Genomic DNA, 72,089 nt, shown 5'->3' with positions numbered 1-72,089 from the left:
AGTGTGGGCAAATTGGGCCAAATTGTCTGACTGACTCTACGGCTCTAAATGAGTGAATGTGAACATATTAAAATTCCAAACACTTCTGCTGCTCGGTACAGGATTCATTGCCTTGCAGTGCAAGACTGCCCTCCCATGGCCCTGTGGAGGTGTGACATCTGAACAACTCATTAATCAAAAATGGAGTCCAGTTTAGTTTAATTTAGAGATACAGCAGGGAAAAAGCCCTTCGACCCACCGGGTCCACACCGACCAGCGATCCCCGTATGCTGGCACTATCCTACAAACTAGGGACAAGTTACAATTATACCAAGGGAATAACGTGAATAACATTTAGTGCAAGGTCACACCAGTAAAGTCCGATCAAAGGTAGTCTGAGGGTCACCAATGAGGTAGATAGTAGCTCAGAACTGCTCTCCAATTGCAGTTCTGGCTGTCCCACACTGACCTTTTTGTCCTGGGCCTCTTCCATTAGTTTAGTTTAGTTTAGAGATACAGCACGGAAACAGGCCATTTGACCCACTGAGTCCACGCCGACCAGCGATCCCCGTACACTAGCACTATCTCACACACTGGGGACAATTTACAATCTTTACCGAAGGCAATTAACCTAAAAACCAGCACGTCTTTGGAGTGTGTGAGGAAACGGGAGCACCCGGAGAAAACCCACGCAGGTCACGGGGAGAAGGTACAAACTTCGTACAGACAGCACCCGTAGTCAGGGTCGAAGCCGGGTCTCTGGCGCTGTGAGGCAGCAACTCTACCGCTGCACCACAACAAAGAATATTTGTTGACACTTCCAATTAAATTTTTCATTTGCTGAACTCTGTACTTGGTGTAAGAGACGAGTCTGGTTGGGGAGGGGGGAGAAGACTCTTAAACGTGAACATGCCAAGATATCGGACCCAGGAGACCACCATCTTCTCTCGGTGAAGTGCCCAGAGACAGTTCTCTACACAATAGACAGAGCAGGGAAAGCAAGCTTTTATCAGTTAAGTTAAATTACAAAATACCAAGTAAACAATGAGCGGAAAAAAAATTAATGCAGCCCATGGGCCAAGTTAGAGTCTGATGAGAGGAAAGCAATATCTTAAATGTGTACGATTTACAAAACCCAATTAAAACTGAAATGTAAAGTGTCTAATTAAAGCAGAATTCATTAACACTTTCCCCCAATAGTACTAACCAAGAGCTCACCGGAACTGGTGACACCACTCCAGGGTTGGCATGTTTGAGGATGCACTTCCCCACATTTTTCGAGACAACGTGTTATTTTCCCCCATCTCGTTCTTCACACTGTAATTTATATCTGCTGGTGAGAATTATACACTAGGCGTGTTAAACTGGGAGAGCAAGCTCTGCATCTGAAGGGCAGAACAGAACCCCTGGCTTGGAAGCAATCCAAGACAAGAATGCACTTGATCATTAACAAAGCTGCCCTCACCTCAAACTCACTGCTGCTGATGTTAAACAAAAAATCTTCCCCGATAACACCTCGTGCGGCTTGGTGGCGCAGTGGTAGAGTTGCTGCCTTACAGCGCCAGAGACTCGGATTCGATCCTAACTACGGGTGCTTTTCTGCACAGAGTTTGTACGTTCTCCCCGAGACCTGCGTGGGTTTTCTCCGGGTGCTCTGGTTTCCTCCCACATTCCAAAGACGTGCAAGTCTGTAAGTTAATTGGCTTTGGTGAAAATTGTAAATATTCCCTAGTCATAGAGTTCTACAGTGTGGAAACAGGACCTTCGGCCCAACTTGCCTACGCCGGCCAACATGTCCCATCTACACTAGTCTGATCTGCCTGTATCTGACCCGTATATATCTCTCTAAAGCTGTCTTCTCCATGTACCTGTCTAATTGTTTCTTAAACATTGCGATAGCCCCTGCCTCAACTATCTCCTCTGGCAGGTGGTTCCATACACCCACCACCCTTTGTGTGAAAATGTTCGAGGTTACCCCTCTTTAGTGTGTAGTCTCGTGCTCATGTATGGGGTAATCGTTGGTCAGCGTGGACTCGGTAGGCAGGAGGGCCCGTTTCCACGATGTGTCACTAGAGTAGACTAAAGCACCTCTCAAAATCCTGATTAACTGGAATAAGGCCAGTATGCACAGGGTAGAAGTGCTGCCTACAACCATCCATCCATCCTTCAGCAAAACACTAAGTGCTGGACGAACATAACGGGTCAGGCAGCGTTAGTGGAGGGAATGTGCAGGTCGGGAACCTTCTTCAAACTGCTGGCAGTTTCTTCGAGTGACACAGCACAGAAACAGGCCCTTCACCCCAACTTGCTCACACTGACTAAGATGCCCCATCTACATTCGAGCCACTTGCCTGTATTTGGCCCATATCGGCCTAAACCTTTCCTCACCACATACTGGTCCAAATGGCTTTTAAATGTTGTTATTGTGTCCCCTCCTTGTTGCATCCTCTCCCAATATGCTGCCATTCCTTTAGCACTGGATCTTACACTTGGAACTATCACACCATCACAGTGGCACGGTGATCAAGTTGCTGCCTTCCAGCGCCAGAGATCCAGGTTCGATCCTGACTACAGGTGCTGTCTGCACAGAGATTGGACGTTCTCCTTGTGACCCCATTTGTTTTCTCTGGGTGCTCTGGATTCTTCCCACATTCCAAAGATGTCCAGGTTTGTAGGTTAATTGGTTTTGGTAAAATTGTAAATTGTCCCTAGAGTGTCGGATAAACTAAAGTAACGGCACATATTCTGACCGGGCACATTAAAGCTTCCAGATTGAACATTAGTTTAGTTTACTTTAGTTTAGAGACACAGCGCAGGAACAGGCCCTTTGGCCCACTGAGCCCGCAGCGACCAGCGATCCCCGCACACTAACACTATCCCACACACACTAGGGACAATTTACACTTGTACCAAGCCGAATAACCTACAAACTTGTACATCATTGGAGTGTGAGAGGAAACCGAAGATCTCGGAGAAAACCCACACGGAGGTGGGGAGAACGTACAAACTCCCTACAGACAGCACCCATAGTCGGGATCGAAGTCAGGTCTCTGGCGCTGTAAGGTAGCAACTCTACCACTGTGCCACCGTGCCATCATGAGGCATTGATTTACTCACATTTATTCTCACATTTTCTCAATTGGCAGTAATATGCTTTTACATTTTGTGTGTGGCTGGGCAAATGAAAAGGTGGCATGTGGCAATGGCACAGCTGGTAACCACGGCCTCTCACAGCCAGAAGCCCAGCTTCTATCCTGACCCCAGGTGCTGTCTGTGTGGAGTTTGCTCACTCTCCCTGTGACTGTGTGGGTTTCCACTGGGCGTTCTGGTTTCCTCCCACATCACAAAGACGTGCGGGTTTGTAGGTTAATTGACCTCTGTAAATTGCCCCTGTTGTGTAGGGGGTGGGTATGAAAGTGGCTTAACATAGAACTTGTGTAAACGGGTAATCAATGGATGGCATGGACTCAGGGGGTTGAAGGGCCTGTTTCCATGCTATGTACCAAACTAAACTAAAGTTTATTAAGCAAAAATTACCTTAAAGTTATGCCCGTTAGTCATTGACATTTCCACCCCGGAAGAAAAGATTTCGACTGTAAATCCTAACAATTTTATATTATTTTATCAGGTCTCTCCTTGACCTCCGCCATTTTAGATGAAACAATCCAAGTTTGTCCAACCCGTCCTTGTGGCTAATACCCCCTAATCTAGGATTTTAATGTTAACTAGACCAAGTGGACCCGTTGGGCCCAAACCTCTCCTGCATTGGTGCAGCACCCTCCCCTCCCCTCCTCCTCCTCCTCTTCACCCCTCCCCATCACCCTTCCTCCATCCCCATCACCCCTCCCCCATCCCTCCTCCCTCCCCTCCCCTCCCCTATCCCTCCCCTCCCCTATCCCTCCCCTACCCTCTCCCTCTCCCCCCATCCCTCCCCTCTCCCCCTCCCAATAATCACACAAACACTATCTTACACACTAGGGACAATTTTTACCGAAGCTAATTAACCTACAAACCTGCACATCTGGGAGGAAACCGGAGCACCCGGAGAAATCCCACATGGTCACAGCAAGAACGTACAAACTCCGCACAGACAGCATCCGTGGTCAGGATCGAACCTGGGTCTCTGGCGCTGTAAGGCAGCAACTCCACCGCTGCGCCACCGTGCCACCCCGTACACTTCTAACCTCTTGGTCTATTTAACAGGGCTTAGTGCAACTAACGTGACCGGAGACCCATTTAATCTTACAAACTGACAGCATTGAGCATGCAAGGGCAGGACGGAAACACAACAGAAATCAACATGAAAATAATGGAGCAAAATATTATTTTCTTTAATCAAAAGCAATTTATTGGTTGTAGTTGAACAACTCAAGTTACCCAAGTACATTATATACACTTCACATTTGTTTTTCTTTATGTAGTTTGAGTCTTGGTTATAATATGCTCTCCTTTCAATCTCAATCCAACTACTAAAGAAAAGCAAAAATACAATCTATATATCAAGAGAGGTTGAAACTCAGGTCACATTAATCGCCAACACATTAAACTGCTGTTCCAATGTTGGCCTTTTAACCCTGAATAAACCATGTTAACAGAGTGACAAAGGCATCTAATGAAAGTAAACAAATGATCATTGAAAGAAGAAATATTTTTTCCATCCATCCATCCGGTTTCTTCGGCAGTGAGGGGTGGGAACTGGTCCAGTGTACCTCAAGGTGATAGTACCTTCAAAATGGTTTTGTCAGAAAACATCCCACTCCAATTAGCGCATATGTGGAATTCACATCGCACCACCATCTCGGTCCCTCGGTTCCTACCACACTCGAGGATGTTGCTCAGGAGGGCCTGAGCTACAGAGAGATTGAGCAGGCTAGAACTCTATTCCTTGGAGCACTGTAGGATGAGGGGTGATCTCGTAGAGGCGTACAAAGTCATGAGAGGAATAGATCGAGTAGACGCACAGAGTCTCTTGCCCAGAGCAGGGGAATCGAGAACCAGAGGGCATAGGTTTAAGGTGAGGTGGGGAAAGATTTCATAGGAATCTGAGGGGTAACTTTTATTCGCAAAGGGTGGTGGGTGTATGGAATGAGCTGCTGGAGGAGATAGTTGAGGCAAGCACTATTGCAAAGTTTAAGAAACATTACGACAGCAACATAGATAGGAAGGGTTTAGAGGGATATGGGTCAAATGCAGGCAGGTGGGACTCGTGTAGATGGGACATGTTGGCCGGTGTGGGCAAGTTGGGCCAAAGGGTCTGTTTGCACGCTGTATGACTCTATTATTCTATGATTCCTACCTCACGCTGAGAGAGGGACAAATCCATGCTAAAACTTCTGAAGCAAGGCACCTATGCAAATAAAGTGCACAGACATGGCCAAGATAGATATAGATACAGGCATGATTGGTTGTTCAGGTTTGTGGGAATGCAAATCCTAAACCTGTCCTTATTAAAATGAAGAAACAAAGAACTGCAGGTGATGGCTTATTGGCAAAGATATACACAAAGTGCTGGAGTAAACCAGCGGGTCAGATAGCATCACTGGTGAAAGAGGTTGGATGACTGAAGGTAACCCAGTCTGAAGAAGGGTCCCGACCCAAAACATCACCCGTCCTTTTTCTCCAGAGATGCTGCCTGACCCGCTGAGTTACTCCAGCACTTTGTGTCTGTCTTAGTAAAATGTGACCATGGTATACAAGTACACATTGCCCAACCAGGGGCAATGTGTACTTATACGGGACAATGCCAAATTAGGGCAACATGTAGTTATACCACAAGATGCCAATCAAGGCCAATGTGTAGTTACAGCACAAGATGCCAATCTAGGCCAATGTGTAGTTATACCACAAGATGCCAATCTAGGCCAATGTGTAGTTATACCACAAGATGCCAACCAAGGCCAATGTGTAGTTATACCACAAGATGCCAATCTAGGCCAATGTGTAGTTATACCACAAGATGCCAACCAAGGCCAATGTGGATTTGCCTGGCCTGCAGCCTCAGAGCAACAGGCAAATCCATCCTACTGGTCTCCCAAACATTTAATTGTATGTTCATAAGTCAGTCGTTCATAACCTAAAGAGGTCTTATACGTGACTTTCAATAATAGATTGAAGTTAGTTTCTCCAACAATAATTACACTGACACAGGATAGAGAGGATAGTAAACCTTATACACAGTCCACCTCTCTCGGTATATGCACAGATGTTCATTAATCACGTTAAATTTTCTCCCCCTCCCCACTCACCTTCTCATTATCGGAACAACATAGTCAGCATGCGTTGTTTAGTTTAGAGACACAGCGTGGAAACAGGCCCTTCGGCCCGCACCGAACACCTTTCACCCGTATACTAGTTTGACCCTACACACTAGGGACAACTTACAGAAACCAATTAACCTACAAACCGACGCGTTTTTGGTATGTGGGAGGAAACCGGAGCACCCGGAGACTTGCGTGGTCATGAAGAGAACGTACAAACTCGATACAGACCGCGCCCATGGTCAGGATGGAAGCCGGGTCTCTGGCGCTGTAAGGCAGCAGCTCTACCGCTGCACCACTGCACAGCCCTTGGTCCAGGACTCGTCCCGTGTGGCTATTCTTTACCTGGGACGATAGAAGGGAATGGGAAGCAGAAATCTCAATTCCAAAGTTAACGCCTTGGTCACATTCACATTGGTACGCTCCAGGATGGGGCAATAAAGGCAGTATAAGAAGGGTCTCAACTCGAAACGTCACCCATTCCTTCTCTGCAGAGATGCTGCCTGTCCCGCTGAGTTACTCCAGCATTTTGTGTCTACCTTCGATTTAAACCAGCATCTGCAGTTCTTTCCTACGCAGTATAAAACGGCAGTCCCCTTTCCCAAACTTGGGGCCACATGAGATAATTACACTCAAATCACAGGGCGACTCCCAAAGGGTTGTTCTCACGGGGCCTGCAGGCTTACCAAGGACAATGATTTTCATACGAAGCAAAAGCATTTTACACACATGCCATGGGTTATGGGGAGAAGGCCGGAGAATGGGGTTGAGAGGGAAAGATAGATCAGCCATGATTGTATGGCCGAGTAGACGAATGATGGGCCGAATGGCCTAATTCTGCTCGTAGAACTTATGAACTTAAATCAATTGTTCATTTACACGCTAACACACACGCGTCAGATTTCCTGAATCTCACCATTTGGCAGGTAACAAATGAAAGCGGCAAACACATGTTTAAAGCAGCTATTTTCCATGGGTCCGATATTAAACTTGGTCTGTTCCCTCGGGATGAAAATGGCTAATGTGCTATGAAGTGATCCATTACACAAAGCGATTTACTCTTTTGCTAAGTACAAATTTCACTTTTTTTTTCCCTCTCGATTAGTACATGGACATAACATAATCCATAAATTTTTAAGGCTGACTAATGTCCTCCTCGCACTACGCGAACGCTCAGCAGCATCCTTAATGTCTCGATGATTCCTGCTGTAACGTGCCTGTTTTGTGCTGCTCAGCTGATTTCAAAACAGGAGTGGAGCAAACACTGCGCTTTTGTAAGTAAGCACATTCATCAAAGAATAATTCCACTCACATTTATTTGTCCGCTTTGCTCCTTTCCCTGCAGCTTGTCTCCACTTGTTCCCTCTTGCCAGGGTCCATACGGAATCAAGGGATATGGGGAGCAAACAGGAACACGCAACTGATTTTGGATGATCAGCCATGATCAAATCGAAGGGCGGTGCTGGCTCGAAGGGCCGAATGGCCTACTCCTGCACCTTTTTTTCTCTGTTTCTATATTTGCTCACGGTGGAAGAATTCCTTTGCTGAATCAATGGAAATCTAGACATTTTATGGTATGGGAGACCATTTTCCCATGTTATGGTACTTTCCCCACCCCTCCAAGTTGGGCATTTAAATTGTCCTGATTTTTTTAGATTTAGAGATACAGCACGGAAACAGGCCCTTCGGCCCACCGGGTCCGCGCCGCCCAGCGATCCCTGCACATTAACACTATCCTACACACACTAGGAAACAATTTTTACATTTACCCAGTCAATTAACCTACATACCTGTACGTCTTTGGAGTGTGGGAGGAAACCGAAGATATCGGAGAAAACCCACGCAGGTCACGGGGAGAACGTACAAACTCCGTACAGACGGCGCCCGTAGTCAGGATCGAACCTGAGTCTCCGGCGCTGCATTCGCTGTAAGGCAGTAACTCTACCGCTGCGCCACCGTGCCACCCTGTGTCCTGATTGCCACATTCATTCTAATTCTCATCAGCAGACTCTTCAAAACTCGTTCATTTCCATTAGAACCCTTGGCTAACTCATCCCCATTTGCTCAACTCAGCTACTCAGGCCAACGCCACTGGTCCCATGGATACATCAGCTAAGATAAGTTCATGGCCGAATTACTTAACGATCGTACGTTATTTCCCATAAGCAAAGCTGCCCAGAGACTTCAAGCTACGATAACAACTTCTGAATCCAAAAGTAATTTAGTCAAATCATAAAAACCAGGGAACGACAAAAATCTGACACGGAGGTCACACATACTGCGATATTCTGACAACTCCCTGACCTATAACAGGTTCAGTGACAGGTTCCAAGTGAGCAGCAGGAGAAAAAGAGAGATCTGGAAAAGCACACAAGGCCGAAAGGTATGAATGGAACAAAAAACTGGCCAACTCATGCATCTGGTGCCAACGTGACCGTCCCTGAAGTTCTATTAATAATGGCATTGAGTTACGAATGTGTTGTATGAAAGGTGCTGGCTTTTGCCTCTCTAATCAAGTGGTCGTGGGCCCAGCAACAATGTCGATTGACATCTCCAGGCTGTTCAACATGTGTGTAACAACATGTAACTGGGCATCCTATTTAAACAGGAAATCAGCTCCAGTTACATGGAAGACCGCATACATTGACACCACTTTGGCCAGGCAGAGTTTTAGCTTTTAATTTTGGAGATACAGCGCAGAAACAGGCCGGTCGGCCCATCAAGTCCGCACCGACCATTAACACTACCCTACACATACTCGGGACATTTTTACATTTTATACCAAGCCCATTAACCTACGAACCTGCACGTTTTTGGAGTGTGGGAGGAAACCAAAGATCACGGAGAAAACCCACACAGGTCGCGGGGAGAACGTACAAACTCTGTTCAGACAAGCACCTGTAGCCAAGATCGAACCAGAGTCTCTGGCGCTGTACGGCAGTAGCTCTACTGCTACGTCACCGTGCCGCCCAAAGAGGTTGGGCAGATTAGGACTTTACACCTTGGAGTGCAGGAGGAAGAAGGGTGATCCTATAGAAGTGAAAAAGATCATGAGAGGAATAGCTAGGGTGTATACGCAGTCTTTTACCCAAAGTAGGGGAATCAAGAGCCAGAGGACATAGGTTTTAGGTGAAAGGGGGGTTGGTAAGATTTAATAGGAACCTGAGGGGTATCTTTTTGTTTACACAAAGGGTGGTAGGTATATGGAACTAGCTGGTATTTTCTTATATATAGCTGGTAGAGAAGGTAGTTAAGGTAGGTACTATCACAATGCTTAAAAAACATTTCGACAGGTTGGGTACATGGAGAGGAGAGATTTCGAGGGATGTGGGCCAAACGCAGGCAAGTGGGACCAGTGTAGATGGGGCACATTGGTCGGAATGGGCAAGTTGGGCCGAAGGGCCTGTTTCCATAATATAACACACCAATTCTATCACCCTTGTTGAGCACGCTATTATTAATCAGAGATTGATTTTGAGTACAACCTTGATACAGTAGAGGAAAAAAAACTGCAGATGCTGGTTTAAATCGAGGTACTTTTCAAGAAAGGAGGGAGAGAAAACGGGAAATTATAGACCAGTTAGTCTGACATCAGTGGTGGGGAAGATGCTGGAGTCAATTATAAAAGACGAAATTGCGGAGCATTTGGATAGCAGTAACAGGATCGTTCCGAGTCAGCATGGATTTACGAAGGGGAAATCATGCTTGACTAATCTACTGGAATTTTTTGAGGATGTAACTAGGAAAATTGAAAGGGGAGAGCCGGTGGATGTGGTGTACCTCGACTTTCAGAAAGCCTTCGACAAGGTCCCACATAGGAGATTGGTGGGCAAAATTAGAGCACATGGTATTGGAGGTAGGGTACTGACAATGGATAGAAAGTTGGTTGACAGACAGAAAGCAAAGAGTGGGGATAAATGGGTCCCTTTCAGAATGGCAGGCAGTGACTAGTGGGGTACCGCAAGGCTCGGTGTTGGGACCGCAGCTATTTACAATATACATCAATGACTTGGATGATGGGATTAAAAGTACCATGAGCAAATTTGCAGATGATACAAAGCTGGGTGGCAGTGTGAACTGTGAGGAAGATGCTATGAGGTTGCAGGGTGACTTGGACAGGTTGTGTGAGTGGGCGGATGCTTGGCAGATGCAGTTTAATGTGGATAAGTGTGAGGTTATCCACTTTGGTGGTAAGAATAGGAAGGCAGATTATTATCTGAATGGTGTCAAGTTAGGAAAAGGGGACGTACAACGTGATCTGGGTGTCCTAGTGCATCAGTCACTGAAAGGAAGCATGCAGATACAGCAGGCAGTGAAGAAAGCCAATGGAATGTTGGCCTTCATAACAAAAGGAGTTGAGTATAGGAGCAAAGAGGTCCTTCTGCAGTTGTACAGGGCCCTAGTGAGACCGCACCTGGAGTACTGTGTGCAGTTTTGGTCTCCAAATTTGAGGAAGGATATTCTTGCTATTGAGGGCGTGCAGCGTAGGTTTACTAGGTTAATTCCCGGAATGGTGGGACTGTCATATGTTGAAAGACTGGAGCGACTAGGCTTGTATACACTGGAATTTAGAAGGATGAGAGGGGATCTTATCGAAACGTATAAGATTATTAAGGGGTTGGACACGTTAGAGGCAGGAAACATGTTCCCAATGTTGGGGGAGTCCAGAACCAGGGGCCACAGTTTAAGAATAAGGGGTAGGCCATTTAGAACAGAGATGAGGAAAAACTTTTTCAGTCAGAGAGTTGTGAATCTGTGGAATTCTCTGCCTCAGAAGGCAGTGGAGGCCAATTCTCTGAATGCATTCGAGAGAGAGCTAGATAGAGCTTTTAAGGATAGCGGAGTCAGGGGGTATGGGGAGAAAGCAGGAACGGGGTACTGATTGAGAATGATCAGCCATGATCACATTGAATGGCGGTGCTGGCTCGAAGGGCCGAATGGCCTCCTCCTGCACCTATTGTCTATAAATCGAAGCTAAGTTTACACCCCCAGCGGTATGAACATTGATTTCTCTAACTTCAGATAGCCCTGCTTTCCCTCTCTATCCCTCCCCCTTCCCAGTTCTCCCACGTCTTCCAGTCTCCGACTACATTCTATCTTTGTCTCACCCCCCTCCCCTGACATCAGTCTCAAGAAGGGTCTCGACCCGAAACGTCACCCATCCCTTCTCTCCCGAGATGCTGCCTGACCTGCTGAGTTACTCCAGCATTTTGTGTCTACCTAGATACAGTAGATATAACTATTCTGCACATGCTACATTTTTCTAGGATATTTACCCTGCGAGGTCACTGTATATTTCCTTCGCGATTTAATTTATTTTATTGAGCAGACAGTCTTAACATGGAAGATTGCAATCCCAGTCATACAACCTCCCTTTCACTGGCTGACATGGGTATTATCAATAATTTAGTTTAGTTTACAGATACAGCATGGAAGCAGGCCCTTCGGCCCACCAAGTCCGCACCAATCAATGGTCACCCGTGAACTAGTTCTATCCCACATAGGGGCAATTTACAAAAGCCAATTCACTTACAACCCTGCGCTTCTATGGAGTGTAGGAGGAAACTGGCGCACCCAGAGAAAACCCACGCAGTCACATGGAGAGCGTACAAACTTCACCCGTAGTCAGGATCGAACCCGGGTCCCTGGCGCTGTAAGGCAGCAACTCTGCCGCTGCGCCACCGTGCCGCCTCTGATGTGGAAGAGTTCACTGCCCGCACTACAACGGCCGAGAAAAAAAATGGCATCTTAAAAATCACAAGGAGAAAAGACACAAAATGCTGGAGCAACTCAGCGGGAGGGGCAGCATCCCTGGAGAACATGGATAGGTGACGTTTTGGGTTGGGACCCTTCTTCAGTGATTGAAGGGGGGGGGGGGGGGTGGGCGGCAGGTGGTGGGAAGGTAAGCAAGCTAGAGTAGAGGCATAACTAATAGTGGTAATAGGTGAACTCGGGAGAGGAGGGTTTGATAGGCAAATGGTTGAACAAATGCCCGATTTAGAAGGTCCCCAACCCGAATCGTCACCCGTCCATGTTCTCCAGAGATGCCCGCTTAGTGACCCGCTGAGTTACTCCAGCACTTTGTGTCTTATTTTTGTGGACCAGCATCTGCAGTTCCTTGTTTCTACATCTTAAAAATCACCTTATTTTTCAAATTGCCTTGACTTTAAAGCATTTAGATAGATGTGGCACTTCAAGTTTGTGTTCTGGCTGCACAGTATCTTGAGTAAACAATAAATTGAGCTTCAGTTGCCTAAAACAAATTTCTTATGAATATAAAATTTGCACTGTGGGGTGGGGTGGGGAGAGGGAGGACAAATCTAATGCTAATTAGGCACTGAGACATTATATCAACCAGAAAGGCCTCTGATTCCAGATGACAGGAAGAAAATAGTATAAGAAAATAACTGCAGATGCTGGTACAAATGGATTTATTCACAAAATGCTGGAGTAACTCAGCAGGTCAGGCAGCATCTCGGGAGAGAAGGAATGGGTGACGTTTCGGGTCGAGACCCTTCTTCAGACTAGAAGAAAAACTGCCCAGTCTGTTGCAATATGTGGGTGCTATCCTCAGTGGGCAGGTTTGGTTTGGAACTTGGTCGAACTTGGTGTAGGATGCATCTTGTTCAATCCCTCATATCGATCCTGGATGTGCTCAATGTCAGAACAAGGACGAGTTCCATTCTTCTGCACAGATTCCGATGAAGACTATGAAGCACCATACCACCAACAGCACCTCTGTAGAAAAGGAACAGGTGCTGGCTCGAAGGGCCAAATGGCCTCCTCCTGCACCTATTTTCTATGTTTCTTTAAAAGGGTTGCGACCCAAAATGTCACCTGGTCGTTTTCTCCAGATTTGCTGCCTGACCCGCTGTGTTGTTCCAGCACTTTGTGTCTCTCTTCGGTATAAACCAGCGTCTGCAGTTCATTCCTACACCGGTGCATTATGGCAAATAATATTACGCAGCTTTGGTCTTTTCTTCCAAAAGTATCATTAATTATTCCTGCTCTCTCCCTCCCACCCCACCCCTCTCCCTCCCACCCCACCACCACCACCCATCAAATCCTTCACTATTGTTTCTTTCAGCACTTTTGTTGACTTGGACTACTTCATACATTGAATGCAGTGGTAGAGTTACTGCCTTACAGCGCCAGAGACCCCCAGGTTCGATCCTGACTACGGGTGCTGTCTGTACGGAGTTAATCCTTTCTTCCTGTGATTGCGTGGGGTTTCTCCGGGCGCTCCGGTTTCCTCCCACATCCCAAAGACGTGCAGTTTTGGAGGTTAATTGGCTTCTGTAAATTGTCCCTAGTGTACAGGTGATCGTCGGTCAGTGTGGTCGAAGGGCCTGTTTCCACACTATCTCTAAAACAAAAACTTTCTACGAAGCACAGCAAATTAAATCCTTCTGTCAATTGTTTCTGCCAAAGACACGTTGTTTTAAAAAAGGGAAAATGTGGTTTCATTTCTTCTCAAGTTACATGAGAAGCCGCTGCTTCTGATGTGCAGTGAAAGCTGCATTGTGGTAATGAACTCTATGGACATGTTATGCAATTCCAACATTGTACCTCCAATAACTGGATTAATTTAACAATAGAATTAGTGTCAAAGTCACGAGTTTCTTTATTTCCAACGTAAGAGATATCACTAGTGGAATAGGCATAATATGCCAGTCCGTGCAATAGAAATGGCGAACAGGGGTAATGGAAGCGGCAGATATAATAGCGGTGTTTAAGGGGCTTTTAGATAGGCACGTGGATATGCAGGGATATAAATCATGTGCAGGCAAAGGAGATTAGTTTATCTTGCGTATTTATTCACAAAATGCTGGAGTAACTCAGCAGGTCGGGCAGCATTCTCCCGAGATGCTGCCCGACCTGCTGAGTTACTCCAGCATTTTGTGAATAAATACCTTCGATTTGTACCAGCATCTGCAGTTGTTTTCTTATATTAGTTTATCTTGCATCATGTTCGGCACAGACTTTGTGGGCTCAAGGGCTTGTTCCTGTGCTGTACTTTTCTATGTTTGAGGGTTTAGTTTAGTTTAGAGATATAGCACAGAAACAACCCCTTCGGCCCACCGAGTCCGCGCCGGCCAACGATTCCCACACACTAACACTATCCTACACACACTGGACAATTTACAACTTTTTTTTAAACCAAATTCAATTAATCTACAAACCTGCACCTCTTTGTAGTGTGGAAGGAAACCAGAGCACCCGGAGAAAACCCTAGCAGGTCACGGGGAGATCGTACAAACTCCGTACAGATAGCACTCGTGGCCGGGATCTAAGCTGGGTCTCTGGCGCTGTAAGGCTGTAAGGCTGCTCCACCGTGCCACCTGTGAACAATCCTGTACTACCAGCCCCTCACTCAAACCATCTCCCTCCCATCCGCAAACCCCAGAACTACCCTACTCGAGGTCTCTGGTACCTGTCACAATAGACGCCTCATTATGCCACTCCCCAGCCCGAGTTGAAGCAAACTTTTTATTTTGGCACAACACATTGAATAACAAATCTCAATTACTTCACCCCTCATCTGGTACGCTGCTTTAACATCCAATTTCAGGAAATAAAGCCACTTGTCCAGGAGAATCCCACAGGCAGCAGTTCATCATCCATCAGAGGGAATCAGTTATTTCTCTGGGGCTGTAATCTCTGAACCTCTCTAACTACATCTATTAATCCTACCTGTTAAGAATGATTCTGTTGCCAAGAGCATCAAACATATTTTAAAAGGTTAAAAACACCTTTGCAATCAACCAGCAAGTTTAAAAAAAAATAATCTATAGCGCTCAACTGCAATTTCTTTCATGTTATTTGGAAGGCATGTAAAGAAGTTACAAGTTTGCACTTTGGTCGTGATGCCTCTTTGGTCCTAACTGAACTCATTTAAGTAAACAAAGAGTGGTGGGGCATGGAATGAGCTGCCAGAGGAGGTAATTGAGGCAGGTACAATAACACCATTTAAAAAAATAAAAGGGAGAACCTTTAGGAAGGAGATGAGGAGGAATTTCTTTAGTCAGAGGGTGGTGAATCTGTGAAATTCATTGCCGCAGAAGGCTGTGGCCAAGTGAATGGATATTTTTAAGGCAGAGATAGATTGATTCTTGATTAGTTCAGGTGTCAGGGGTAGCGGAGTCAGGGGGTATGGGGAGAAGGCAGGAACGGGGTACTGATTGAGAATGATCAGCCATGATCACATTGAATGGCAGTGCTGGCTCGAAGGGCCGAATGGCCTCCTCCTGCACCTATTGTCTATTGTCAGGGGCTATGGGGAGAAGGCAGGAGAATGGGGTTAGGAGGGAAAGATAGATCAGCCACGATTGAATGGTGCAGTAGACTTGATGGCCGAATGGCCTAATTCTGCTCCTATCACTTTTGACCTTATGAAAAAAACATTTGGACAGGTATGTGGGCAGGAATGAATATTGGCCAACTGCAGGCAAAGCTGAGATGAGGCATCTTGGTCGGCCTGGATGAGTTGAGCCAAAAGGGCCTGTTTCCGTGCTGCATGACAACTATGTCAAAGTAGTAAACCTCAGTCATGTGGTATAAGCACGGTTCAGTCCACATGAAAAAGGATTTCAGTTCATTGAAGATTGTAAATCATGGTGACATTTGTAAAATGCAAACCAGCAGCAAACTGATGCGTCTCTTCCTTGCAACCAGTCAGTTCCCCAAATGTGCGTAGGTCATGTGTAGGAAGGAACTGCAGATGCTGGTTTAAACACAAAATGCTGGAGGAACTCAGCGGGACAGGCAGCATCTCTGGAGAGAAGGAATGGGTGGCGTTTCGTTCATTTGTTTTAGTTTTTCAGAGATACAGCGCAGAAACAGGCCCTTCGTCCCACCGAGTCCATACCGACCAGCGATACCTGCACATTAACATTATCCTACACACACTAGGGACAATTTACATTTATACCAAGCCAATTATCCTACAGACCTGTGCATCTTTGGAGTGTGGGAGGAAACTGAAGACCTCTGAGAAAACTCATGCGGTCACGGGGAGAACGTTCAAACTCCATACAGACAGCACCTAGAGGCAGGATCAAACCTGGTCTCTGGCGCAGCAAGCACTGTACGGCAGCAACTCTACTGCTGCACCACCGTGCCTCCGTGTTCTACATCACTGTCTATATCTCTCCTTTCCCTTTCCCCCGGCTAGTCGGAAGAAGGGTCTCAACCCGAAACGTGACCCATTCATTCTCTCCAGAGATGCTGCCTGTCCCCGCTGAGTTTCTCCAGCATTTTGTGTCTATGTGCGTAGGTCATATTTGGTTTTACCTGGGACTTGAGAGTTGCTTCTGATTGCAACAGCTCCGATTTCTTACTCGTCTCGCTGCAAATGAGACATTTTGTACCCATTGCCTTCCCATCAAAGAGAACTTTTTGGTGCATTAGAATCACGAGTGCAATAGATTAAGAAACATTTCATGATAAACAGCAACCAATGATACCCAGTGGATTGCTTCCTTTTTAGTTTGAGCAGTACATGGCAATCCTATGTTTAAAAATTAATTGTACCACAAGGTTTGACAGAGGCTTTCTGAAAAGTTACCTTTAATTTAACGGGGACAAAGAGAACATTGCCATGTTTGAAGTGTAATACAGACCTCTTCCTGGGAGGGCCATGGCTATTTAACTTTGCTCTGCATTTAAGATGGATGAAACTCAAGATGCCACAGGAGGCAACGATTTAGGTGTTCCCTTCAGAGTATCTGTTCTCTGCCAACCACTAAATATTTATACAACGGCCTCCATGTTGCGGATATACGTGGCTCTCCACAGTGAACGGCTTAAGAGCGATCATTCCAGTCGGTGAAACGTTGATGCAAATATTTCATGACAGAAAATCAAACGTGTTTCAAGGTTTGCAAAGCCCACTTGCAGTGAAGTAGAACTTTAAGAAAAACAATTAATGCAGGCATTTCTTCAATTCATCTTTCTGAACCATCGATACAAAGTGATACAGAAACTTCAATGCCAGCATAAAACCTCCGCCCAAAACTGAAGAAATTCACTGTCTCCTTCACGGAAGAGCGTCTGGCTGTGCCTGAATTGTTACCTGTCCAGCCCCACACAAAACCATACAAATATTTTCAGTCACAGGTTGGTAATCAGTGGGTGACAGGGAGCTTCTTAAAATGGCATAACAGGTAACGTCACATCCGCCGTTTGTCCCTTGTGCTTGTTATCTGGAAACACAAAATGTATAATTAATATCACAAATTGAAACTGCAAAATGACAAATCTAAGTGCTTGCCACATGCCCAACACAAAACTAGATTCAGAAACAAACATTTGGGAGGTTAAGAAAGGGACCAGGGTGGTGAACCTGTGGAATTAATTGCTACAGATGGCAGTGAAGACCAAGTCATTGGGTATTTTTAAAGCAGAGATTGACAGGTTCTTGATTAGTAAAGGCTTCAAAGGTTGCGGGAAGAAGGCAGGAGAATGGGGTTGAGAGGGGAAAATAGAATGATCAAATGGCAGAGTCATAGAATCATACAGAATGGAAACAGGGCCTTCAGCCAAACTTGCCCACACCGACCAACATGCGCCATCTACACTAGTCCCACCTGCCTGCATTTAACCCATATCCCTCTAAACCTGTCCTATCCATGTACCCGTCCAAATGTTTTTAAAACATTGTGATAGTACCTACTCAACTACCTCTCCGGCAGCTCGTTCCATACACCTACCAAAAAGAATTGCGCCTCAGGTTCCAATTAAATCTCCCCCCTCCCCCCCACCTTAAAACTATATCCTCTGGTTCTTGAACTTGATGTACCAAATGGCTTAATTCTCCTCCTATAGTCTCATGGTCTAATAGTTATTATACGGAAACATATCAAAATTGTACTTCCAACTCCACAACTATATCTAGTTAGTGCAACAGCAATAGTCTATAGATGTAAGAATGGACATAGAACCCATGTATTTATAATTGGGCTATGTAATATTATGAAACGGTGAACATGATACTAGGGGAGTATCCCTACTGGCAGCTGGGGTTGCTTGTAACTGGTTATTGGTTGCAGTACCACTGGAGTAATGCAGTCACGCGAATGATGTTACCAAGAACAGGCTGCGTTTACACAATCATTTAGTAAAAGACAGCTCATTAGTCGATTATTTCAGATGAAATAGACAATAGGTGCAGGAGTGGGCCATTCAGCCCTTTGAGCCAGCACCGCCATTCACTGTGATCATGGCTGATCATCCACAATCAGTACCCCATCAGAAATCAAGGCAATTTTACTTAAATAGAAATACAAAGTAATGGCAACATGCAGTTTGTGGGAAGAAACTGTTGCTTATCTGCTCCTGTTATTATTGCCATAAACTTTGACCCTAATCAGTTGCTGACTGACCTCTCCCTGTGTTCCTCCATATCTCTCTCTCTCTGTCTGTCTCCATTGATATTTGAATCAACTATCACTAGAGACCCAAATCAACGTCACTTTAGTACGAGGAATTATTGGCCCGTATTAACGTCATTTCCTAACAGTGAACCTGCTTTTGAAACTCTGTTTTAACTCTACCCACTAGTTCTGTTTATCCTCCAGCTCAGCACACCTTTCAGGGTAGAAATAGAAACTGCGGGCTGAAATAGCAACTGCTAAGGCTGCAAGGAGGGAAAGAAATGAAGAAAGATTAATAAAATATTAATTAATTTAAAGCCACATATTGCAACAATTGTTCTGATGTAATCACGAGGAGCTGGCATGACCATCAAGGCTCATTGTCCATCCTTGATTACTATTGATCTAGATTTAGGCTTATTACTGTCACATGTAGAGCTTTGTTTTGCATGCTATCCATGCAGATCAGATGTAGCATAGATGCCATCTCTGGGATGTCCCATGGTGACAGATACTAATGATAGACACAAAATACTGGAGTAACTCAGCGAGAAAAGATATGGGTGACGTTTCAGGTCAGAACCTTACTCAAGATTTCTTCAGAATCAGGCGTAGGCCATTTAGAAAAGAGATGAGGAAAAACTTTTTCACCCAGAGAGTTGTGAATCTGTGGAATTCTCTGCCTCAGAAGGCAGTGGAGGCCGATTCTCTGGATGCTTTCAAGAGAGAGTTAGATAGAGCTCTTACAGACTGTGGAGTCAAGGGATATGGGGAGAAGGCAGGATCGGGGTACTGATTGTGGATGATCAGCCATGATCACAGTGAATGGCGGTGCTGGCTCTAAGGGCCGAATGGCCTCCTCCTGCACCTATTGTCTACTGTCACGCCACCTATTCCTTTTCTCCAGAGATGCTGTCTGACCAGCTAAGTTACTCCTGCATTTTGTGTCCATCTATTGGAGTAATAGGTGTGTTAATGATGAAGAGTGAAGAAAGATCCTTCATCAAACTCCGACAGATCGAATCAAAAAGATACTAACCTGGTTGAACCACAACCATTCCCTAACACGCGAGGTACTCAAAGCCTAAGGCAAAATATTTTGTTGTTTTTTTTCTCTTTCTGAGAGTAAAATGGCAGAACAATCCACCCCACTTCAAAACCACTTACAAATCAATGATTGCTTGGTCATTTTTGAACACTGATGAGTCATTCGTACCCCAAGGGTCTGGAGTCAGACACTTGTCAGGGCGTGTGGACTGAAGGGTTCCTTCCTTCAAGAAGGATCTTAGAGAACTAGGTTGTTTCTGTGTAGAAACAAAGAACTGCACATGTTATGATGCTTAAGAGTCGATCATATGAGTTGAGTGTAATTTATTGTTACGTGTACCGAGGTACAGTGAAAAGCTTTTGTTGCGTGCTAACCAGTCAGTGGAAAGACAATGCATGATTACAATTGAGCCGTTCACAGTGTACAGATAAATGATAAAGAAAACAACGTGAATAACATTTAGTACAAGATAAAGCCCAGTCAAGTCGGATCATAGACCGAGGATCTCCAATGGTGTAGATAGTAGCTCAGGACTGCTCTCTGGTTGTTGGTAGGATGGTTCAGTTGCCTGATAACAGCTGGGAAGAAGCTGTCCCTGAATCTGGAGATGTGCATTTTCACACTTCTATACCTTTTGCCCGATGGGAGAGGGGAGAAGAGGGAGTGGCCTGGGTGTGACTGGTCCTTGATTATGCTGCTGGCCTTGCCGAGGCAGTGCGAGGTGTAAATGGAGACAATAGAAGGGAGGCTGGTTTGTGCGATGGTCTGGGCTACGTCATATTGATGGGGTCTGGAGTCAGGCACATGAAGATTTCCTTCCTTCAAAAAAGGATCTTAAGCGAACTAAAGATAGACACAAAAGTGCCAGAGCAACTCAGCAGGTCGGGCAGCATCTCCGGAGAAAAAGGAAGGGTGACATTTCGGGTCGGGACCCTTTTTCAGACTGAAAGTAGGGGTGTGGGTGAAGACCAGGAGGTGAGAAAAGGTACTCCAGCAATTTGTGTCTACCTTCGGTACAAACCAACATCGGCAGTTTTTTGTCCCTACGCCTGAAGAGAACCAGGTTGTTTTGATGACAAAACCAGTGATTTCACGACCACCACAATTAATATACGCTTCTCTAACCTCATGAATGAACTATTTAAATTCCAGGAACGAAAATGTAGCATCGTGGTAATGTTACTGGGCTTGTATCCAGCTGCCTGGACTGTTTATCAGGAGACTTTATTTCGAGTCGCACCAGAAGCAGCTAGTAAATTTAAATTCAAGTAATCAATTCAAAACAAAACAAAAACAGCGCGAGTATTTGGACCGTTGCAAGCATCAGTCTGGTTTACAACTCTTTTTCAGAGAAGAACTTTCCCCATCCTCGTGTGGTCTGGCCTACAAGTGTGACTCCAGAACCACTGAACTGCCTCCTCAGCCGAGCAGCAATATACGTGGATAACAAATGCTAGCAGCGGGCCCTAGTGAGGGCGGCACGGTAGCGCAGCGGTAGAGTTGCTGCTTTACAGCGAATGCAGCGCCGGAGACTCAGGTTCGATCCTGACTATGGGTGCTGCACTGTAAGGAGTTTGTACGTTCTCCCCGTGACCTGCGTGGGTTTTCTCCGAGATCTTCGGTTTCCTCCCACACTCCAAAGACGTACAGGTATGTAGGTTAATTGGCTGGGTAAATGTAAAAATTGTCCCTAGTGGGTGTAGGATAGTGTTAATGTACGGGGATCACTGGGCGGCACGGACTTGGAGGGCCGAAAAGGCCTGTTTCCGGCTGTATATATATGATATATACAATGGGAGGAGTTGGCTGCGCCTAACGGCTGCGGCTCTCTGGCAGTCTGTTGTCTTTTTTTCTTTTTTTTTGTTTGTGTCGGTGTTGGGATGGTTTTTGTTTCTGTTTTTGGCTGTGTATGTGTGGTGGGGGTGTGTGGTGGGGGTGTGGGGTGGGGTGGGGGGGTGGGGCGGGGGGAAACCTTTATTTTATTAGGTCTCTTCCCCGGGGCGCGGCTCGGCTGCGGGCCTTAACATTGCCGGCGCAGCTCGGCTGCGGGACGTTTCAGTGCCCGGTGCGGCTCGGCTGCGGGCCTTAACATTGCCGGCGCAGCTCGGCTGCGGGACGTTTCAGTGCCCGGTGCGGCTCGGCTGCGGGCCTTAACATTGCCGGCGCAGCTCGGCTGCGGGACGTTTCAGTGCCCGGTGCGGCTCGGCTGCGGGCCTTAACATTGCCGGCGCAGCTCGGCCGCGGGACGTTTCAGTGCCCGGTGCGGCTCGGCCGCTGGACTTAACATCGCCCGGTGCGGCCGCGGGACGTTTCAGTGCCCGGTGCGGCTCGGCCGCTGGACTTAACATCGCCCGGTGTGGCCGCGGGACGTTTCAGTGCCCGGTGCGGCTTGGCCGCTGGACTTAACATCGCCCGGTGTGGCCGCGGGACGTTTCAGTGCCCGGTGTGGCCGCGGGACGTTTCAGTGCCCGGTGCGGCTCGGCTGCGGGACGTTTCAATGCCCGGTGCGGCTTGGCCGCTGGACTTAACATCGCCCGGTGTGGCCGCGGGACGTTTCAGTGCCCGGTGCGGCTTGGCCGCTGGACTTAACATCGTCAGCGCTGTTCGGCCGCGGGACGTTTCAGTGCCCGGTGCGGCTCGGCCGTTGGACTTAACATCGCCCGGTGCGGCCGCGGGACGTTTCGGTGCCCGGGGCGGCTCGGCCGGGGGGCCTTCCATCCCCTTGCGGGGGCTGTGCGTGTCGTTTGCCTTGGTAGGGGTCGAGCTGCCTGTCCGTGGGTGCGGGGGGAAGAGAGGGGAAGTTTTTGTTGCCTCCATCACAGTGAGGGGGTGTTTGGAGTCACTGTGATGGATGTTTGTGTTGGGGTCGGGTGTCCTGTGTTCTTTTCTTTTTGCTGTATTTTGTGTGACTGCTGAAATTTCGCTCGGTGTTGTGCCGAGTGACAATAAAGTGTTGTTATGTTATGTTATGTTATGTTATATATGATATGATGAAATTTGAGGAAGGATATTCTTGCTATTGAGGGCGTGCAGCGTAGGTTTACTAGGTTAATTCCCGGAATGGCGGGACTGTCATATGTTGAAAGACTGGAGCGACTAGGCTTGTATACACTGGAATTTAGAAGGATGAGAGGAGATCTTATCGAAACATATAAGATTATTAAGGGGTTGGACACGTTAGAGGCAGGAAACATGTTCCCAATGTTGGGGGAGTCCAGAACAAGGGGCCACAGTTTAAGAATAAGGGGTAGGCCATTTAGAACTGAGATGAGGAAAAACTTTTTCAGTCAGAGAGTTGTGAATCTGTGGAATTCTCTGCCTCAGAAGGCAGTGGAGGCTAATTCTCTGAATGCATTCAAGAGAGAGCTGGATAGAGCTCTTAAGGATAGCGGAGTCTGGGGGTATGGGGAGAAGGCAGGAACGGGGTACTGATTGAAAATGATCAGCCATGATCACATTGAATGGCGATGCTGGCTCGAAGGGCCGAATGGCCTCCTCCTGCACCTATTGTCTATTGTCATCAGCTTCAAGAGTCCAGTGTTTTACTGTCATCTGCCCCAAATGGAACAATGAAATTCTCACTTGCAGCAGCACAACAGAATATGTAAACATTGTTCTCTGTAAACAATATAATAAACAAAAAAATTCAGTACATATGTAAAAATAATACTGAATATATGTATCAGTGCTGGCTTTAATTTGTTCTTTGTACCTTTTCTTGCCTCTAGTTTCCCTCTCCCCTGACTCAGTCTGAAGGGGACCCGAAACATAAATATATGTAATGAATATGTAATGAAATGTAAAATATCTATATCTTTATGTATAAACACACACACATAAATACATACAAATATTCAGACTAATTATATTCTGAATAATTATAATCAGAATAATTATATACCGAATTATACACTGTATACACCAACATTTTTATCATTTATATAGTTTACAGAGTATATATATATCACATAAAACAAACAAACAAAAATAGCGCAAAAAGACAAAACTAGTCTCCGTAGTTCAGAGCTTATTTGGAGGTTGTGGTGTTTAAGAGCCTGAAGGTGTCTGGGAGATGCTGTTCCTGAGCCTTGACATTACAGTTGTCAGACTCCTTCCTATATCTTTGTCCCAATGGCAGGAGTGAAATGAGAGTGTGGCCATGTTGGTGTGGGTTTCTGATGATGCTGGCTGCCTTTTTGAGGCAGTAACCCCTGGTAGATCCCTTTGATGGCGGGGAGGTCAGAGCCCGTGACGCACTGGACAGTGTTCAACAGATGAAACTCTTTGTTCTAGGTTAAGGTGACCGAGCTTCTGCCCCTGGATGGCGAGAGGACTTTAAACCATGATAAAAACCACAATCAATACTGCTGGGACTGCAGCAGAAGCAAATGCTTGCTGCGCTCTGTTACAGATAGCTGGGAAAACCAAGCTGTTGGATGCAGTCACCAGAGTAAACTATCCCAGGTGAGAGAACTGACAGGTTTTCCTCTCAGAGCAAGGAATCCCAGTGGGGTGCAGGGATGAAAAAAAGAATGTTTTCTATCCAGTTTCAAGATACTGAACTTTGTGGGGTAGTGGAGTGGGAGATTACTTTGATTAACAGCCTTTCTTCAACTGTGGTTCATAGACCTTCCCATTATTTATATAGTACTTTAGTGCTTGTAAATTCAGTGTAAACATCTAAAGGTCCCACCCCTAAACGTCACCCAGCCATGTTCTCCAAAGATGCCGCCTGACCTGCTGAGTTATTTCAGCACTCTGTCTTTCTTTTTTAAAACACACACAGTTAGGTGAGTCAGAGTCACACAGCGTGGAAACAGGACTTTCAGCCCAACTTGCCCAAGCCGACCAACATGCCCATCTACACTAGTCCCACCTGCCTGCGTTTGGCCCTATCCTGTCCAAGTACCTGTGCAAATGTCTTTTAAATTAGGACAGGTACAAGCTACCTCTTCCAGCAGCTCGTACATACACCACCCTTTGCATAGAAAGTTACCCCTCAGATTCCACCCGCAACTTCAACCTACGTCCTCTGGTTCTCAATTCCCCTACTCTGGGCAAGACTCTGTGCATTTATCCGATCTATTCCTCTCATGATTTTGTACACCCCTCGTTGCCTTTTAATGTTTCAAGTGGGCAATAGCATCAACCCGCATTTTTCTTTCCCTGTTGCTGTTGTGTTTGCTTCTGATTACACTGCAAACACCAACACTATCAAGATATCTTCTTTATTTACCCCAGTGCTCTCCAGTACAGAGTTAAGACCAGACCATCTCTGCCTCCCATCACTTTTTACTCCAATATCCCAGGAATTACGAATTAGGAAACTGAGGCGATCACCATTCAAATTATTCACCTTGAGAAATAGGTCTGGCACCAGAAACTGACCTAACTGAATTTAAACTAAAACGCTAGCACACCTAGAATCCTACTCTTAGGCAGACCCTTGAGCCTCATTGTCTGTAACCCAGCGGTGTGAATATTGATTTTGCTAACTTCAAGTAACCCTTGCATCCGCACTCTCTCTACCCCTTCCCACCCAAGTCGTTGTACAAGGTTCAAAGTCGTCTTGTTGAGTCTCATTTTCAGTAACTCATTTTCACTAGACCACAGCTACTAATGGCCTGCTTCCTTTATCATCGTTACTTTTTTGCACATCTTTCATGCATTTGTTCTATATTTCTCTAAATCACCTTCTATATCTCTCGATTCCCTTTCCCCTATGTCTGAATAAGGGTCTCGACCCGAAGCGTCACCCATTCCTTTTCTCCAGAGATGCTGCCTGACCCGCTAAATTACTCCAGCTTTTTGTGTCTACCCTCAGTAAGAAGGATGGCTAGCTTTTGCTCAAGTTCTATAATGACTGAACTGGTTAAGGTTTTCTCCACAGGTAGGGACAGAACTGCTCGATGGAAGCACGCAGGTGGATAGTTTTGGAAGTAAATAAATTTAGAATACAGCGTAGCAAATTGTGGAGTCATGCGGAGGCTTTTTAAGGCACTGATCAGATGGCATTTGGTGCATTGTGAGCAGTTTTGGGCCCATATCTGAGGAGGGGTGTGCTGGGTCCAGAGGTGATTTATGAGAATGATGCCAGGAATGATTGGGTAAACATATGATGAGCATTTGACAGCACTGGGCCTGTACTCGCTGGAGTTTAGAAGGATGAGGGGGGGACCTCTTTGAAACGTATCAAATAGTGAAAGGCCTGGATAGAGTGGATGTGGAGAGGATGTTTCCACTAGTGGGAGAGTCTAGGACCAGAGGGCATAGCCTTAGAATTAAAGGAAATACCTTTAGAAAGGAGATAAGGAGGAATTTCTTTAGTCAGAGGATGGCGAATCAGTGGAATTCTGTGGAGGCCGAGTCAATTAATATTTTTAAGGTGGAGATTGATAGATTCTTGATTAGTAAGGGTGTCAGGAGTTATTGGAAGAAGGTAGGAGAATGGTGTTGAGAGGGAAAGATACATCAATTGAATGGTGGAGTAGACTTGTTGGGTCGAATGGCCTAATTCAGTTCATAGAACTTACGAAGTGATCTGTCCCTCACAGTACATAAATGGACAAGTTCTCAACACCAGGTTATCTCCATTTTGTTTGGTAATTGACCTGATATTCCCTCAAGGGGGGGAGGGTGGGATGCTGCAATTCTTTAAGGAAGCTTTGAGAACAGCTTCAAATTGCTTCCTCTATTCACCTAGCCCTTCATCCCAACTTGCCCACACCAGCCAACATGTCCCATCTACACTAGTTCCCACGTGCCTGCGTTTGTACCTGTGCAAATGTTTCCTTAATATTGCAATAGTCCCTGACTCAACTACCTCCTTCAGCAGCTCATTCCATACCCCCACCACACTTAATGAGAAAAAGTTACCCCTCAGGTTCTTATTAAATCTCCCCCCCTCACCTTAAACCCATGTCCTCGGGTTCTACCCAATCCATTCCTCCCACGAATCTTATAGAATTTTTCGAGGATGTAACTAGTAGAGTGGATAAGGGAGAACCAGTCGATGTGTTATATCTGGACTTTCAGAAGGCCTTCGACAAGGTCCCACATAGGAGATTGGTGTACAAACTTAAAGCACACGGTATTGAGGGTTCAGTGTTGAGGTGGATAGAAAATTGGTTGGCGGACAGGAAGCAAAGAGTGGGAATAAACGGGTCCTTTTCGGAATGGCAGGCAGTGACTAGTGGGGTACCGCAAGGCTCAGTGCTGGGACCCCAGTTATTTACAGTGTATATTAATGATTTGGACGAGGGAATTGAATGCAACATCCCTAAGTTTGCGGATGACACGAAGCTGGGTGGCAGTGTTAGCTGCGAGGAGGATGCTAGGAGGCTGCAGAGTGACTTGGATAGATTAGGCGAGTGGGCAAATGCATGGCAGATGCAATATAATGTGGATAAATGTGAGGTTATCCACTTTGGCGGCAAGAACAGGAAAGCAGAGTATTACCTGAATGGTGACCGATTGGGAGAAGGGGAGATGCAACGTGACCTGGGTGTCATGGTGCACCAGTCATTGAAAGCAAGCATGCAGGTGCAGCAGGCAGTGAAGAAAGCGAATGGTATGTTGGCATTCATAGCAAGAGGATTTGAGTTTAGGAGCAGGGAGGTTCTGCTGCAGTTGTACAGGGCCTTGGTGAGACCGCACCTGGAGTATTGTGTGCAGTTTTGGTCTCCTAACCTGAGGAAAGACGTTCTTGCCTTAGAGGGAGTACAGAGAAGGTTCACCAGATTGATCCCTTGGATGGCGGGACTTACATATGAGGAAAGACTAGATAGACTGGGCTTGTACTCGCTGGAATTTAGAAGACTGAGGGGGGATCTTATAGAAACATATAAAATTCTTAAGGGGTTGGAGAGGCTAGATGCGGGAAAATTGTTCCCGATGTTGGGGGAGTCCAGAACCAGGGGTCACAGCTTAAGGATAAGGGGGAAGTCTTTTAGGACCGAGATGAGAAAACATTTCTTCACACAGAGAGTGGTGAGTCTGTGGAATTCTCTGCCACAGAAGGTAGTTGAGGCCAGTTCATTGGCTATATTTAAGAGGGAGTTAGATGTGGCCCTTTTTGCTAAAGGGATCAGGGGGTATGGAGAGAAGGCAGGTACAGGCTACTGAGCTGAATGATCAGCCATGATCATATTGAATGGCGGTGCAGGCTCGAAGGGCCGAATGGCCTACTCCTGCACCTATTTTCTATGTTTCTATGTTTCTATGTTTAGTTAGGTCCTTCTTTGTTTCAATGAATGAGACAATGACTTTAACAGCTTCCAATTTTGTGCAAATGGAAGCACAGTCTGCAAACTGCAGCTTAATACGATGAAGTTGAGGACTGGAACCCAATCCAAGCCTGCCTTGGGTTTGCTGTTAATAAACTCCGAGATAATCAGATCAAGCCAGTCAGAGTCATACATCATGGAAACGGGCCCTTTGGCACACCTTGCCCACAGTAGCCACCATATCCCATCTACACGTCCTATGCATTTGGCCCATATTCCTCCAAACCTGTCCTATCCAGGTACCTGCCTAACAGTTTCTTAAAGGTTGTGATAGTCTCTGCCTCAACTACATCCCCTGACAGCTCGTTCCATACACCCACCATCCTTTGTGTGAACAAGTTACCCCTCAGATTCCCATTAATTCTTTTCTCCTTCACCATAAACCTCTGGTTCTCGATTTCCCCCCACTCTGGGCAAGAGACACTGTGCATCTACCCGATCTATTCTTTCATGATTTTATATACCTGGTCCTGGTGTTTTGTGGCGGAGAATGTCAGGGTTGCTAGTGATAGTGGACGTTCACCATGCTTTATCACAAGTGTAAAACACAGTGAAATTCTTGGAGTCGCCAGATTGGGCAGCCTTTGTGATCCGGTCCAGGCAAGACTCTGGATCATTGGGCGTACTGGCGATCCCCATCTTGCCTGTCCAACTTTGTGCTCCGGAGGTGCCTCCTGCAGCCGGCCTTGAGAGCACGAGAAGCAAGACCCCGGTTGACTCTCCGACCGACCTTGCTCCTTGCAACCGTCGTCGCTGGCTCCCTCTTCTTCAGTACTCCGGTCTTCATGGGGACAAACATGGCCCAGGCTCAGCGGCTTCCCCTCTCTAGGCCACGGCCAGCCGGGTCTTCCTGGAGCGGGTCCCGGTCGGGGGAGGGTATTCTTGTTGGTTGGAGATCGTCAGGTTATTTGTGGGACAGTACCAGAGAAGTTATCATTGCAGGGTCCTTCTATATATTGCTTTTACTGTAACAACATTTCTACTGTGCTGTTTCTTTGGGGAGGGGGCAGCTTAACGGAGACATCCATTGCTTAGATGATGATCTAATCTAACAGGGGCCAGGATTGGGGGGGAGGGATTTATATTGCCATTAGGTCCAATGCTGGTTTCACTGTCAAAACAGGGAGCTGGCTGTGGGATGGACTCTTTACAAGTACTTTTGATAAGAGTACTCCACCCGAGCAGGCGATGCATTTTCTCCTTGCCGAATCATAGCTTTCCCGAGGAGTGCGAACCTGGCATTGAAGTGGTCAGGATGTCAGGACATCACCCTCTGGAGCTGAAGTCCTCCTTCACCACATCAGCCGGTTCCAGGATCAAGGTATATGTGATGATGACCACGCCCTGTGGCAAATGCAGGAGTCATGCATTTGTCTTGAAGAGAGTGGCTGAGACACTATACTACTCAATCTTGACAGCAATGCTCATCCCATGAAGACGAGTCCTCTTCCAGAAGATAATGTACCCATCACCATATTCTTTAACCTGGCCATCTCCTGTCAACCTCTCACACAGACGGCAACGTCCACAGGAAAACATCCGAGCACCTACGCCATGACAACTGACGCGGTAGAGTTGCTGCTCTACAGTGCTAGAGACTCTGGTTCCATCCTGACTATGGGTGCTGTCTGTAAAGGAGTGTGTACAGTCTCCCTGCAACCGCGTGGGTTTCTTCCCCCATTCCAAGTTGCTTATGGGCAAATCTTTTCCGGTGGGGCAGTTTTTCCTGTGGAAGTGACCTAATCCGTGTGCACCTGGCAGAAATAGGTCCAGATCCTGTGGCATAGGAAGCCAAGATAAGCAGAGACCAGGATCAATCGACCGCTCACTCCCAGAAATGTCACACGGTTACAATAAGGAATTGTTTATACACCTGAGACACCGTGAGTTGCTTGGACAACATAAAGGGAGCTTCATCTGCATTTACCTTATGATATACCTTATCCTGAGCATCCTAAAAGAAAGACACACAGTCCTGCAGTAATTCAGCGGGACGGGCAGCATCCCTGGAGAATATGGATGAATGCCTTTTCGGTCTGGACCCCCAACTTCGGACTGAAGGGTCACAATCCCAATTGTCACCTATCCATGCTCTCCAGAGGTGCTGCCTGACCCACTGAGTTGCTCCAGTACTTTGTGTCTTTTATTATAAACCAGCATCTGCAGTTCCTTGTGTCTGCTTAATTTAGTTTAGCCCAATTACCATAAATTACAGCAGCCAATTTACACAGCACAAATTCTTACACACCATTTCAAGAAGTTTTAACACTGACTTGAGGAGTAAATATTGCAACAATACTGGGAAGATGCCAATGCCTTTTGAACAGTGCCACAAGATCTCTCATGTTCACCCGCGAGGACAGACTTAGTTTAACAAGTCATCCAAAATGCAACACTTCTTGCAGCGGTAGAGTTGCTGCCACACAGTGCCAGAAACCCGGGTTCGATCCCGACCCGTGACCTGCGTGGGTTTTCCACGAAATCTCAGGTTTCTTCTCACACTCCAAAGGCGTACAGGTTTGTAGGCTAATTGGCTTGGTTGAATTGTAAATTGTCACCAGTGGGTGTAGGATATTGTACACCTGCGTGGGTCGGTGGTCGGCATGGACTAGGTGGGCCGAAGGGCCTGTTTCCACACTGTATCTCTAAACTAAACTAAGCAGCAAGCTGCATTTAAATATCAACATTTTTTTTTAATGTTGAACCCCCAGAAGGACTAGAATTGACGAGCACATGATCCCGGGGCTTGAAAGTTACCAATGAACCAAAGCACCGAAGTAAACAACAAATCCAGCCGAGAAGCAAAACGCGGTCAAGTCTAAGCATTTGAAAGCCTAGAATTCCCTACAAAAAACCTTCCGAAAACGATCAATAACATGCAAAAGGAGAAATGCAAGAATTTGTTGCAAGGATCTTTACATAGAAACCTCTCGCTGAAGAACATTAATTGGAATTCACATTAAGTGCGTGTTGCTGTGTGCTGCCATTCACAAACAGGCTTGTGCAACTTCAAATCTCAGAGGCAGGAGCAGTGGGAAATAATGTTTTCTAAAGTCGGGCTCCTTTTCAAAAAGGAAATATTTCACACCAACTAAACACTAATTAAAATTCTGAGTGACTGAAATCCCCAATAATCAATTTAGAGAGGTTTTGGATGTTACCAGCTGAGTGGCAGAAAAGGAAACGGTGCAGAATAGCCAGGGAAAATGGCAAAGAGTTTAATGCGCGTAGTATTATTGTGGAAAATAACGTGACGGCATGGAAAATATACACGGCACGTGTCTGAATTGGTCTCAATTCCCTTTCCAGAGTATTAATGGCAAAACACAAGAGTTGGAGTGACTCAGCAAGTCAGGCAGCATCTGGATAGGAGATGTTTCGAATCAGGACCCTTCTTCGGGCTGATTGTAGTAGTTCATAAGTTATAGGAGCAGAATCAGGCCATTCAGCCCATCATGTCTACGCCACCATTCAATCATGGCTGACCTATCGTTTCCTCTCAACCCCATTCTCCTGCCTCCTCCCCATAACCCCTTGCACTCGTAGTGGGGGGGGGGGGGGGGGGGGAGGAGCTGTAAAGGAGCATCGGGGTGGCCAAAGCATGGCGGGTGATAGGTGGATACAGGCTAGATGGGTTTTTGATTGCCAAATGTTCTAAATGACACAGGCCTATCCATTCCCTCTCCAGCATACTGCCTGGCCCGCTGAGTTCCTCCAGCACTTTGTATTTTGCTCAAGATCCCAACATCTGCAATTCCTTGCATCGCCAGGCTTTCCCATTTATTGTTGAAAAAGAAAGATGGAGAATTACTGTCCATGTTTATTATTTACTGTAAAATCATAGACCTGTACTGAAAAAAAGTTTAGCTTCACAGGAAAAGGCACAAAGTGCTGGAGTAACTCAGCGGGTCAGGCAGCCATGTTGTTGAGAACATGAATAAGTTTTGGGTCGGGACCCTTCTTCCGACTGATTGTAGGAAGGAGGGTGGGGAAAAACCTGGAAGAGAGGAGGGGCAGGACAGATCGGCAGGGAATAGGTGAATACAAGCAAGATGGATTTTTGATAGTCAGATGGTTGGAAAACGGCCGGAGATGGGGAAAAAACAGAAGGTACGAGGCAAAAGAATCGAAGAGCTGTAAATTGTGAGGCCAGAGGAAGGAACGGTGTAGAGGAGAAAAATCGTGCGTGTCCAGGTGGGGCATAGAAGGGGGGTATGGAAGAAAGGGGAGGGAAGGATTGTGTTATTAGAGGTATCTGAAATTGGAGATTTCAATGTCCATACCTCTGGGGTGAAAGCTACCCAAGGTGATACTAGATGTTTTTCCTCCAGGTTGCACTGGGCCTCACTCTGCAATGGAGGAGGCCCAGGACAGAAAGCTCAGTGAGGGAAAGGGAGGGAGAGTTAAAACGGAGTTTGCGCTTGGTCTTGCCGATGTACAATTTTGGTCTTGCTTCACAGGGTTCAGAATAAAAGGACGTACCTTCATGAAGGAGATGAGGAGGAATTTCTTTAGTCAGAGGGTGGTGAATCTTTGGATTTCATTGCCACAGAATGCTGTGGAGGTCAAGTCAATGAATATGTTTAAGGCAGCTACTGATAGATTTGTGATAAGGGTGTCAGGGGTTATATATGGAGAAGGCAGGAGAATGGGGTTGAGACGGAAAGACAGATCAGCCATGATAGAATGGCGAGTAGACTTGATGGGCTAAATAGCCTAATTCTGCTCCTATCACTTAAGAAATGAGTGGATAAAGTGGATAATTGCTTTTTTGTTTACATTTTAGTTTATTTTTAGTTTAGAGATACAGCACGGAAACAGGCCCTTTCGGCCCACCGGGTCCGCGCCGACCAGCGATCCCCGCACATTAACACTATCCTATGCCCACTAGGGACAATTCTTTTTTTTTTACATTTACCAAGCCAATTAACCTACGTCTTTGGAGTGTGGGAAGAAACCGAAGATCTCGGAGAAATCCCACGCAGGTCACGGGGAGAACGTACATACTCCATACAGACAGCACCTGTAGTTGGGATCGAACCCGGGTCTCCGGCGCTGCATTCGCTGTAAGACAGCAACTCGACTGCTGCGCCACCGTGCGGTATTCAAAGGTGAATAAATAATAGGATTGTAATACTATCAAACCATAAAGCAGAACTTTTGGACTTTTGGGGGGGGGGCACAGTGGTGCAGCGGTAGAGTTGTTGCCTTACAGCGCCGGAGACCCGGGTTTGATCCCGACTACAGGTGCTGTCTGTACAGAGTTTGTACGTTTGGCCCCGTGACCATGTGGGTTCTCTCAGAGATCTTCAGCTTCCTCCCACACACCAAAGACATACAGGTTTGTAGGCAAATTGGCTTGGTATAAATGTAAATTGTCCCTAGTATGTAGTAGTGTTAATGTTAATGCTCGAGGATTGCTGGTCGGTGCGGACTTAGTGCGCCAAAGGGCCTCTAAACTAAACTAAACTGTGCAACCCCTCCCTTCACAGTTTTCTGTTCCTCCTACCATTTCTGGACTTTTAAAAACACACTCCATTAATCTCTTGTTCCTCGTCTACCGCTAAGTACGGGCATCTTGGAGGGGGTTACATTCCTGAAAAGCAGCACTCAATTCAAACATGCACAAATTAAACATACATTTACACAGGCGTGAATTTGAGTGTTACCTCAAAAATAAAGCATATAAATTAAGTTTTGGTATTAAACAAGTGCGGTGTTTCAAAAATCCGTAGATCAAACATGCATGAAAAGTGAAGTGTCTGAACTCTAGTTTAGTCCATGGTCTAGTTGAAACCTTTAGACCATGTTTCAATTTTTTATTTTTTTTATTAGATTCTGTTTAATTAGATTTATTCCTCTCCCAGTCACACGTTCAGACAAACAAGCATTGATGTTTACGAAAGGGATACAGTGGAGGAATTGGGAAAGGAATTTTGTAAAAGGGAATCATAGAATAAGGTCGGGTGGAAGAGTGAAGGAAAGGACAAACATCCATGAAACTCACAGCAAAGCAGCAGAACGTGTCCAGAAGAATTTGCAATGGCTGTAAAGTCAGCAAGATTGTGAGGCTGTGTAGTTAACGCTCCTGCAAAGATTGAAAGAGAAAGCAGGAGAAAAGAAAAAGTTTCATCTGTTATAACAGACCAAATATCTGAATGTAAAGCCGAGCAACTACATCATTTCTCAACGATTAGTCATAGAGTCAGAGTCATACAGCATGGAAATAGGCCCTTCCGCCCAACTTGCCCACACTGACCAACATGTCCTATCTACTACACTGGTCCCACCTGCCCACATTTGGCCCATACCCCTCTAAACCTGTCATATCCATGCACCTGTCCAATTGTTTCTTCATCGCTGCAATAGTCCCCTGCCTCGACTACCTCCTCTGGCATCTCATTTCATACACCCATCATCCTTTATATGAAAAGGTTACACCTCAGATGCCTATTAAAACTTTCCCCCTCACCTGAAACCAGTGTCCTCTGGTTATTGATTCCGCTACTCTGGGCAAGAAGCTGTGCGTCTACCGAATCTATTCATGATTTTATACACCTCTTTCAGATCATCCCTCATCCACCTGCTCTCTGAGGAATAGAGTCCCAGCCTGCTCAACCTCTCCCTGGAGCTCAGACCCTCGAGTCCTGGCAACATCCTCGCAAATCTTCTCTGTACCCTTTCCAATGATGTACCTTTTCCAACTTGATAAGTGTTGTATGGCAAAAACAAAATTCCCAAACAGCTTGGTTTCCATTTCAGGCATTGAACATCAGCAAGCTGCACCTGGTTAGCTTGAAAGATTTCAGATGCATTGTGAATCACTCTCTATTCTGTCCAAACGCTGAGTTACACCAGCATTTTGTGTCTACCTGTCCAAACAACAGTTCACTTCTGTATATCCCATGGTCTCTTCAACCATGAAACCCAGGGCAGTTTTCCAATGGGTCAATGACTCGTAGGGTCTGGACTGAGCTCTATAGTATCATTTTACAAGGTTCCCATGGACGAGTTGTGATGATCTGGTCTAGATGTCAAGTACGCCACATATAATGAAATGAAAAATGTACACTCCCCCATCATTTTGCAAAATGATCCAAATGTGACTACCCAGAGTGAACTTATCACATCAGTGCTCACATCAGGCTGGCATGGTGATGAAATCCCCACTCGTCAACCCAGTGAACCATACGGTCACCACCAACGACAGAAATACTAGGCAGGTGACTAGCCAGATTTTAAATGAAAGTCAATACTCCACACATTATATAAATGGAGTGTTGCTGGCAGCTTTTAGATGCATAGGGGGAAAAAATAGGTGCAGGAGTAGGCCATTCGGCCCTGTGAGCCAGCATCACCATTCAATATGATCATGGCTGATCATCTAAAATCAATACCCCGTTCCTGCTCTTTCTCCATATCCCTTGATTCCTTTAGCCCTAAGAGCTAAATCTAACTCTCTCTTGAAAACATCAAGCAAATTGGCCTCCGCTGCCTTCTGTGGCAGAGAATTCCACAGATTCACAACTCTCTGGGTGAAGAGGTTTTTCCTCATCTCAGTCCTAAATTGCCTACACCCTATTCTTAAACTGTGACCCCCTGGTTCTGGACTCCCCCAACATCAGGAACATTTATCCTGCATCTAGCCTGTCCAATCCTTTAAGAATTTTATATGTTTCCATAAGATCCCCTCTCATCCTTCCAAATTCCAGTGAAGACAAGCCCAGTCGACCCATTATTTCATCATATGTCAGTCCCGCCATCCCAGGAATTAACCTGGTGAACCTACGCTGCACTCCCTCAAAAGCAATAATATCCTTCCTCAAATTAGGAAGATTTTGGTTTGAAGATTATTACTTTCGCCATATTTTTTTTTAGATTTAGAGATACAGTGCAGAAACAGGCCCTTCGGCCCACCGGGTCCGTGCCGCCCAGTGATCCTCGCACATTAACACTATCCTACACCCACTAGGGACAATTTTTACATTTGCCCAGCCAATTAACCTACATACCTGTACGTCTTTGAAGTGTGGGAGGAAACCGAAGATCTCGGAGAAAACCCACGCAGGTCACGGGGAGAACGTACAAACTCCATACAGACGGCGCCCGTAGTCAGGATCGAACCTGAGTCTCCAGCGCTGCATTCGCTGTAAGGCAGCAACTCTACCGCTGCGCCACCGTGCCGTCCTCCAATCTTACCCTCCAAAATACCAACGACATATTTATAAAATTACCAATTTTTTAGGACTTTAGTTTAGTTAAGAGATACAGCATAGAATCAGGCCCTTCGGCCCACCGAGTCTACTCTGACCATCGATCACCGGTTCATACTAGTTCTATGTTATCCCACTATCTACACACTCAGGGCAATTTTACTGGGGACAATTAACATGTAATCCTGCATGTCTCTGGGATGTGGGAGGAAACCGGAGGAAACCCAGGGAAAATGTGCAAATCCCACAAAGACAGCACCAGAGGTCAGGATGGAACCCAGGTCTCTGGTGCTGTGATGCAGCAGATCCACCCGCTGCGCTACTATTCAGCCCGAATAACTTAATATCCTTCTTCACAATCCGATCATTCACGACATGTCGATTACCATCCATCTTAACATATTCCACCTGTTGATTGGCCTCTCTGTAAAGTTAAACCTCACAGCCTTTCCTTATACCATTTCTTGAAAACCCTGAACCTGCCATTTTACTTTTTTCCTCCCCTCTCCCACCCTAGTCATCCTACCAGTTCCACTGTTCACATCCTTGTACCCTACTTGTTATCACACCTTCATAAATTCATAAGTTCTTGGAGTAGAATTAGGCTATTCAGCCCATCAAGTCTATGATCATTCAATCATGGCTGATCTATCTTTCCCTCCCAGCCCCATTCTCCTGCCTACTCCCCATAACCCATGAACTAATCACAACTGTCTCTCCGCCTTAAAAATATCTTTCGACTCGGCCTTTACAGCCTTCTGTGGCAATTAAGTCCACAGAGCCACACTGTGACTAAATAAATTCCTCCTCAAATCCTTTCTAAAGGTACGTCCTTTTATTCTGAGGCAATGGCCTCTGGTCCTAGACTCTCCCACTTGTGGAAACATACTCTCCACATTCACTCTATCCAAGCCTTTCACCATTTGGTAAGTTTCAATGAGGTCCCCCCTCATCCTTCTAAACTCCAGCGAGTACAGGTCTAGCATCTTCAAACGTTCATCATGTTAACCCAATCATTCCCGGGAACATTCTCGTAAACCTCCTCTGGACCCTCTCCAAGACCAGCACATCCTTCCTCAGATACGGTGCCCAAAACTGCTCACGATACTCCAAATGCGGTCTGACCAGTGCCTTAGAAAGCCTCAGCATTACATTACAGTTTCTGTATTCTAGCCCTCTCAAAATAGGGCTCACGTTTCTGCCTTGGCAGATCTGGGAAACTTGTTCTGGGTTTATATCTACCAGTGGCTCTCTGTAAATGTAATGTATACAAGGACAAAATATGCTAAGATATTGGAACTCACAAGATATTGGAACTCACATGGATTCACTGCTCCCTCAGCTATGTAGTCACAAGAAACAGAATTAGTTGTAATGAAACAAGTAACATATTGAGAACTCTGACATTCATTAGTGCAGGAGTCAAGTTTAAAAGACTCATTTGCTCAAATAATAAGTAGTTGCCTCTATCCACCTCTTTTAAATTTATTCCATGTACTCAGCAGTGAAATGGGGAGAGTTTACAGTAAATAAAATATAGCCACACAATAAATACGTGAAAAATGGACACAAAATGCTGGAGTAACTAAGCAGGACAGGCAGCATTTCTGGGGAGAAGGAATGGGTGACGTTTCGGGACGAGACCCTTCTCAATGAACTCCCCTGAGGCACAACAGCTCATAAGCAAAGTCATGAAACTCAGCAGGGCGTGGACTGGATGCACAAACCACAATCATCACCTCCTCATGCTCTTTGCTTCAAATAAAGTAGTGTCATCGTCATCGGTGTCCATCGGAGCCATCTCCACGTGGTCATCGAAGGAGGAAAGCAGCCCATACTTCTTCCTTTGCCTTTTCTTCAACCTAAGAAGCAAAAACGTCATCTTTTAAATTCAATGAGTGAGTCAATGATACTTTATTGCATGCAGCCCGACATGTCATACAGCAGGCCTCACCCAGGCAGTACACAGTCACCATGTTTCTGGCACCAACAGTCAAACAGTCTTATCTGAAGGAACTGCAGATGCTGGTTTACAAAAAAACAAAACAAAGTGCTGGAGTAACTCAGCGGGCCAAACAGCATCTCTGGAGAACATGGGTAGGTGACGATTCTGGTTGTGATCCTTCTCCGGACCGGAAAAGTAATCTACCCATGTTCTCAAGGGATGCCTCCTGACCCGCTGAGTTACTCCAGCACTTTTAAGGAACCAACCTGTTGGTTCTGTTTCTCAGCTCCAGTGAAGGGTTCCAGAAATGAAACATCTCTTTCCAAAGATGCTCAGCATTTACTGTTTTAGTTGATATTGGACAAGATGGTTTACGAAAAACAAATTTCCTTTTTGCAGATGATTATTAAACCTGGTTTACCGAATAAACATAGAAACATAGAAAATAGGTGCAGGACTAGGCCACTCGGCCCTTAGAGCCAGCACCGCCATTCAATATGATCATGGCTAATCATCCAAAATCAGTACCCCGTTCCTGCTTTCTCCCCATATCCCTCGAACCCTTTAGCCCCAAGAACTAAATCTAACTCTTCAAAACATCCAGTGAATTGGCCTCCACTGCCTTTTGTGACAGAGAATTCCACAGATTCACAACTCTCTGGGTGACCCCTGGTTCTAGACTCTCCCAACATCAGGAACATTTTTCCTGCATCTCGCTTGTCCAATCCCTTAAGAATTCCAATGAATATAAGCGCAGTCGATCCATTCTTTCATCATATGTCAGTCCTGCCATCCTGGGAATAGAAGAAAAGATGTAGAGGAAAAATGTCAGGTTCTTACTGTGACTCTAATATAATGGAGCTTTTTTAAATAAAAAAAAACAACAATAAGGGGCAAATTGATCATCCAAATTTCGCGAGTTTCTCACATGAAAGTTTTGAAATGCTTGCAAAGTCTTCGATTTGAAGACTCCCAGATGAGCGACTTTAAAAATGTGAATTCTTGAGGTCTTTGCTGTTGTCGATCTAACGTGCTTCAGTGCTGGATTCTGCATGGATTTCTGCACCCATGGAACCAACTTTCAAATACTGAGAAATCCAGGAGTTCAACAGTTTATACAGATACACCACAGAAAGGCTACATACAGTCAGGATGCAATACAAGTTTGGCTAGGAACAGCTCGGATTCGATCCTGATTATGGGTGCTCCCTGTGACCTGCGTGGGTTTTCTCCGGTTTCCTCCCACACTCAAAAGACATACATGTTTGTAGGTTAATTGGCTTGGTACAATTGTAAATAGTCCCTAGTGTGTGTAGGGTAGTATTAGTGTAGAAACATAGAAACATAGAAAATAGGTGCAGGAGTAGGCCATTCGGCCCTTCGAGCCTGCACCGCCATTCAATATGATCATGGCTGATCATCCAACTCAGTATCCCGTACCTGCCTTCTCTCCATACCCCCTGATCCCTTTAGCCACAAGGGCCACATCTAAATCCCTCTTAAATATAGCCAATGATCTGGCCTCAACTACCTTCTGTGGCAGAGAATTCCAGATTCACCACTCTCTGTGTGAAAAAAAACTTTCTCATCTCGGTCCTAAAAGACTTCCCCCTTATCCTTAAACTGTGACCCCTTGTTCTGGACTTCCCCAACATCGGGAACAATCTTCCAGCATCTAGCCTGTCCAACCCCTTAAGAATTTTGTACGTTTCTATAAGATCAACCCGCAATCTTCTAAATTCCAGCGAGTGTACGGGGAAATTGCTGGTCGATGGGCTGAAGGTATCTTTTAACTAAACTAAATCCAGGAGTTCTACCATAGAAAGTGGTCGGGTTGCATCACAGCTTGGCAGGAACAATTCTGCCCAAGACTGCAAGGAACTGTGGAAGATGTAGATGCATCCCGGTCAATCACACAGATCAGACTTCCCACCATTGACTCCATTTACACTTCATGCTGCCTCAGAAAAGCAACCAACATAATCAAAGACTTGTCCCACCCTTTCTTCTCCCCACTCCCATTGGGCAGAAAATACAGAAGCTTGTAAGGGCGCATCACCAAACTCAGTAACAGCTTTTTCTCCTCTGTTAGCAGGCTTTAGTTTGAGAGATAGTGCGGAAACAGGCCCTTCGGACTACCAAGTCCGTGCTGACCAGTGATCCCCACACACTAGCACTATCCTACACACCAAGAACAGGTTACAATCTTTACCAAAGCCAATTATATAAATATAAATTTGCAAAGATGATGGGGGTGGGGGGCAGGGAATATGAAACACCACTTAGATTTTCGTCTTAAGTCTTTTAGACAATAGACAATAGGTGCAGGAGGAGGCCATTCGGCCCTTTGAGCCAGCACCGCCATTCATTGTGATCATGGCTGATCATTCTCAATCGGTACCCCGTTCCTGCCTTCTCCCCATACCCCCTGACTCCACTATCCTTAAGAGCTCTATCTAGCTCTCTCTTGAATGCATTCAGAGAATTGGCCTCCACTGCCTTCTGCTTCTTTTTAGATTTTCGAGATACAGCGGGGAAGCAGGCCCTTTTTCCTGCATACCTATTCGCCTTTGGAGTGTGGGAGGAAACCGGAGCACCTAGAAAAAACCCACACGGTGACCGGGAGAACGTACCAACTCCGTACAGACAGCACCCCTAGAAAGGATGGATCCTGGGTCTGTGGAGCTGTGAGGCAGCAACTCTACTGCTGGCCACTGCTGGTACTTCTGAATGGTCTTCCAAAGGCGAGGGAACTGCCCAATTCACATCTACCCCATTGCAGGCATTGGATTTTGCCTAAGGAATTGGTGCACTATAGTGTTGAGAACTATATTCTACACTCTGTATCTTCCCCCTTTATCCATCTATTGTACTTGAAATATTTTCTGATTTGATTGGATAGCATGTAAAACAAAGCTTTTCACCGCACGTCGGTACACACGACAATAATAAAACTAAACCCAAAGTCAACCAGTGCTGGATTAAAGTTGGCATGGAATCAGCAATTCCATTCATTCCAATGGTTGCAAGGGAGGTTACTTTCATTTTTTAAACAAACAATTAAATTCACTTGGAATTGCCATTGTTTTTGGGTGGCGCAGTGGCAGTGCTTCTGCCTTACAGCTCCAGGGACCCGGGCTCAAACCCGACTACTGGTGCTTGTCTGTACGGAGGTTGTACATTCTTCATGTGACAATGTGAGTTATCTCCGGGTGCTCCGGTTTCCTCCTACATTCCAAAATCGTGTAGGTTGAGGTTAATTGGCTTCGGTAAAAACTAAATTGGCCCCAGTGTGTAGGTCGCTGGTCGGCGGGGACTCGGTCTGCCAAACGGCCTGCTTCCACTCTGTGTCTCCAAAGTCTAAAAGTCTTGAGACGAAAACCTAAGTGGTGTTTCATATTCCCCCACCCCCATCATCTTTGCAAATATATATTTATAATTCAAACTTAACATTTGACTTTTTCTTTCAACCATTCCTACAGAGCAATACCTGGTTATTATTTCATTGCTATTGGTGGGAGCTATTAGGCACAAATTTAATGCTTCTCCTGCACTACTAACAGTGGCTCAAGTTCAAAAGTATTTCATTCACTTTATTTATTGTCCCTTATACAGAGCCACGGTGAACAACTTGTTCTGCGCGCTATCCAGTGAAAGCACCCTGTACACGAGTACAACTGATTCCCTTCTGGAACAGATCGCAGAATGTTTCAGCTTTTCCAAGTCTCTGGACAATCCAATCTTTGGCCAAGGTGATATGCCATTTCATATTTTATCAATTTAAGGCCCAGTGTCCTGGCAGCACTGGATCAGTGAAAGGTTCAGACACCACTCCCACAATGCCCCTGGTCCCCGACACCACTCCCACAATGCCCCTGGTCCCCGACACCACTCCCACAATGCCTGGGGAATCCCGACACTACTCCCACAATGCCCCGGGGTCCCCGACACTACTTCCACAATGCCCCTGGTCCCCGACACCACTCCCACAATGCCCTTGGTCCCCAGCAATACTCCCACAATGCCCCTGGTCCCCGACACCACTCCCACATTTCCCCGGGATCTCCGACACTACTCCTACAATGCCAGGGGATTCCTGACACTACTCCCACAATGCCCCTGGTCCCCGACACCACTCCCACAATGCCTGGGGTCCCCGACACTACTCCCACAATGCCCCGGGATCTCCGACACTACTCCCACAATGCCCCTGGCTACCGACACTACTCCCACAATGCCCCGGGGTACCTGACACTACTCCCACAATGCCACATGTCACTGACACTACTCCCACAATGCCCCTGGTCACCGACACTACTCCAACAATGCCCCTGGTCACCGACACTACTCCCACAATCCCCCTGGTCACCGACACTACTCCCACAGGACCCTATGGGATTTGTGGCTTGGACTTTCAAGTGCAGGCACCATGAAATCCCATAATAGATGTGCCAATTCTACAGATGTACCGCAGAAAGCATTTTATTAGACTGCTTCGCAGCATGGTTTGGGAACAGCTCCATCCAAGAACGCAAGAAATTGTAGAGTGTAGTGGGCATAGCACAGACCATCACGCAAACCAACCTCCCTTCCATTGACACCATCTAAAGGTGTACAAAATCATGAGGAATAGATTGGGTAAATGCACTGTCTCTTGCCCAGAGAAGGGGAATAGATAACCAGAGGACATAGGTTTACAGTGAGGGGGAAAAGATTTAATATGAACCAGAGGGGTAACTTTTATTTTTACATAAAGGGGCGGTGTATGGAATGAGCTGCCGGAGGAGGTAGTTGAGGCAGGTACCATTGCACCGTTTAAGAAACAATGAGTCAGGTACATGGTTAGGATAGGTTTACAGGGATATGGGCCAAACGCAGGCAGGTGGGACTAATGAAGAAAGAGCATGTTGGTCGGTGTGGGCAAGTTGGGCCAAAGGGCCTATTTCCACACTGTAAGACTCTGAGATCGCATGGTTCAGCAATTTAAAGATTTATGCTGAGCATGTGATGTACAGTAATGTTAAGTAATTCTCAGGCAAATGGTTTCCCATTAGTATAGAAGCAAAAACTTCCTTCTCAGTTGTGCAGGGCCCTGGTGAGACCACACCTGGAGTATTGTGTGCAGTTTTGGTCTCCAAATTTACGGAAGGACTTTCCTGCTATTGAGGGTGTGCAGCATAGGTTCACGAGGTTAATTCCCGGGATGTCTGGACTGTCATACGTTGAAAGGATGGAGCGACTGGGCTTGTATACACTGGAATTTAGAAGGATGAGAGGGGATCTTATTGAAACATAAGATTATTAAGGGATTGGACAAGCTAGAGACAGGAAACATGTTCCCGATGTTGGGGGAGTGCAAGGCCAGGGGCCACACTTTAAGAATAAGAGGTAGGCCATTTAGAAAAGAGATGAGGAAAAACTTTTTCACCCAGAGTTGTGAATCTGTGGAATTCTCTGCCTCAGAAGGCAGTGGATTCTCTGGATGCTTTCAAGAGAGAGTTAGATAGAGCTCCTAAAGATAGAGGAGTCAAGGGATAAGGGGAGAAGGCAGGAATGGGGTACTGATTGTGGATAATCAGCCATGATCACAGTGAATGGCGGTGCTGGCTCGAAGGGCCGAATGACCTACCCCTGCACCTACTATCTGCTATCGCAACATTAAAAAAAACACTTGGGCATGTACATGGATAGGGTAGGTTCAAAGGCACATGGGCCAAATGCAGGCAGGTGGGACTAGTGTGGATGGGGCATGTTGGTCAGTGTTGACTCGATGGAATCATCTTTTGATGTTATAAAGTCTGTAAGTAGCTGTCCTAATATTGCAAACGGCAGTCAATGCAGAGATTTTTTAAAAAAAGTAAACTGCCACAGACTGTTTCCAAGTAACAGCTGGCAATGAAATGCATGACCAGTAATATTATGCAACCTCTGTTGCAAGGGCAGAGCCAGCAGGCTTGGCAATGGATCCAGCAAGCTGCATGACACCCTTTTTATTAAACACAATGCTAATGGTGCAGACTGCAGGTTAAAACACTGATGTTAAACAGGATATTTAAGTGCTCTAATTGCCTCATTAGGGGCTTCAACACCTTGGGTGACTTGAGCAAAATGGGCTCTTAATTCATTTATAAACGTTTTTTTACAATGCTGTATGACGAATGGAACATAAATCCATTGTTAGACAAACCAAATTAAAAATCCAGTTCTGCTTAATTACCTAAAGAGCAACAACGTTAAAGGGATGAAATGTGTAGGAAGGAACTGCAGTTGCTGGATTAAACCAAAGATAGACACAAAAAGCTGGAGTGACTCAGCAGGTCAGGCAGCATCTCGAGAGAAAAGGAATAGGTGATGTTTCGGGTCGAGACCCTTCTTCAGCTTGTTTGGAGAGATGACAAGCTCTGTGGGGCGAGTAACTTCTTTGTGCACTGTTTTTCTACACGATATAAAAATGTTGAGAATTAAACCAGCAAAAGTCCCTTGTTCATTTAATACTCTAGTCTAATTAATGGACCACACGACAACAGTAACTGAGACTTAACCTGCCCTGCTTTATTTGACCCGTGAAATACAGGACAAGAATGCCAGGTATTATTCCCAAGTGTTCCAGTTAGTGCAACTTTCAACTATTTAACTTTAAGCCACTTTCACTCTGATCCAATTAACCAGGTTAATGTGTGAATCAGTCCGCACTTATCACACTTACAGTCAGAGTCATTCAGCACGGAAACAGGCCCTTCGGCCCAACTTGTCCTTGCTGGCCAAGTTACCCCATCTAAGCTGGCTGCATCTGCCCACGTTTGGCCATTATCCCTCTAATCCTTTCCTATCCATGTGCCAGTCTCCCCCCACCCCCGCCTTTCCTTTCCCCTCCCCCCTTTTCCCTTCCCTCCATCTGGCTTTACATTTTACTCCTCTTTAGTTTAGTTTAGAGAAACAGCACAGAAACAGGCCCTTGGGTCCACCGAGTCTGCATGGACCGGTGATCCCTGTGCACTAGCCCTATCTTACACACCAGGGACAACAGGCCCTTGGGCCCACCGAGTCCGCATCAACCGGCGATCCCTGTACACTAGCCCTATCTTACACACCAGGGACAACAGGCCCTTGGGCCCACCGAGTCCGCATGGACTGGTGATCCCTGTACACTAGTCCTATTTTACACACCAGGGACAATTTACAATTTTAAACCTACAAACCTGCACGTCTTTGTCACTTGTCACTCGTGCCAATTGAACCCTCCCCCCCCCCATCCCCAGAAGATGGACACAAAAAGCTGGAGTAACTCAGCAGTCAGGCAGCATCTCTGGAGAAAAGGAATAGATGATGTTTTGGGTCGAGACCCTTCTTCAGGTCTTAACCCAAAACGTCACCTATTCCTTTTCTCCAGACATGCTGCCTGACGGGTTGAGTCACTCCAGCTTTTTGAGTCTATCTTCGGTTTAAACCAGCATCTGCAGCTCCTTCCTACACATTTGCCTCCACCCCCACCTGTTCTGACTTCTGCAAATAAAGTCAATGGAGAAGTCATGCTGAGGTTAGAATGTGGAAGCTGCTACCATGAAGTTGCGGAGATTAATAGTGTACGAATATTTAGAAGGAAGCTGAATAAACAATTGAGGAAGAAAAGATTGGAAAAGTGCGTTGTTTAAGGTGGGAAAGGAGCAAAAGAGAATTAATTTGCAGTATGAACAGTGTGGCAGCACAGTGGTGCAGCAGGGCTGGGCAGCACAGCAGGCAGAGTTGCTGCCTCACAGCACCAGACACCAGGGCTCGATTCTGACCTCAAGTGCCGTCTACGTAGAGTTTGCAAGTTGTCCCTGTCAGGATTGAACCCGGGTCTCTGGCACTACGAAACTCACTGCAAAACACCCTTGGCAACTTTCCGATGTATTAAAATATTCACTCATTGAACTCCTTGTTACAGGGCACAGTGGCGCGATAATAAAGCCTCCGTCTCACAACACTGGGGACCAGAGTTCGATCCTGATCTCGGGTGCTGTGTGCGTGCAGAGTTTGTACGTTCTCCCTGCAAGCACGTGGGCTTCTTCCAGGTGTGCTCCGGTTACCTCCCACATCCCAAAGACATGCGGCTCTGTAGGTTAATTGGCTGCTGTGAATTGCTCCTCTAATGTGGTGAGAGGGGTTTGCGAAAGAGGGATAACATAAAACTAGTATGAACAGGTGATTGATGGTCGGCATGAACTCGGTGGGCCAAAGAGCCCCATTTCCATCCTGTATCTTTCAATCAATTAAATCAGTAAGTGTGATCTAGTTGCTCTGCTTTCTGGCGGCAGAAGATGGCAGCAGTAGAGTTGCTGCCTTACAGCGCTGGAGACCAGAGTTCGATCCTGACTACAGGTGGTGACTGCACAGAGTTTGTATGTGCTCCCTGTGACCGCGTAGGTTTTCTCCGGGTGTTCTGGTTTCCTCCCATACTCCAAAGACGTATAGGTTTGTATTTCACAAAATGCTGGAGTAACTCAGCAGGTCAGGCAGCATCTCTGGAGAGAAGGAATGGGTGACGTTTCGGGTCTCGACCCAAAACGTCGCCCATTCCTTCTCTCCAGAGATGCTGCCTGACCTGCTGAGTTACTCCAGCATTCTGTGAAATAAATACCTTTGATTTGTACCAGCATCTGCAGTTATTTTCTTACACTATAGGTTTGTAGGTTAATTGGCTTTAGCAAATTGTAAAATTATCCCAAGTGTGTAGGATAGTGGTAGCGTACGGTACGGGGTGATCACCGGTGGGCACGGACTCGGTGGGCCGATGGGGCCTGTTTTTACACTGTATCTCTAAAGTCTAAATTTCACATAATTCTACCCAAAAGCTTCTGGGAAATGCAGAACTAGGTTTAAAGTGCTCTCAACCGTTGCAATCTACAGTTGTAATCTTCCTCAGTTCTACAATACAAATCAAGAAGTTAATGAGGGGAAGAATAGAAAAGTCTCTCAATGTTCCTCCACGGAATCACAGTGCAAATGATTATGCTTATTTAGACACACGTACAACGTTAGCATCAAAAAGTCTTAACCACACATGCAAGAAGCCTGAAAGAAGACACAAGAAACCTGAAAGAACACAGGTCTGTGCATGTGTAGGAAGGAACCGCAGATGTGGAGGAACTACAGATGCCGGTTTAAACCGAAGAGACACAAAACGTTGGAGTAGGCAGGTCTGAAGAAGGATCTCGACCCAAAAAGTCACCCATTCCTTCTCTCCAGAGATGCTGCCAGTAAGGAACTGCAGATGATGGTTTACACCGATGATACACAAAAAGTTGGAGTAACTCAGTGGGACAGACTGCAGAAAGATCCGTGAAACTCCAGCATCGTGTGTCTATCACAGGTTTGGGCATGGTGGAAAGACAGAAAGGCAGAGTATTTTTTTTAAATGCTGAAAGATTGAAAGGTGTTATTGTTCAGAATGGCCTTGGTGTCCCTGCATACACATCATTGAAAGTACAACAAACAGTTCGATGGCCTCTATTGCAAAACATTGTGTGTACAAGAGAAGACACGTTGCACCTATTATGTCAGGCCCCATCTGGAATATCACGTAAAGATCTGGTCTCCCTGACCAATGATGATTACAGAAACTTACAGAATAGAGAAAGGCCTGGATAGAGTAGATGTGGAGAGGATGTTTCCACTAATGGGAGAGTCCAGGACCAGAGAGGGAGGTCTCAGAATAAAAGGACATCGCTTTAGAAAGAAGATGGAGAGGAATTTCTTTAGTCAGAGGGTCATAAGGGATAGGAGTGGAATTAGGCCATTCGGCCCATCAAGTCTACTCCGCCATTCAATCATGGCTGATCTATCTCTCCCTCCTAACCCCATTCTCCCCATAACCTCCGACAGCTGTACTAATCAAGAATCAAGGTGATAAATCTGTGAAATGCATTGCCACAGACGGCTGTGGAGGCCACGCCATTGGGTATTTTTTAAAGTGGAGATTGACAGGCTCTTGATTAGTACGGGTGTCAAAGTTTATGGGGAGAAGGCAGGAGAATAGGTTGAGAAGGAAAGATAGGTCAGCCACAATTGAATGGCGGAGTAGACTTGATGGGCCTAATGGCCCAATTCTGCCCCTAGGGCCCATGAAGATGGATGATAGTGGGATTAAAGTGAAGGTTGACCAGACTCTGGAGATGATGGGGTTGTTGCAGCAGGAGAGACTTTGCACACTGGTCCTGTACAAGTTCAGGAGAATAAGAGGGTCTCCGAGTCACATAAAGCAAAGCTTGGGTTACAACTGTGCCAGGGTGCCTAGAGCATGGGAAGCCCATCTAAAAATAAATGCGAGCTCCTCCACTCAGTGCAGAAGCAAGAAGAAATTATTTTACTTATAGGGTGGTGAATCTATGGAATCCTCTACGGATTGGGGAGCTTCAGTGAGTGAGCATGTTCTAGATTGAGATTGATTTTGTAAGGGAATCAAGAAATACAGGGAGAGTAGAGGAAAGCAGTGTGAAGATGAAAGATGATTTGGATACTGAAGGAGGCACAAGGGGCTGAGCATCCTGTTTCCATTGTTTATATTTAGTGCTCACATTGACAGGAGTTGCATTTGCAAGTAATAATCAGAAATTCAACAATAAATGTATCTCTCTAATTTAGTTTAGCTTAGAGATACTAAGAGTGGTTGGTGTAAGGAACGAGCTGCCCGAGGAGGTAGTTGAGGCAGATGTTTGAGAAACATTTAGACAGATACATGGATAGGACAGGTTTAGAGGGACATGGGGCTAAATGCAGGGAGGTGGGACTAGTGTAGAAGTGACATGCTGGCCGGTGTGGACAAGTTGGGCTGAAGGGCTCGTTTCCACGCTGGAAGACTATGACTCTATACTGCATGGAAACATGCCCTTCAGCCCACCGAGTTCACATCGACCAACGACCACCCGCACACTAGTTCTATCCGACACACCAGGGACAATTTACAGAAGTCAATTAACCTACAAACCTGCACGTCTTTGGAATGCGAGGGGAAACTAGAGCACCCGGAGAAAACCCACACGGTCACATGGAGAAGGTACAAGCTGCGTATGGACAGCACCAGAGGTCAGGATCAAACTCCGGTCGGTGCCTGGCTCTGTAAGGCAGCACTCTACTGCTGTCTGATCTATGCAGTCAGCCCATGATGCCTCACTTGATCATCTGCTGTCGGACCTGCTTTGTTCTGGCCTTTTCTTACCACCAGTTCCCTGCCCTCTACTTTCAGTCTGAAGGAGGGTCCCATTGTGAAATTTCACCCACCCTTTTTCTCCAGTGATGCTGCCTGACACGCTACTCCAGTGTTACTCCAGTGCTCTGTGTCTATTTAGTTTGGAGATACAGCACAGAAACAGGCCCTTCAGCCCACCGGTTCCGCGTCGACCAGCGATCCCCACACATTCACACCATCCTACACCCACTAGGGATGACTTTTACATTTACCAAGCCAATTAACCTACAAACCTGTACGTCTTGAGTGTGGGAGGAAACCGAAGATCTCAGAGAAAACCCACGCAGGTTACAGGGAGAACGTACAAACTCCGTACAGACAGCACCCGTAGTCGGGATCGAACCCGGGATCTCCGGCACTGCATTACCGCTGCGCCACCGTGACTGCCCAAATCTATCTTCAGTATATCCGTCTATCTTCAGTATAAACCAGCATCTGTAGTTCCTTTCTGCACATTTAAGGTGAGACACTGCTTAATTGGGAGGCAATACGGGTAGTAAAAAACAGTGGCGATATATTAGCAAGGCTTGATGCATATTAGGGCAGCAGAATTCTGGGTGTCAGGTTTAGATAGTAGAACAATGATGGCTACACTTTTCAGCAGATTATTTCACGTTTCAACTGAAAAACGTAACTAACCCCATCTGACATTGCAGCACACTCTCACCCGAAAGAGTTCAAGTCCCAGTAAGGGTCCCTAGTACACAACTTGCTAACAACAAGTAAAGAGAATACACAGCTTTAAATTGGAACTGAATAGTGCAATTCAACAAACATACAGGAGTTTAGTTTAGAGATACAGCGCGGAAACAGGTCCCTCGGCCCACCAAGTCCGCACCTACCAGCAAGCCCCGTACATTAACACTATCCTACACACACTAGGGACAATTTACACTTATGCCAAGCCAATTAACTTACAAACCTGTACGTCTTGAGTGTGGGAGGAAACTGAAAATCTCGGAGAAAACCCACGCGGTGAACGAACAAACTCTGTACAGGCAGGGCCCGTAGTCGGGATCAAACCCGGGTCTCCGGTGCTGCAAGCGCTGTAAGGCAGCAACTCTACCGCTGCACCACCGTACATATTAATTTGTAAATATGCTTGAGTTATAAATATGCGGGGAGGAAACTTGCAATCTCTTGAAACGCAAAACTCTTGCAGAGCCAACATTTTCTGTCAGTGATAATGATTAATTACTCCAGAATAGTTAAATTTATGCCATACCCTTACGAATTACAACTTAGAATATTAGCAGATTAAAGAGTAAATATATTCATCTCAATTTAACTGCTGTCTCTCTGCTCTCCCTTTGTTCTCGAGCATTGGAAACAGTCAGAAGTAGGCTGGGATAAGCACAAAATGCTGGAGTAACTCAGCGGGGCAGACAGTATCTCTGGAGAGAAGGAATGGTGACGTTTTGGGTCGAGACTCTTCTTCAGACTAGAGTCAGGGGAAAGGGAAACGAGAGATAGACGGATGTATAGAGAGAACAAATGAATGAAAGATATGGATATAAAGTAACAATGATAAGGAACAGGCCATTATTTGCTGTTTGCTAGATGAGAACGAGAAACTGGTGCGACTTGGGTGGGGGAGGGATGGAGAGAGAGGGAATGTGGGGGTTACTTGAAGTTAGAGAAATCAATATCGATATTCCCAATAGACTGGGAGCAGACATTAAGTGTGAAGTTCTTTTCAAATGACATCAAGGATGGAGGCTATCCATTGCAGCCCCACCATCCCTTCCAGAATGTCATTGAAAATTAAACAATAGCATCACCTTCAACAGAATATTCCCCAGAAAGAAACAAAAATCCATTTAGGTTTTACCTTTGAAACAGCTCTATCAGTTTCGAAGAATTAACATAGGTTACAGTGTAATCAGACTTGGGAAATGTCCTCCAAAGAATTGCAGTGCAGAACCTCAGAGATAAAAAGTTGAATACTTCACTAAACAGCAATAGTTAAGTTTGTTGTCACATGTACCAAGGGGCAGCGGAAAGCTTTTGTGGAATGCTAACCAGTCAGTGAAAAGACAATGCATGATTACAATCGCGATGTTTAAAGTATGCAGATACACAAGGGAATAATGCTTAGTGCGAGATACAGTCCAGTAAAGTCCAATTAAAGGTAGTCCTAGGGCCCGTAATGAGATACATAGTAGCTCAGGACTGCTCTCTAGTTGTTGGCACTACTGACCCACTGAACACCTGACACAGAGATTATAAAAGATAGACAAAATGCTGGAGTAACTCAGCGGGACAGGCAGCATCTCTGGAAAGAAGGAATGGGTGACGTTTCGGGTCGAGACCCTTCTTCTGAAGGGCCTCGGCCCGAAACGTCACCAATTTCTTTTCTCCAGAGATGCTGCCTGTCCTGCTGTTACTCCAGCATTTTATGTCTATCTTCGATTTAAACCAGCATCTGCAGTTCCTTCCAACACAGAGATTCTATATGTAGTTTATAAAAAAGCAGTCCATAGTACATTGTTATAATTCTTACCTCTGCCTGCTAGAGGCCTCTCTGTTCACTATTCTACTATGTTTACGAGGATGTTGCATGAACTGAAAGGCCTGAGCTATAGGGGGAGATTGGGCTGGCTAGGACTTCATTCCTTGGGGCACAGGAGATGAAGTCCTCCCCTGCCAAACCTCTTCCTACAGGTCTGGCCTTATAGAGATGTACAAGATCATGAGGGGAATACATAGGGTGAATGCGCAGTGTCTTTTACTAAGAGGAGTGGAATCAAGAACCAGAGAAAGTAGGTTTCTTGGAGGAAAGGAGGAGAAAGATCTAACAGGAACCCAAGCAGCAAGTTTCACAGAGGGTGGTGGGTACATTGAACGAACTGCCAGAGGTGTTCGAGGCAGGTGCTATAACATTTAAAAGACATTTGGACAGGTACATGGGGCTAGGAAAGGTTTAGAGGGATATGGGCCAAACACAGGCTGGTGGGACTAGTGTAAATGGGACAATTTGTTCGGCATGCACAAGTCAGGCTGAAGAGCCTGTTCTCACACTGTACGACTATGATTAGTTTGGTTTAGAGATACTGTTAAAGTTCTTGACCTTATAACAAATAGACAACCACGCTAATCGAATTAAAACACAAAAAGCTTACCCACTAACGCCCAGGCGGGAAGTGGCAGAGCCGGCTACAAGTACGTAGCTATCTACACTTGCCAGATCTCAGCACCCACTTCAGCAATAGCAGGATACAGCTTCTTTTTATTATGGAGGTGACTTGCAAAATCCACAAACAGATGGCTTTACCATATATGGAATAAACCTGCTCCAAGTTAGCTCACTGAGCTAAACTTTCTGCACAAGTTTCAGTGCACAAGGTACACAATAGAGGCATTTACCACATTGGGGTAACCAGACATGAAGGCAGTCTCGGCCATTAACAACTTCCATGCAACTGACCAGGTACACAATAGTTAAGTATCTCTGCAACCAAATTAGCTGTCTGGGCTTGACTTCTGCAGTACACACATTTCTTTTTAGCCACATTTTCTTTAGTCAAGCATCCCATCAACCTCTGCAAGGCAAGGCTAGTTAGCCAACTTTATCAATACAGCACGGAAACAGGCCCTTCAGCCCACCGGGTCTACACCGACCGGCGATCCCTGCATATTAACACTATCCTACACGCACTAGGGACAATTATTACATTTACCAAGCCAATTAACCTACATACCTGTACGTCTTTGGAGTGTGGGAGGAAACCGAAGATCTCGAAGAAAACCCACGCAGGTCACGGGGAAAACGTACAAACTCCGTACAGACAGCACCCGTAGTCGGGATCGAACCCGGGGCTCTGGCACTGCATTCGCTGTAAGGCAGCAACTCTACCGTTGCGCCACCGTGCCGCCCATATTCTCTATTTTTTCTATGACTCGATGGAACAAAATTGCAGAGGATTGTAAATGTAGCCCGGTCTATCATACAGACCAGACTTCATGACCCAAAGGGCTTTTCCATGCTGTGTGACTCTGACTCCAACAGTGTCTGTACCAACATTTGTCCCTCAATCAAACTACGTAGATTGACTGAGTGACCAAATCAGCTTGTTGCTATTTTCAACCATTTGCCCTGCATTTCCATTTCAAAGTCATCAGTTGTTTGCAAGTAAAACATTTGATTACTTTGAAACAGCAATGCAGGGTCTGTGGAGGAAGATGGGCAGTCGACTTCCCTTGACCCGAAGACACCCCGACACAAAACGTCAACTGAACCTTTCCCTCCATAGATGCTGCTCGACCTGCTAAGTTCACCCAGCAGACAGATTGTTGCTCCAGAGTCCAGCATCTTTAGTCTTGTATCTCCAGCAATCAACACGTTCATAAGTTCTAGGAGAAGAATCAGCCAATCGGCCCATCGAGTCTACTCCGCCATTCAATCATGGCTGATCTATCTTTCCCTCTCAACCCCATTCTCCTGCCTTCTCACCATAACCCCTGACACCCGTACTAATCAAAAATCTAGCAATCGCCACCTTAAAAATATCAATCGTCTTGGCCTCCACAACTGTCTGTGGCAATGAATTCCACAGATTCACCATGGTCTGACTAAAGAAATTCCTAATTTCCTTTCTAAAGGAACGTCCTTTTATTCAGAGGCTATGGCCTCTGGTCCTAGACTCTCCCACTCGTGGAAATATCCTCTCTGTGGTGTTTAAGAGGCTTTTTGATAGGCACATGGAAATGCAAGAAATGGAGGGGTATGACTAGTCACGATAGGACTAGTTTATCTTGGCATCATGTTTACCACATTGTGGGCCGAAGGGCCTGTTCCTGTGCTATATTGTTCTATGTCAAAGTTTCATACCACCTTTACATGCTGATATTACATTTTTTCATACATGAGACAAGAAAATAGTATTCCCAAAACAAACCTCTGATGGACACCACTGGGTATTTGCCTCCAGTCTGAAAAAGAATCATTCAAAAACAACCCTCTGCTTTTGTATTTCAACGGTGGCGCAGCGGTAGAGTTGCTGCTTTACAGCGAATGCAGCGCCGGAGACTCAGGTTCGATCCTGACTACGGGTGCTGCACTGTAAGGAGTTTGTACGTTCTCCCCGTGACCTGCGTGGGTTTTCTCCGAGATCTTCGGTTTCCTCCCACACTCCAAAGACGTACAGGTATGTAGGTTAATTGGCTGGGTAAATGTAAAAATTGTCCCTAGTGGGTATAGGATAGTGTTAATGTACGGGGATCGCTGGGCGGCACGGACTTGGAGGGCCGAAAAGGCCTGTTTCCGGCTGTATATATATGATATGATATGATATTATCAAAGACATCTCCACTTTAACCTCATGGGTCCAAAATCTGCCAACTAGCTCATTATCAAATGTTTTATGGAAGTTCTTATGTGCAACATCAAACACCATAAAGTTTCTCAGTAACTCTTAACGTCCAAGAACCAATTCAAATTTGTTTTTAATAAATCTTACTTTCAGTTAATAGCAACATTTTCATGGGTGCCAACTAATATTGTTCCAGGTTACGGGCAGCACAGTGGCGCAGCGGTAGAGTTACTGTCTTACAGTGCCAGAGACCCGGGTTCTATCTTGACTGCAGGTGCTGTCTGTACATAGTGCGTACGTTCTCCCCATGGGTTTTCGCCGGGATCTGCAGTTTCCTTGCACACTCCAAAGATGCACAGGTTTGTAGGTTATTGGCTTGGTATAAATGTAAAATTGTCCATAGTGTGTGTAGGGTAGTTTTATGGTGCAGGAATCGCTGGTCGTTTGGTCAGTGCGGAATGGGTGGGTTGAAGGGCCTGTTTCCGCGCTGTATCTCTAAACTAATTACTGTCTCCCAAACATCCCAGATCAGCAATGCAAGACTGACCAAGCTCGATTGTCAAGTCTATCTGCCGTCTGAACAAGTCAAAAATTTGGCCGGCACGGTGGCGTAGCGGTGGAGTTGCTGCCTTACAGCGCTAACAGCGCCAGAGACCCGGGTTCAATCCTGACCACGGGTGTTGTCTGTACAGAGTTTGTACGTTCTCCCCTGACCGCATGGGTTTTCTCCGAGATCTTCGGTTTTCTCCCACACTCCAAAGATGTACAGGTTTATGGGTTAATTGGCTTGGTATAAATGTATAAATGTATAATTGTCCCTATTGTGTGTGGGGTAGTGTTAATGTGCGGGGATTGCTGGTTGTTTGGTCGGTGCGGAGTCGGTGGGTTGAAGGGCCTGTTTCCGCGCTGTATCTCTAAAACTAGACCAAAACTAATTACCGTCTCCCAAACATCGCCGATTACTAATGCAAGACTGACCAAGCTGGTTTGCCAAGTCTATCTGCCTTCTGAACAAGTGAATTAACCTTCACATATCCACAATCTTTTGGCATCACGTCAGTAATACTCCAGTGTTCATCTTGACATCAAGTTAAACACATCCTGACAATTAAAATTAAAATGAGAAGAATGAGGAGGAGATAAGACTTTGCCTTCCATCACAGTGAGGGTATGCCTAGAGCAATCACTGTGATGGCTGTTTTGTGTAAAAAATTATATCTGTGTGTCTTGTGCTTTTTAATGTCTACTGCCGGACCCTGACGTGAGAGGACGCTGGCGTTGAGTATTCGCCGCTTTTCCGTCAGGATAGTTTGTCTGTTTGTTTCTATGTTAATTGTTTCTGTAAAGCGCTTTGAGCATGTGATAAGGCGCTATATAAAATAAATGGATTATTATTATTATTATTAAAATAAACATCATATGAAAAAAAATCACTTATTTTATTGAATGAGGCGTCACAAAAATAAGGGAAATATCTGAAGTCCTTCAAAGCTCCACCGGCTTTTAAACATGAATTAATTGTATTGGAATGGTGTACAGTAGTTAATTGTCACAGAGTCAGAGTCACAGTGTGGAAACCGGTCCTTCGGCCCAACGTGCCCACATCGACCAACATGCCCCACCGACACTACTCCCAAACCACCGTTTGGCCCCGACGTCATCTATTGCCGGCCGTGGTTTTGTCTTGCCCCTCCTTGCTTCCAGTTTTTTTTTTATATATACGCTACAATCTCCCTACGAGTCCCTACAAAAAGGCACCTCTCTATGTTCTCCAGAGATGCTGCCTGACCCGCCATTTTGCGTGTCTGTCTGTCTTTACTATAAACCAGCATCTTCAATTCCTTGTTATTGCAGAAAGCTGTCCTAACCAGGAATAAAATGGAGCAAAAAGCAAGCTGATGAAGAAATTCAGTGGCTCAAACAGCATCTGGGGAGAGATATGGACAGTCGATGAATCAGGTACAAGACCCTTAATTTGGACAGCATTCCAGACTGGAAGCATCGGCATATGGAATGAACCGCCAGAGGAGATAGTTGAGGCAGGTACAGTGACAACAGGTGAAAGACAGGTACATGGATAGGAAAGTTTTAAGAGGCATTTGGTCCAAATGGGACTAACTAAGATGCGACATCTTGGTCAGCATGAACGAGTTGGGCTGAAGGGCCCGTTTCCATTCTGTATGACTATCTGTACATTTGCTTCCACAGATACTGCCTGACCCACCGACTTCCTCCAGTTGGTAATTTCTCTCTCCAGCTTCCAGCATTTTCAGTCCCTTGTGTCGCCATGAATAAAATGCAATTATATAAAAGAAAGTGAAATGTTTTTGGAACAGAATTAGGCCTTTCGGCCCATCAAGTCTACTCCGCCATTCAATCATGGCTGATCTATCTTTCCCTCTCAACCCCATTCTCCGGCCTTCTCCCCATAACCCTTGACACCCGTACTAATCAATGTATAAACAGAGCTGCTTGTTTAAAATAAATTTAAGGCAGGTGTCAAGACTGATGAGGGTTTTAAATCGAAGATGATGGAAAGCAATAATTTGGAGCGTTGGGTCGACAAGATTCAAACCATCTTAGTCTCAATAACAGAGAGACAACTTCAGCATTTTTGACATTTTTGAAGTATTTAAAGAAAAAAATGAGTTGACTGGTTTCAACACAACTTCCTGCCATGAAATCACCCCACCATGAGCCACATACCCTGACTTCCGCAACTCCTTCCTTGGCCACGCTACTTTCCTGATCTTTCCAACTCTACCCTCGTTTAAACCACTCTTTACCCACCCTTATCTCTCACAACTCATTGCCACTTCACAGCAAAACCAATAATCACTGAAAACATTTCCAAACTACCCCCCCTTACCTCCCTCCCCACACCTCTCCCTCATTCCCCACCTCTGCCCTCTCAACTCCCTACCTCTCCGCACATCCCTCCCTCCTTCTCCACACCTCCCTCCCCCTCCTCACATCACCCTCTCCCCCTCCCCACATCACCCTCTCCCCACATCTTCCTCTCCCCTCCTCCCCCTCCCCCTCACATGGTCTCCCAACCCTCCTCACCCTACCTCCTTCTCTCCACCCCTTCTTCTTCCCCACCCCACATTTCTCTTCTCTCCCTACCTCCTTCCTCCCCATCCCCCACTCCTTTCTTCCACCTCCATCCTCTCCTCCCTCCCCCTGCCTCATCTCTCCCCCTCCCTCCTGACTCCTATCCCCTCCATGTCCCTTCTCCCCCTCTCCCCCATCCCTCTTCGCTCCCTGTCCCCCTCACCTCACTTTACCATCCCTCCTTCTTACCCCGTCCCTTTCCCTCATCTCCCTCCCTCTCCCCAACCACCCCACACCCCTCTCAGCTCCCTACCTGTCCCTTCTCCTCCCTCTCCCCCGTCGATCCCCACACCTCACCCAACCTCATTTCCCCTCCCTCCGGTCCTCAAACTCCTTCCCTCTCTCAGCTCCCTCCCCCCCATTCTACTCCCCTCACTCTCCCCCTCCCCTATTCCTCCTCCATCACCTCTCCCCCATTCCCACATCTCTTTACCCTCTTTCTTCTCCTCCCCCCTTTCCCACCTCTTCCATACCCTCAACCTCCCTCCCCCCAACCTCTCCCCTCCCTCCCCCCAACCTCTCCCCCTCCCTCCCCCCCAACCTCTCCCCCTCCCTCCCCCCCAACCTCTCCCCCTCCCTCCCCCCAACCTCTCCCCCTCCCTCCCCCCCAACCTCTCCCCCTCCCTCCCCACTTCCCCCTCTTTCTTCCTCTTCCCTCTATCCCTCCACCCTCCCCCAACCTCTCCCCACTTCCCCCTCTTCCTTCCTCTTCCCTCTATCCCTCCACCCTCCCCCAACCTCTCCCCACTTCCCCCTCTTCCTTCCTCTTCCCTCTATCCCTCCACCCTCCCCCAACCTCTCCCCACTTCCCCCTCTTTCTTCCTCTTCCCTCTATCCCTCCACCCTTCCCAACCCTCTCTCACCTTCCCCATTCCCCCCTCCCCCAACCCCCCCTCCTTCCCCACCTATTCCTCTCTCAACCTCCCTCCCCCCCGTCTCTCCTGCCCCTATCCCCCCCTCTCTGTACCCTCTTTCTTCTCCTTCCCCCTTCCCCACCTCTTCCATACCCCCAACCTCTTCCCCCCATCTCTCCTCCCCCTTATCCCCCCCCCAACACCCCTCTCCCCCAACACCCCTCTCCCTCCATCCCCACCTATTCCTCTCCCTCTTTCCCCCATTCTCCCCACATTCCGTCTACCTCTCCCCCCCCTCCCTCTCCCCCCCACCCATCTCTCCCCCCCATTGCCCCTCTCCCCCATCCCTCTCTCCCCCCATCCCTCTCTCCTCCCCACCCATCTCTCCCCCCCCCCCATTGCCCCTCTCCCCCCCTCCCTCTCCCCCCCTCCCTCCCTCTCTCCCCCACCCATCTCTCCCCCCACCCATCTCTCCCCCCCCCCATTGCCCCTCTCCCCCCCATTCTCTCCCCCCCCCCCCCCCCCGCCCCCGGCCCCGCTTACCGTAGCCCCCGCACCAGCAGGTAGACGAGGCCCAGCCCGCTGATGCCGAGCGCCACAGCCACTGCGCGGCCGATCACTGATCCGTCGTTGGAGCCGCCGGCGGCGCGGGGCGGGGGGGGTCGCGGTGCCGGTGCCGGTGCCGGTGTTGGTGCCGGTGTAGGGGCCACTCTGCTCCGTCACGTTGTCGGCCCGGGCCGGTGGCGGCGGCAGCGCCAGGGTGAGCGCCAGGCAGAGGGCGGCGGCCGCAGGCAGCGCCGGGCCCAGCTTCATCTCCACCAACCTCCTCCGGCCCGGCTCCAGCTCCAGCTCCAGCTCCGGTTAGCCTCCGCTCCGGCCCCGCTGCTCCTGCTGCTCCGGGCTGCGGGGAACTTCCTCCCTGTGGCACCGCAACGCAGCAACTGTGTCACACCCAGTGTGCTCCGGGCAGCAACCGCAACCTCAACCTCAACAGTCACACACAGTCACCAACACACACTGGTTGATCACTCAGCTAATCCCTCAACCCACCCACAGTCAGTCTGTTAATCACAGTCTAGCACTGATCACCCAATCAATCATTAATCAGCTAATCAATCAGTCAATCACTGATCAATCAACTAATCTTCAACCCACAGTCAGTTAATCACAGTCTGGCACTAATCAATCATTAATCAGCTAATCCTTTTCAACCCACACACAGTCAACCACTGGTTAATCACTGATCACAGTCATTATAACTGATCAATAAGTCAGCTAATCCTTTTCAACCCACAGTCAGTCTCTGGTCAGTCAGTTAATCACTTATCACTTAGTCTATCACTATCACTGATCAGTCAATCACTGATCGATCAGCTAATCCTTCTCAACCACTGGTCAATCAGTTAATCACAGTCTGTCACTAATCAATCATTAATCAGCTAATAATTTTCAACCCTCACTCAGTCAATCATTAGTCAATCACTAATCAATCAGCTAATCCATTTCAACCCACACTCAGTCAACCACTGGTTAATCACTGATCAGTCAGTTATTATAACTGATCAATCAGTCAGCGAATCCTTTTCAACCCACACTAACTCAGTCTCTGGTCAGTCAGTTAATCACTGATCATTCACTAGTCAATCATTAGTCTATCGCTAGTCAATCAATAATCAGCTAATCTTTTTCAACCCACACAGTCATTCATTAATTAATTACTCAGTCAATCATTATCAGTCAGCTAATCCTTTTCACCCCACACTCAATCAATCACTAATCAATCAGTCAATCACTAATCAGTCAGCTAATCCTCTTCAACCCACAATCACTAATCAATAAGTTCATCCTTTTCAACCCACACTCAGTCAGTCAACCACTACTCAGTCAGTCAATCACGAATCACTCAGTCAATCACTAATCAATCAGCTAATCCTTTTCAACTCACCCTCAGTCAATCGCTGATCAATCTGTCAATCACTAATCAATAGGCTCATCCTTTTCAACCCACAATCAGTCAGTCAATAATCACCCAGTCAATCACTAATCAATTACAAAAAGCAATCACTAATCAATCAGCTAATCCTTTCAAACCCCCAATCAGTAAATCAATAATCACTCAATCAATCACTAATCAATCACCTAATCTTTTTCAACCCACAATCAGTCAATCACTAATCAATCAGTCTATCACTAATTAATCAGTCTATCATTAATCAATCGATCAATCACTAATCAATCAGTCTATCACTAATTAGTCTATCACTAATTAATCAGTCTATCACTAATCAATCAGTCAAGCACTAATCAGTCAGCTAATCCTTTTCAATCCACAGTCAATCACTAGTCAGTCGATCACTAATTAATCAGACTCTCACTAATTAATCAGTCAATCACTAATCAATCAGCTAATCCTTTTCAATCCACAGTCAATCACTAATCAATCTATCACTAATTAATCACTAATCAATAAGTCAATCACTAATCAATCAGTCAATCGCTAATTAATCAGACTATCACTAATTAATCAGTCAATCACTAATCAGTCAGCTAATCCTTTTCAACCCACAGTCAATCTCTAATCAATCAACCACAAATCACTCAGTCAATCACTAATCAATCAGCAAACCCTTTCTGCTTCAAAATACAGTTCAACTGTGCTTTCTGGATCTCTGCAAGTTTCCTAACAAGCCTAGTGAGGAATGAAAATGTTTCGTTTCCTCTCCTTTACAGTGTTGTTTTCCTTTTTCCAACCTTTACTCACAGGGACATTTCTGAATAAAATGTATTCCCCATAAACTTCACTTTAGTTTTTGCTACAGTGTAATCAAATCACTCATATTCCTCACACAAATTCGTGAACTAAACATTGTACCCCTTATTCTGTACCTTCCACCTAACGTTATATGCTTTGTTCTGCACTTTGCACTTAACATTATACACTTTACGCTGTACCTTGCTCTAAAAGTTATACCCTTCATTCTGTACCTTGCACTGAACATAATACCCTTTATTTCCAATTCTATACTGCTATCATTGAGTCCGTCCTCGCCTTCTTCATCATGGTCTGGTTTGGCTCAGCCACCAAGCACGACATCCGGAGGCTGCAACAGATCGTTCGCACAGCTGAGAAGGTCGTTGGCTGCAACCTTCCCCTCATTAATGAACTGTACACAGCAAGGGCCAGGAAGCGAGCGGGCAAGATCATCTCTGACCGCTCTCATCCTGGCCACAAACTCTTTGAAGCACTTCCCTCTGGAAGGCAACTCCAGACTGTCAAAGCAGCCACAGCCAGACATAAAAACAGTTTTTTTTCCCACGAGTGGCAGTTCTACTCAATAACCAAAGTCTGTAGTTTTCCTTTTTTGCTCTGGTTTACTTTCACCCACATGTTTAGACTGTAATGTTGTATCCTTATTGTTTTGATGCGTTTATGCTTTATTCCTAATTGTTAACTGTATGTTTGTGTTGTCATTTGTGAGCGGAGCACCAAGGCACATTCCTTGTATATGCACATACTTGGCCAATAAACTTATTAATTCATTCATGGTTGTGTGAGTGGGCGGATGCATGGCAGATGCAGTTTAATGTGGATAAGTGTGAGGTTATCCACTTTGGTGGTTAGAATAGGAAGGCAGAGTATTATCTGAATGGTGTCAAGTTAAGAAAAGGGGACGTATCATATCATATCATATCATATATATACAGCCGGAAACAGGCCTTTTCGGCCCTCCAAGTCCGTGCCGCCCAGCGATCCCCGTACATTAACACTATCCTACACCCACTAGGGACAATTTTTACATTTACCCAGCCAATTAACCTACATACCTGTACGTCTTTGGAGTACGTACATCGAGATCTGGGTGTCCTAGTGCATCAGTCACTGAAAGGAAGCATGCAGGTAGAGCAGGCAGTGAAGAAAGCCAACGGGATAAGGGGTTGGCCTTCATAACAAGAGGAGTTGAGTATAGGAGCAAAGAGGTCCTTCTGCAGTTGTACAGGGCCCTAGTGAGACTGCACCTGGAGTACTTTGTGCAGTTTTGGTCTCCAAATTTGAGGAAGGATATTCTTGCTATTGAGGGCGTGCAGCGTAGGTTTACTAGGTTAATTCCCGGAATGGCGGGACTGTCATATGTTGAAAGACTGGAGCGACTAGGCTTGTATACACTGGAATTTAGAAGGATGAGAGGGGATCTTATCGAAACGTATAAGATTATTAAGGGGTTGGACGAGTTAGTGGCAGGAAACATGTTCCCAATGTTGGGGAAGTCCAGAACAAGGGGCCACAGTTTAAGAATAAGGGGTAGGCCATTTAGAACGGAGATGAGGAAAAACTTTTTCAGTCAGAGAGTTGTGAATCTGTGGAATTCTCTGCCTCAGAAGGCAATGGAGGCCAATTCTCTGAATGCATTCAAGAGAGAGCTAGATAGAGCTCTTAAGGATAGCGGAGTGAGGGGGTATGGGGAGAAGGCAGGAACGGGGTACTGATTGAGAATGATCAGCCATGATCACATTGAATGGCGGTGCTGGCTCGAAGGGCCGAATGGCCTACTCCTGCACCTATTGTCTATTGTCTATTGTCTATTCATTCATTCATTTATTCTGTAACATACACTAAACATTATACCCTTTATTCTGTATCTTCCGCTAAACATTATACGCTTTATTCTGTACCTTGCACTTAACATTTTGACCTTTATTCTATACCTTGCAGTAAATGTTATATATCTTTATTCTATACCTTGCAATAAACATTATATTTTTAATGCATAATATTATTATCATTTTAATGCATCATTTTAGTACAATTTTTGTACTAAACATTATACCCTTTATCCTGTATCTGTACACTATAACAACTACAGCACGGAAACAGGCCTGTCCGGCCCTACCAGTCCACGCCGACCATTCTCCCTGACCTAGTCTCATCTACCTGCACTCAGACCATAACCCTCCAATCCCCTCCTATCCATATACCTATCCAATTTACTCTTAAATAATAAAATCGAGCCAGCCTCCACCACTTCCACCGGAAGCCCATTCCATACAGCCACAACCCTCTGAGTAAAGAAGTTCCCCCTCATGTTACCCCTAAACCTTTGTCCCTCAATTCTGAAGCTATGTCCCCTTGTTGGAATCTTCCCCACTCTCAAAGGGAAAAGCCTACCCACGTCAACTCTGTCCGTCCCTCTCATAATTTTAAAAACCTCTATCAAGTCCCCCCTCAACCTTCTACGCTCCAAAGAATAAAGACCCAACCTGTTCAACCTCTCTCTGTAGCCTAAGTGCTGAAACCCAGGCAACATTCTAGTAAATCTCCTCTGTACCCTCTCCATTTTGTCGACATCCTTCCTATAATTTGGCGACCAGAACTGCACACCATACTCCAGATTCGGCCTCACCAATGCCCTGTACAATTTCAACATTACATCCCAACTTCTATACTCGATGCTCTGATTTATAAAGGCAAGCATACCAAACGCCTTCTTTACCACCCTATCCACATGAGATTCCACCTTCAGGGAACAATGCACAGTTATTCCCAGATCCCTCTGTTCCACTGCATTCCTCAATTCCCTACCATTTACCCTGTACGTCCTATTTTGATTTGTCCTACCAAAATGCAGCACCTCACACTTATCAGCATTAAACTCCATCTGCCATCTTTCAGCCCACCCTTCCAAAAGGCCCAAGTCTCTCTGTAGACTTTGAAAATCTACCTCACTATCAACTACTCCACCTATCTTAGTATCATCTGCATATTTACTAATCCAATTTGCCACACCATCATCCAGATCATTAATGTAAATGACAAACAACAGTGGACCCAACACAGATCCTTGGGGCACTCCACTAGACACTGGCCTCCAACCTGACATACAATTGTCAACCGTTACCCTCTGGTATCTCCCATTCAGCCATTGTTGAATCCATCTTGCAACCTCACTATTAATACCCAACGATTTAACCTTCTTAATCAACCTTCCATGTGGAACCTTGTCAAATGCCTTACTGAAGTCCATATAGACAACATCCACAGCCTTGCCCTTATCAATTTCCCTGGTAACCTCTTCAAAAAATTCAAGAAGATTAGTCAAACATGACCTTCCAGGCACAAATCCATGTTGACTGTTTCTAATCAGGCCTTGATTATCCAAATAATTATATATATTGTCCCTAAGTATCTTTTCCATTAATTTTCCCACCACAGACGTCAAACTAATAGGTCTATAATTGCTAGGTTTACTTTTAGAACCTTTTTTAAACAAAGGCACAACATGCGCAATGCGCCAATCTTCCGGCACCATCCCTGTTTCTAATGACGTTTGAAATATTTCCGTCATAGCCCCTGCTATTTCTGCACTAACTTCCCTCAATGTCCTAGGGAATATCCTATCAGGACCTGGAGACTTATCCACTTTTATATTCTTCAAAAGTGTCCGTACCTCCTCTTCTTTAATCATCCTAATTTCCATCACTACTCTACTTGTTTCGCTTACCTCACATAATTCAATATCCTTCTCCTCGGTAAATACCGAAGAAAAGAAATTGTTTAATATCTCCCCCATTTCTTCCGGCTCAGCACATAGCTGTCCACTCTGACTCTCTAATGGACCAATTTTATCCCTCACTATCCTTTTGCTATTGACATATCTGTAGAACCCCTTGGGGTTTACTTTTACATTACTTGCCAAAGCAGCCTCATATCTTTTTTTCGCTTTTCTAATTTCCTTTTTAAGATTCCTTTTACATTCTTTATATTCCTCAAGAACCTCATTTACTCCCTGCCGCTTATATTTATTGTATATCTCCCTCTTTTTCCGAACCAAGTGTCCAATTTCCCTGGAAAACCACGGCTCTTTCAAATTATTATTCTTTCCTTTCCACCGAACAGGGACATAAAGACTCTGTACTCTCAAAATTTCACCTTTAAATATCCTCCATTTCTCTATTATATCCTTTTCATAAAACAACAATTTCCATTTCACTCCTTTTAAATCCTTTCTCATCTCCTCAAAATTAGCCTTTCTCCAATCCAAAATCTCAACCCTTGGTCCAGATTTGACCTTCTCCATAATGATATTGAAACTAATGGCATTATGATCACTAGACCCAAAGTGCTCCTCAACACATACCTCCGTCACCTGACCCATCTCATTTCCTAACAGGAGGTCCAACACTGCCCCTTCTCTGGTAGGCACCTCTACGTATTGCTGCAAAAAACTATCCTGCACACATTTTACAAACTCCAAACCATCCAGCCCTTTAACAGAATGTGATTCCCAGTCTATATACGGAAAATTGAAATCACCCACAATCACCACTCTGTGCTTACTACTAATATCTGCTATCTCCTTACATATTTGCTCTTCCAATTCTCGTTCCCTATTTGGCGGTCTATAATACACCCCTATAAGTGTTGCTAAACCTTTCTCATTTCTGAGTTCCACCCAAACAGCCTCCTTAATCGAGCCTTCTAGTCTGTCCTGCCAAAGCACTGCTGTGATATCCTCCCTGACAAGCAATGCAACACCCCCACCTCTTGCCCCTCCGATTCTATCACATCTGAAACAATGAAATCCTGGAATATTTAATTGCCAATCGCAACCCTCCTGCAACCATGTTTCACTGATCGCCACAACATCATACTTCCAGATGTCAATCCAGGCTCTAAGCTCATCCACCTTTCTTACAATGCTCCTAGCATTAAAATATACACATTTAAGGGACCCATCATTTCTTATTCTCAATTTATTTCTTTTCCCTTCTTTCTCTCCTACATATTGGGTCTGAGTGTTTCCCTTTTCTGCCTCCTGCCTCACACACTGCCTATTAGCTATCTGTGTTTGAGTCCCTCCCCCCAACCGTACTAGTTTAAAGTCTCCGCAGTTATTTTAGCAAATCTCCCCGCCAGGATATTGGTTCCCCTCGGGTTCAGATGCAACCCGTCCTTTTTGTACAGGTCATACTTCCCCCAGAAGAGGTCCCAATGATCCAGAAACTTGAAACCCTGCTCCCTGCACCAGTTCCTCAGCCACGTATTTATCCTCCACCTCACTCCATTCCTATTCTCACTATCGCGTGGCACAGGCAGTAAGCCTGAGATTATTACTTTGGAAGTCCTTTTTTTTAACTCTCTTCCTAGCCCCCTGAATTCTCTTTTCAGGACCTCTTCCCTTATCCTACCTATATTGTTGGTACCTATATGTACCACGACCTCTGGCTCCTCTCCCTCCCCTTTCAGGATATCCTGGACACGCTCAGACACATCCCGGACACTGGCACCAGGGAGGCAAACCACCATCCGGGTCTCCCGACTGCGTCCACAGAAACGCCTATCTGACCCCCTCACTATAGAGTCCCCTATTACTACTGCTCTCCTCTTCCTTTCCCTACCCTTCTGAGCAACAGGGCCGGACTCCTTGCCAGAGGCCCGGGCACCGTCGTTGCCCCCAGGTAGGCTGTCCCCCCCAACAGTACTTAAACAGGAGTACTTATTTCCAAGGGGTACAGCCACCGGGGTACTCCCTAGTCCCTGCCTCTGTTCCTTGCCCCCCCTAACAGTGACCCACTTGTCTACCTCCCGTGGTCTAGGAGTGACCACCTCCCTGTAACTCCTATCTATAACCTCCTCACTCTCCCTGATCAGACGGAGGTCATCAATCTGCCGCTCCAGGTTCCTAATACGGTCCCTTAGGAGCCCCATCTCGTCACACCTGGCGCAGATGTGGATGTCTGGAAGACTATCAGACTCCCAGATTCCCCACATCTGACACGCAGAACAAAAAACTGCCCTGGCAGTCATACTCTCCAAACAAAGCCCCGCGCTCAGTTACTAAACTTACCGCCCGGCCGCTACTCCAACCGCTCCAACCGCCAACCCAAAAGAACTGAGTGATCTCCTGGGAGAGGCGAAAAACCGGATAAAAAACCCAGGCCAATTTGGGAAAAAATCCGGGAAATTCCTCTCCGACCCCAAGCTAGGCGATCGAAACTAGTCCGGGAGATCACACAGGTCTTACTCCTTACTATCCCCACACAATCCCCACACACTACTTCCCAAGCAACACAGCTTGCTGCTGCTGCTTGCTGCTGCCGCTTGCTGCTGCCGCTTGCTGCTGCCGCTTGCTGCTGCTGCTGCTGCTACTGCTGATTGCTGCTGCTACTGCTGATTGCTGCTGCGGAAGGCTTGATTGTAATCGTGCCTAGTCTTTTCAGAAACTGAATAGCTGGCAACATAAAGTTTTTCACTGTAGATGTGACAATAATACACTAAGCCAAACTAAACTATTCCACGCAGTCTGATTAGTAAATCATGTTTGATCTGTGTTTGTAAGAGACCAATATGAAAGAGATTTGTTGTCAACAAGAGCAAATAATATCATAATTACTGATTTTCTTTTACTGATTTTTAGTTTGTTTTTAGTTACGTTAGTTTTATGTTATCCCACTTTCCCTACACATTTACAGAGGCTGCCTGTCATATCATATCATATCATATCATATCATATCATATCATATCATATCATATATCTACAGCCGGAAACAGGCCTTTTCGGCCCTCCAAGTCCGTGCCGCCCAGCGATCCCCGCACATTAACACTATCCTACACCCACTAGGGACAATTTTTACATTTACCCAGCCAATTAACCTACATACCTGTACGTCTTTGGAGTGTGGGAGGAAACCGAAGATCTCGGAGAAAACCCACGCAGGTCACGGGGAGAACGTACAAACTCCTTACAGTGCAGCACCCGTAGTCAGGATCGAACCTGTGTCTCCGGCGCTGCATTCGCTGTAAAGCAGCAACTCTACCGCTGCGCTACCGTGCCTGTCCCGCTGAGTTACTCCAGCTTTTTGTGTCTATCTTCGAGTTACCCCAGGACTTTGTGTACATCGTTTGAGCAAAGCGTCATTGGGACAAATTATACCTGCATTTCATTGTTGCGTTTCCATTTCAGGACATATGACAATAAAACCTCTTGACTCGTGCATTACTACTGTAGATAGGCACAAAATGCTGGAGTAACTCAGCGGGGCAGGCACCATCTCTGGACAGAAGGAATGGGTGATGTTTCGGGTTGAGACCTTTCTTCAGCATTACTACTGTTTGGGATTATTCAGGGGTGGAAGTAGTAGCCACTAATTCAAATAGCTGGACATTGCCGCACCATCTGTCCTTTGTGGAAAGGTTCTTCCAGACCAACACCTTTGACCACAGATAGACACATAAAGCTGGAGTAACTCCGCAGGACAGGCTGCATCTCTGGAGAGAAGGAATGGGTGAATGGTTTCGGGTCGAGACCCTTCCTCAGACCCGAAACGTCACCCATTCCTTCTCTCCAGAGATGCTGCCTGTCCCGCTGAGTTACTCTAGCTTTTTGTGTCTATCTTCGGTTTAAACCAGCATCTGCAGTTCCTTCTAACACCTTTGACCACAAGCCCATTGGGCAGTGGTCAGCACGGAACGTCCTGCAGGCACTGCAGGGGAATGACTCCATGGATCCTGTGGCGTGGTTCCCAGAGCAGACTGCCCAACTTGTCTGGCAAAATGCCTCATCGCCAGAACTCACCAACAAGCACCAAGACCTGGCTTGGCTGGCGGTGAGGGGAGCCCTCCCCGTCAGATCCTTCCTGCACCGCCGGAACCTCACTACCAGCGCACGCTGCCCTCGGGACGGCTGCTATGGAGAGGTGAGGGAGAGGAGTGTGGATTTGCAAAGAGAGCCTGGAGGAGTATCCAAGGGTCCTTGTCACGATTTATCCCGAACAACTCCGCAACAGAGGACTCTGTGATTTACGGACTGATCCCAGGGACACATTCAGAGATGGATGTCAAGTGCTGCTGGAAGGCCATCAACTCGGTGAAAGGCGCTCTTTGGTCTGCCCGATACTTGCTGCCCTCCCAGCGGAGCGAGATGTCTGCCCGGAAATGTAGCCGACTGGCCCGCTCCAGACTGCAGGAGTAGGCCACGCTCCAGGGCTGAGGGACATAGAAACATTGAAGCATAGAAAATAGTTGCAGGAGTAGGCCATTCGGCCCTTCAAGCCAGCACCGCCATTCAGTATGATCATGACTGATCATCCGAAATCCGTACCCAGTTCCTGCTTTCTCCCCATGTCCCTAGATTCCGTTAGCCCTAACTCTCTCTTGAAAAAATCCAGTGAATTGACTTCCACTGCCATCTATGGCAGAGAATTTCCACACTGAATTCCACGCACAAATGCTTGATGCAGCAACGCCAAGGCTCTGCGGGGGAGGACCAGAGTCCAGGGTCTTTCCACTGCTGGATCTTGGGGGGGGGGGGTGTGGTGGAGACGCCCCTCAAATGTGGAAAGGGGGCCACAGGGGTGCTGGGTACAATGATAGTTTGCTGAACACCACCACATACAATGCTAATGAGTGGATGTATAGCTGCTGGGAATGGCAGAGGAAGTTTGCACGGCTTTTGTTTCGTATCTATTTTTTATTCTGAATAAAATTTACTTTTGGAGAAAAAAAGGACTTTATCAATAAAGGGTCACAGCGCCCGAGACCCGGGTACAATTCCAACCTCGGGTGCCGTCTGTGTGGAGTTTGCACGTTCTCCCTGTGATCGTGTGGGTTTCCTCGTGTGAGTGCTCCAGTTTCCCCCCAATCCCAAAGACGTGCGGTTTGTAGTTTAATTGACCTCTGTACATTGCTGCTAAACATGGAAAATAGTTGCCGGAGGAGGCCATTTGGCCCTTCGAGCCAGCGCCGCTAGTGTGCAGGGAGTGGATGAGAAAGTGAGCTAACATGGAACTAGTGTGAACAGGTGATCGATGGTCGGCATGGATTCGGTGGGCCGAAGGGCCTGTTTCCATGATGTAGCTCTAAGACTAAAACTAAAACTTTTATATCAACCAGCTTTAGCCTCCAAGTGACTCAGGTCAAAAGTTCACAATGACTACATTTTACTGTAATGATTTATGATGCCAATATAGGTGTCTTTGTTTGAGTCTTAGTATGGTAGTTATTTTCTGAACTTTTACTGCCTGTGTTTGTTTCCCTTGTAAATTGAAAGTCAGAGACACAGCTGCTTATTAATATCCATTTCAAATTGATCCTTGGACTCTGGATGTTATCAGCCTTGTTATCTGACCTTGTTATCTGACATGTTTACTTTAATGGAAGGATGAAGTAAACCCACATGAACTTCATCCTTATCATCATTAGACCTTTTGCATTGATAAGAGTTACAAATAAGCAAGAGGCCATTAACATCCTTGAAAGGAAACACATAGAGAAACATTAGACAGACACACAGGGATTTCTCCATCGCTGCTCCATCCCTCTGGAACTCACTACCCCAAACCGTCAGAGACTCCTCCTCACTCACCACATTCAAAACATCACTGAAGTCTCACCTGATCAACACTGCCTTCAATCACTGACCGTTACCTCACCTTCTTTTTCCTTTTCTCTTCGTTTACTTATTTATCTATTTATTTTCTTTTATGTTTTAGTAAACCTTGTAAAGCGTCTTTGAGCGTTTAGAAAAGCGCTATATAAATGTAATGCATTATTATTATTATTATTATTAAAAAGCTGGAGTGACTCAGCTGGTCAGATGGCATCCTCATGTAGTCCTTTTCTCCGAGATGCTGCCTGACCCGTTGAGTTGCTCCAGTTTTTTGTATCTATCTTCGGTTTAAACCAGCAGTTTCTTCCTACACATAGAGAAACAATTAAGTTGTTTAGTTTAGTTTAGTTTAGTTTAGTTTAGTCTAGTCTAGTCTAGTCTAGTCTAGTCTAGTCTAGTCTAGTCTAGTCTAGTTTAGTTTAGTTTAGTTTAGTTTAGTTTAGTTTAGTTTAGTTTAGTTTAGTTTAGTTTAGTTTAGTCTAGTCTAGTCTAGTCTAGTCTAGTCTAGTTTAGTTTAGTTTAGTTTAGTTTAGTCTAGTCTAGTCTAGTCTAGTCTAGTCTAGTCTAGTCTAGTCTAGTCTAGTCTAGTCTAGTTTAGTTTAGTTTAGTTTAGTTTAGTTTAGTTTAGTTTAGTTTAGTTTAGTTTAGTTTAGTTTAGTTTAGTTTAGTTTAGTTTAGTTTAGTTTAGTCTAGTCTAGTCTAGTCTAGTTTAGTTTAGTTTAGTTTAGTTTGGTTTAGTAAAATTTAGTTTAGGAAGGAACTGCAGATGCTGGTTTACACCGAAGATAAACATAAAATGCTGGAGTAACTCAGTGGGACAGGCAACGTCTCTGAAAAGAAGGAATGGGTGACATTTCGGAGCCCCTCTCCCCTGACCCTCAGTCTGAACAAGGGTCTCGACCCGAAACATCAACCATTCTTCCTCTCCAGAAATGTTGCCTGTCCTGCTGAGTTACTCCAACATTTTGCAGTCTACCTTCAGTTTAGTTTTGTTTACTTTACTTTACTTTACTTTTTTACTTTACTTTACTTTACTTTACTTTACTTTACTTTACTTTATTGTCAGATTTCAATGATTCAATGATACTTTATTGTCAC

General features: G+C 45.9%; 1 protein-coding gene across 2 annotated transcripts; it reads right to left on the bottom strand.

Annotated features, from left to right (window-relative positions):
* Window positions 1-14,155: 14,155 nt before the first annotated feature.
* LOC144607249 (protein FAM174C-like) lies at window positions 14,156-59,906 on the bottom strand. 2 transcript variants are annotated; one of them, XM_078423956.1, is made up of 5 exons: window positions 59,298-59,906; window positions 59,152-59,266; window positions 37,896-38,018; window positions 33,951-34,031; window positions 14,156-17,440 (listed from the first exon to the last, which is right to left on the bottom strand). In XM_078423956.1, the coding sequence occupies exons 1-4, from the start codon at window positions 59,419-59,421 to the stop codon at window positions 33,998-34,000; spliced, it is 396 nt and encodes a 131-aa protein (XP_078280082.1). In that variant the 5' UTR covers window positions 59,422-59,906; the 3' UTR covers window positions 14,156-17,440; window positions 33,951-33,997. The 2 variants fall into 2 exon arrangements, 1 of the variants encoding a protein (XP_078280082.1); XR_013549082.1 differs by lacking the exon at window positions 33,951-34,031 and having other exon boundaries at window positions 59,152-59,635.
* Between the last annotated feature and the right edge of the window lie 12,183 nt (window positions 59,907-72,089).

Source organism: Rhinoraja longicauda, chromosome 28 (genome assembly GCF_053455715.1).
Source record: "Rhinoraja longicauda isolate Sanriku21f chromosome 28, sRhiLon1.1, whole genome shotgun sequence".
Lineage (NCBI taxonomy): Eukaryota > Metazoa > Chordata > Chondrichthyes > Rajiformes > Arhynchobatidae > Rhinoraja > Rhinoraja longicauda.
The sequence above is the reverse complement of the archived record's forward strand: the minus strand, read 5'-3'. Positions and strand labels throughout refer to the sequence as shown.

Coding starts and splice junctions, on each gene's coding strand:
- LOC144607249 (XM_078423956.1), bottom strand. CDS start 59,421: ATGAAGCTGGGCCCGGCGCTGCCTGCGGCCGCCGCCCTCTGCCTGGCG. Junction 59,267..59,297: donor TGGCCCCTACACCGGCACCA/ACACCGGCACCG, acceptor CACCGCGACCCC/CCCCGCCCCGCGCCGCCGGC. Junction 34,032..37,895: donor GAAGCAAAGAGCATGAGGAG/GTGATGATTGTG, acceptor CAATCTTTGCAG/GAGCGTTAACTACACAGCCT.